This window comes from Salminus brasiliensis, chromosome 22 (assembly GCF_030463535.1).
Source record: "Salminus brasiliensis chromosome 22, fSalBra1.hap2, whole genome shotgun sequence".
Taxonomy (NCBI): Eukaryota; Metazoa; Chordata; class Actinopteri; order Characiformes; family Bryconidae; genus Salminus; species Salminus brasiliensis.
The window spans coordinates 8,140,721-8,195,765 of NC_132899.1; the positions used below are offsets into that span (position 1 = coordinate 8,140,721).

The 55,045-nt window shown below is 41.2% G+C and overlaps 2 protein-coding genes across 2 annotated transcripts; both read left to right on the forward strand.

Moving 5' to 3' along the window:
- The first annotated feature begins 17,773 nt into the window (after positions 1–17,773).
- pde6gb (phosphodiesterase 6G, cGMP-specific, rod, gamma, paralog b) lies at positions 17,774–25,366 on the forward strand. The gene is made up of 4 exons (XM_072667309.1): positions 17,774–17,861; positions 21,420–21,671; positions 22,679–22,719; positions 24,239–25,366. The coding sequence occupies exons 2-4, from the start codon at positions 21,478–21,480 to the stop codon at positions 24,313–24,315; spliced, it is 312 nt and encodes a 103-aa protein (XP_072523410.1). The 5' UTR covers positions 17,774–17,861; positions 21,420–21,477; the 3' UTR covers positions 24,316–25,366.
- A 5,032-nt stretch (positions 25,367–30,398) lies between these two features.
- Positions 30,399–52,821, forward strand: nploc4 (NPL4 homolog, ubiquitin recognition factor). The gene is made up of 17 exons (XM_072667708.1): positions 30,399–30,535; positions 36,694–36,774; positions 41,204–41,313; positions 41,468–41,677; positions 41,766–41,814; positions 42,353–42,447; positions 42,536–42,659; positions 42,960–43,139; positions 44,608–44,694; positions 44,932–45,003; positions 45,127–45,253; positions 45,890–46,050; positions 47,290–47,361; positions 47,805–47,897; positions 48,135–48,257; positions 49,239–49,341; positions 50,387–52,821. The coding sequence occupies exons 1-17, from the start codon at positions 30,521–30,523 to the stop codon at positions 50,542–50,544; spliced, it is 1,860 nt and encodes a 619-aa protein (XP_072523809.1). The 5' UTR covers positions 30,399–30,520; the 3' UTR covers positions 50,545–52,821.
- Positions 52,822–55,045: the final 2,224 nt, after the last annotated feature.

The window sequence follows — 55,045 nt, forward strand, 5'->3', positions numbered from 1 at the left end:
AGGTCTGAGAAGTTTGGAAGGTTGGAAATTTGAATCAGCTGAGACCCTGTCCAAATCTTCTACCTATTGTTATTATTATTTTTAGTAGTAGCAGCAGTAGTAGTAGCAGTAATAGTAGTAGTAGCAGTAGTAGTAGTAGCAGCAGCAGTAGTAGTAGTAGTAGCAGTAGTTGTAGTAGTGGCAGCAGTAGTAGTAGTAGTAGCAGCAGTAGTTGTAGTAGCAGTAGTAGTAGCAGTAGTAGTAGTAGTAGTAGCAGCAGTAGTAGTAGTAGTAGTAGCAGCAGTAGTAGTAGTAGCAGCAGTAGTAGTAGTAGTAGTAGTAGCAGCAGTAGTAGTAGTAGCAGCAGTAGTAGTAGTAGTAGTAGTAGTAGTAGTAGCAGCAGTAGTAGTAGTAGCAGCAGTAGTAGTAGTAGTAGTAGCAGCAGTAGTAGTAGTAGCAGCAGTAGTAGTAGTAGCAGCAGTAGTAGTAATAGTAGTAGTAGTAGTAGCAGTAGTAGTAGTAGTAGTAGTAGCAGCAGTAGTAGTAGTAGTAGTAGCAGTAGTAGTAGTAGCAGCAGTAGTAGTAGTAGTAGTAGCAGCAGTAGTAGTAGTAGCAGCAGTAGTAGTAATAGTAGTAGAAGTAGTAGCAGTAGTAGTAGTAGCAGTAGTAGTAGCAGTAGTAGTTGTAGTAGTGAGCAGCAGTAGTAGTAGTAGTAGTAGCAGTAGTAGTAGCAGTAGTAGTAATAGTAGTAGCAGTAGTAGTAATAGTAGTAGTAGTTGTAGTGGCAATAGAAGCAGTAGCAGTAGTAGTAGTAACATTTTTTATTACTAATTCTTTATTATGGATAACATTTCCCTGTTTATAAATGAATTATTAATAAAATAAATAAATAAGAAAGCTGCATATGAAGTGGCTCCATTTCATATCTAGCTAATGATTATTTTCTTCATAGATTCATCTTCTGATTATTTCTATATTCATTGATTGACCATTTGTTTTTCAAAACTCAAAACCAATACACCACTGCAACCCTGCTGCACTGTAAGGCTTTGTTCATTATTATAGCTCTTAGTAAACCCCAATGTGGCCACAACGACAAGTGTGTGTGACCTTAATGAAAAACCGCATGAGGTTCAATTGAGTTGTGAGAAGTATGTGAAAATGAGTTTGGTGATTTATGGGGTGACTATTGACTTCTTTTGGCTGCAGTTTAAAACTAAAGAAAGGAAAACTGGCACCCAAACATGTCTTGGCTAATCAATCACATGGAAAGTAAGTGGAAATATATGCTCATCTTACTTTTAAAAATATCAGGAGACTGCAAGAAGCCCAGTCTGAATGACGGAAATGTACGGCTGTGCCCAAGACTTTGGATTATGCAACCATAAATGAAGCAGACCAGAAAAATAAGGTGTGTAATAAGTAGATCTTGTTTCTTGAGCATAATTATACATAATAAATTATATGATTATGATGAATATAATTGTGCATCACCAGCTTGGTTCATTTGAGTGCCTGTACTTTACAGTGAACATGCATTTACTGAACGCAGGGCTTATTGTGTCGACAGTATTCATCTAATGACGTTTTTGTTTATAGAAACTGGAGTTTCTTACTAATTAATGGTGATCAAGAGTTGACAGTGTTACTCCGTACCACCCGAGAGACACAGTTCTAACACTCCACATCAGAAAACACACAGCGTTGCTTAAGCTCTGTTTTCTAAAACTGTGGTTTGTGCAGTTTTGCAGGAATAAAAGGGAAGCTGTACTGTGCTTATCTTAGACAGGGACACACCTGGTGATATAATAAGAGCTCACTCATACCACCGCAATCTCTCCTCTGATACAGAGTGGGGTCAGGCGCCGGGTGTGTGCCTGATGTGTCCAGGCATTAACCTGATCACTGATATTATTATTATTATTACTATTATTATATCACTACAACGTCCAAAACAACTTGAGGGCCTGTCCTGTACATGTTATAGGAATATATATGGGCTCCATTACTCATTTAAAGATAACAATGGTGTATTCAAAGGCTGGAGAATTGTAAATGATGAATCACACTGACGTCACTGTGTGTTGCCTGATTAACCATGGGCATAGTTTTGAAGGAATGGAAAAATCGGCTCTGTCTCGTAGTTTCCTTGTTTAAGGAAATAATGACCATCTCTAAGCCAAGCCCTTTCTTTATCATTTTCATTTCTTATCCAATGCTTGGTTACATGCCCTGGCCTTAAAAACAATACCAACCCAATCAGGTAAGGTTTACCCCACTAGATCACAAGAGTGTTCCTGCTACAGCTTCACTTGTCAGCTGTTTTTCCAGAGAATTATGCTTGACATCTGTTGATTCTGCTGGTCCATCACATGTTCTGGATAAGGAATGTCTGTTGAACCAGCTACACAGATTTGGACTTACGCTCTACAGTGGTCATTCTGTGTCATTCATGTGGGAGTGGAAGTGCAGAGTTCATATTTTGTGTATAAATGTGGCTAAAATATGCATCAACTTTACTAGTAGTAGATCATTTATTAGAAATTGTGTTTATTTTTTTAAAACTGATTCAGGAAAAGGTTTATCTAGGAGGCATGAAATGTGCCCCCGTACATTTCTCTCCTTAATGTCACTGAATCCTCTTAATTACAGGGCCACTAATGAGTATTCTAGACAAAATCTTTCCTAGACAGTTTAATCTTATCCTTAGCTGTTAGACTGCCATACCAAAGTGGATAACCACTCTGAACAAGACTCTACACTTCTACTAGAACTTTACATCAGTTCTAAGGTACTCACAGAGTAATAGCCTTTTTCTTAGATATAGTCCTATAGTCCTGTCTAGCCAATCATTCATTTTTTTCCTGTTAAATTGCAAATTAAAATGGTATTACTGCTGATTCCCAACCCATTTTTTTAAGTTCATCCTCTAAGTCATGCATTTTGGCATTTATCCAAAATTTATTCAATGTCCAAAATGTCCAAACTGTCAGAACTAGCACTGAAAGTCATGGTTCACCTCTGGATACAGTGGCACAGTATGGGGGTTTGAGGACAATGATGTAAGGGCCTGTGACTGATTTGAGTATTTTGGCAGAATTGGGACCCAGTATGGTTCCCATTTCATGGGACCCAAAATTCCTGGCAGCACCCCTGACTGGATCTCAACATCTTACATCATCATATTGTTTCAGAAACAACATAATCAAGTGTACTGGGCTTCTGAACAACTGGAGATGATTAGAGATAAGTGTGTGTTGATTTTAGCATGTATTTGTTATTTTTGTCAGCTGCTTTAGCTTCACAGCTCTTGTCAAATCAATCCCGAAATACAGCCGTAATAATAATAATAATAATAATAATAATAATGGAAAAACTGTGTAAATATAATTTTTGCCGAACTATTCCTTTAATAATTGTGAACCACTGAGAAGGTGGTTGTACGTCATTGTACATCAAGAGTGCAGCCTTAGAATAAATGAGATGCGGGTGCCAACAAGCAGCTATATAATTAGACCTTTAATTCTATAGCTGTGGTGCTTGGCACAGAGGCATAACACAAATTACAGGCATCAGCATGAGAAACTGATGTGGGTGCAGCCTACAGGTCTCCTGAGATGCCAGGTGTTGTTTCTATGGACATGCGTCCGCAGACCTGTGGGAGTAACTAAGTGCTACTCTCGCTGGCTCATACATTCAAACACTGTCATGCTTCACTGAGGGGTTAACAGGGTGGATAACCAAAGGCTGTGCCATCCATGGCTTAACCAAGGCCCACCACTTTAGAGGTTCTACGTTCCTGTTCGAGAGCATGTGGCTCTTTTTTTCTACTGTAATCTCTAGACCAGCCTCAGGATGGTTTCAGAATAAGCTTCAGAAAGCTTCAGATTTAGAATATGTAGAAATATGGGTACGATAGTGCCTGGAGATATTATAATACAGTATTAGATGATATTTAAGACAGCAGCACAGTGGAACCCAACCTGTACATTCAGCCTGCCTAAACCAATCAATAATTAATAATTAATAATAAGCACTGAAAACCCAATGGGGCCAATTTGGAAAGCCCAATTGGGTCCCAGTAACAACACATGTACAAACCCAATTAGAGCCCATGCCCACCATACCCAACCCTAGCCTAGGTTTCATGCATGTGAGCCCCACCTGAGCATGTTGGCTGGGAGGGCAGCACAAGTCTTCTTTTATACACTGATAGAAACACCATAGCTCACAGAAAGCTCCAGTTCTGCATGCTGGCCCACCTTACTATGGCACACCAGCTACTGTGGGGGCAGGTTTTAATGTGAAAAGGGGGCATTTTTGATTGCAAATATTATATCTGTGATATTTTTCTATTTATTTAATATGTCTAAGTTGTAATATGGGAAATGTCTGTTGACTAATATGGGACATGCCCACCAGTTCCATATCTAATTAATTACTGTATATGGACTAAAAGTGGGTGCTCTGGTTAGGATCTAAAGGACTCAGATTTACTAGGCCATTGTGACTCTTAACTTCCAGAAAACCTTTTAGGTTACATGTTAACATACGTGCTACTGCTAAGCGACTGGTTGCCTACACAAACATTAGCAAACGTATGGCAAACCCTATGACCTCTGACAAAACATCAAAATTTAAGACGGGCTAATGTTTAAGTCAGGAGTGTCCACACTTATCCACACAGGGCCGGTGTGGCAGCAGGTTTTTAGTCTAACCAAGCAGGAATGCATGTGATCAACTGATTGGCAGACGAGTGAATTCAGTGGATTCAGGTGTGCTCTGTCTTGTGTGGGATGAAAACCTGCAGCCTCAGCAGCCCATTGTGAATAAGACTGTACACCCCTGCTTTCAGTACCTCTGAATGCTGGTGAATGCTGGAGTAGTTGATAATACAACTGCCAGGCTGAACTACATGTCTGATGCAGGTTAGTTTCCTGGGATGTTGACCACTATTGTCCAGCATATTTAGGCTGCTTTATAAGTTTCCATTCCTTTTCTTAGGGATAGAATATGATATCTGAATTAAAATGTGAGTGGTGCACATTTTACACAAAAGGTTTTACTGGTTTTCCTTCTAGTAAGAGAACTGGCCAGTGATGGGTTATGTCTTATGGACTCTTATGGACCTCTGCTGTAAAACTCTGGTATTGCAGTGTGTTAATAGTTGCTCATGAGCCTGCAACGACTCCACACTGAATAACACATTACATATTAATATTAATAATAGTTAATAATATAATATATTACTTAATAATATAATTAATCATATTAATAATACATATTGCTTTAATATGTATATAAAGTCAACAAGTGTCTTGTTGGAGGAGGAATTATTAACCAATCATGCAACAGTCTACAAAAACACTATGTTTGCCTTTTAAATGTTCTTTTTAAAAGAAAAATAATCTACCAAATTCGAATCACTGAGATGGTAAACATAAATAATAATTTATTGTTTATTATTTGCTGTTTTATTATATTTTTATTATATATAAACAGAAATATATAATGATCATATTCTCGAAAAATAAGACTTTATTTATTTTATTTGCAAAATATAAGGGTACGAATTTGTTCTCAATATATTATGACTTTATTCTTGTAATATCAGGATATTAAACTAAGGATTTTTTTCTTGAAACTTAAATAAAAATAAAAATGTTATTAAAATCTGGTCCTAAAACACACTCGTATCATCTCCACGTGTCCTTTTGTTTTGTTTGGTTTAATCCACACCATATAACACCTTAAACGTTGGTAAAACCTCAGTCTATTACACCTCCATCGTTGTTTCCTGCAGTCGCTGTTTCATACAGGTGTTCAATTGCTTCCACCGGACGGTTCTAAAGAATCGGTTCAGTGAACTGAATCGAACTCTCCAGCGCAGGAAGGGCCGCACACGTCACTTCTGTTTCAAAGATGGAGGCGTCCTGCTCCACTCGGAGCAGCTTCACAAGGTTAAAATAAAGACTTTCGGCCGGAGGCGGGGTGATTTAACGGACATGACAGTATGGAGCACCTCCGAGAGACTCTTTAGGGTCTGCTGTGCTTACGGGATGTCTCTGAAGAGTGCTGCGGTGTGTTTGCAGAGGGTGGGTTTCATAGCTGGGACTGTCAGCATGCAGAGGATGGCAGCTCTGTCCACTCAGCGAGCTGTAGGACATGTCCGAGAAGACGTGTCAGCCCGTTTGTCGTGATTTTGTTGTCCTCCTTCGTCTATTTCGTTAATGTATTTCTCTTTATGTGATTATTATAACGGGGCTGAATGACAGGGTCAGCGACCCTCCGTAGCTGGAGGTATAGCTGGCTGGCTGGTGCTGTCATTCGGATGATGGTCTGTGTCCGGTCCACATAGCATGTACTCAGATGAGCAGGGAAATCAGCAAACCGTTATAGGCCCATTTAGGGCTGGGTGATATGGTAAAACTACAATATCACGATATTTAATGACGTTTTTCACAATATATGATATTTATCACATTGCATATAATCACAGAGTAGATACACCAGTATAAACAGCTGTTCAGAGACTCTCCCGTAATGAATCCAGTGCTTTATTCAACATCTGCTGTGCTTAATCGAGTTAAACCATTCTAATTACCCTGTTTGTAATGAAACCTGCAGCTGATCAGTGTTTATTAAGCGCTGGCGGTGTCCCCGATGTACACAATTTATCACAATGCGATAAAGTATTGTCATATTGACCAGCTCTAGGCACGGTCTCCTAAAGCGTCCTGAGATCAGCTAAATCTTAAATGGTAGAGAGAGTGTTAAAAAGCTTTTGGGAAACTGTGCTTTAGACTGGATTGTCCCAGAGTGTCCCACCCTGATTTATGACATGCCTCTCAATTATAACATAGCATGGCATAATAACGCCTTCCTGTCTGTAGTTATGACTTACTGTCCACTTAATGTCCTAAGAAGGTCTTACTATCTCATAAAAGTGACTTATAAGTACCGTATAATCACGTTATATGCTATCAGGGCAGTGGTGGCTCAGCGGTTAGAGCGGCGGGATATTGATAACAGGGTTGTGGGTTCGATTCCCGGGCTAGGCAAGCTGTGTTGGGCCCTGTGTTGGGCCCTTGAGCAAGTTGGCTGGAGTTGGCTGCCCACTGCTCTGGGTGTGTGTGTGTACTCACTGCCCCTAACATGTGTGTTCACTACCAGATGGGTTAAATGCGGAGGACACATTTTGCGGAGGACACACCTTTACCTTTATCTCACTAGTGACTTAGTGTCTCATAATGTCTCGCTGTCCCATAATAATGTCCTCACAATCTCATACTCTTGATTAAGTATCTCAAAGTGATCTCCTACTACAGCGCTAGGATGTCTAGACACTTGCGATTATGACTTTCTCCCAGTAAAGATGGACAGCCAGCCTGGTCATGTTGGAAGACAAGCGTACCAGCACTCAATACAGCATATTGTCACTGGAATGCAAAAACCTTGTATCTTCACTTTTTCACATCGTTTGCATGTGGTAGCTGTCCTTTATACAGTTCCAATGGTTTCATGATGAGTGGACCAATAGGAATGTTCAAAAATGACTTGGATTAAAACCCTTAAAATTCATTTTATTTCTTTCTGCTGTAGAGATGCCATTTTGGAGATTCAAGGTTTTTTGCATGACTGTGATGATAGGCTGGTTTTACTGGTGATCTGCTATGCTTTTTTTGCCTTATTGTACCTTATACTCTTTCTTAGTCAACACACAAACTAATGTGCTATGTGCAATACAGTAATACAGTATGATGCACTGATACAGTTAAATAACAGATGGTTTAAATGGATTAGATGTTTGGCCACTGGCTTACTATTACTACCATATTGTCTCAGGCACTGGTCTTTTTTTATGAAGAAGTGGAGCTACTCATTGCCGTTACCTTTAGAAATGTACTCTGTTGTTCACTGTTTAATGTTATATTTCATTATATTGCCCAGCAAGGTTTTATGTTATGGGGCTCTGTACAAGTGGTGATATTTTAATGTATTGTGATGGTTTCCACATACAAAAGGTCAACAGTAGCCTCTAAAACTTAAGTGCTACTGGGAGAGGGACTCCCATATTAAAATTTGGGTGTGCAAAACATCACTGCTTCTGAGATCTGAAGTTTTTGCACATAGACCTCCACCACAAACGCTCAAGGCACTCAAATATGCTCTTTGCCTCCACAGCTGTATGTCCTACAACTAACTCCCTCAGGAAAGAAGCCCTTCACCAGTGCCATGAGTTTCCAATGCAGACCTATACACTGTGCCACTCCTCAGCTCTGGAGCAGGAGCCTGGACCCTCCCACCCCTTTATCTTCAGCCAAAACTGCAGAGAATGGACACTGTCTTTCAGAACCTGCAGACTCTGGCCTCCCAGTCCCTCCCACCTGCTGCTGCATGAGCGGCTGCCATAACTGCGTGTGGATTGAGTATGCTGAACAGCTGCTGAAATTCTACAGGGATGGTGGGGAAAAGGCTCTGGCTGCCATTGAGGAGAACGTTCAGGACGAGAACCTCAAGACTTACCTTAAAATGGAGATCCGGCTACTCAAGAAGCCTTGATTAGTTCCTGTTTACCCAGTGTAAGACTGATGGAAACAGAAACATGGTAAACGTGCTGATGGTGCACGTTAAACCACTTTTGCTGGTGATACCTTATATTGTCGGAGGTCAAAATATCTCCCAAAACGCTGGACTGTTTATTTTGGGGGATTTATGAGAGCCTATGACCATGTAGCTTTTCTGAACATATTGTTTTTACAAATGTTTTGTAGGTGTTAGACGCAATAGAAATGGGCAGGCATGAGGATCTGAGTCACTTTGACAAAAAAACAAATAGAGATGGTTAGGCAATTGGTTTAGACTATCTCCAAAACATCAGGCAGGTCTTGTGGGGTGTTTCTGGTATGCAGTGGTCAGTACCTACCAAAAGTACTGCAAGAAAGGAAAACCGGTAAACAGACGACAGGGTCTTGGGCACCTACGGCTCATTGGTGAGATCCATAGAGGCCCCACCACCTCACAACTTACAGGACTTTAAGGATCTGCTGCTAACATCGTGGTGCCAGATACCACAAGACGCCTACAGAGGTCTTGTGGAATCCATGCCTTGAATGGTCAGATCTGTTGTGGAGGCACAAGGGGGACCAATGTAGTATGAGGCAGGCGGTGCTAATGTTATGGCTATGATCGGTGTTAATAAGGAGTTTGTCCCACTTTGCTACAGTAACATCCTCAGAACTACAGAACACAGTTCCATTCCTCCACGGCCCAGTGCTGGGGGGGGGGGGGGGTTTACACCCCTCTATCTGGTGCTTGGCCTAGGACTAGGTGAGCTTAGGCTCAAATGTAGCTGCTTCCGAGCTGCTAATTCCATTGGTCAGTTCTCTTCTGTGGACATTTTACAAGCTATGTGTCTGCAGTTGAACACCTGTGCGGTTTGTTGGAGTAACTGCCTCCTTTTTTATTCGATTTTGGAGCATTGCTGTGAGGATTTGATTGCATTCCTGGCCTCAGCAACAAGAGTGTTACTGAGGCCAGGATGTTGGATGATCACCACCCCACTTCATCCCTAATTCCCTAACAAAAAACATTGGATGGAGCACCAACCATCATTCCAGAGAATACAGTTCTTCCACTGCTCCACAGCACAAGGCAGGGGGGCTTTATACCACTCTAGCCCACACCTGGCATTAGTCATGGTGCCAGTAGGTTCTTATGTGTCTGCTCCAGAGAGTCCTATTTTATTGGGAATACTTCTCTACAGGAGCTAGACCAGCTGTGTGTGCATTTGCACATCTGTGTCAGCAATGGTTGCAAGTTCAGGTACATGAATGCATTCATTAGAAGTGGTGTCCACAAACATTTGGACATATCATGTATAGTGTAAACTAGGCCCTTCTATTCACTCTTTAGAAGGAGCTTCTTGGTACTTTTGGACATGCAGTGTGTAATGAAGTAGTCGGAAAACCCTAATCTTAAAAATAAAGGTCCTACAAATGGTTCTTTGAGGGATGCCAAAGGATAACCACTTTTGTTTACATCAAGAACCGTCACTCACTGCAAAGGGTCTTGTCCAATTTAAAGGTTCTTCACACTGACACATCTCCATTACATACATGGTTCTTTATGGAGTGGATATGACATTGCTCAGAGAACCAGTTGTTAGCACCTTTATTATTAAGATTATAGAGGAAGTCTGTTAGTGAGGTTTCTCCCAAATCACTCATTTCTGACAGTGCAGTTTTAAAGGAAACCAACATTTCAGAGAAAACATTTCTACACTGCAGAGAACTGAACAGTTATCATAGATAAGAGTGAGCATTTCTGCATGTGTGTGTCAATCTTGAGTAGATAATGAGTGTCTCAGGCATATGGTGGCTCCCCAACTGCAGCCAGTCCACACCTGATAACAAACCCTTATATTCTGCATGGTCATAGGCTGTGTAAACTCAGCTGTGTTTTGCACCTTAACACAACCTCAAAGCACTCTTTTTTTTAATTGATGTGTACAGTATATTTATACATTTAATGCTGACTAACTTCACCGCTTTGTATTCAAGGCACAAAGTCGCTTAAGTCAAATGCTCAACTTAAATGGTGTCAGAGAAACTACTGATCCGAGCTCACCGTTAAAGGGACATGCAAAAGTTTTGTGCTCTGTTTGGAGGGTGACAGAAACACACCGTTTTTATTGTTAACTTTATTTATTTATTTTGAAACTTTTTTGTGGTTTGATGTGGATTGTTGAAATGACAAGACTACTATCTGTACATGTGAGTAAAAATGCATTAAAGTGTTCTACCTTCTGTGCACCAGTGGGGGGAGTCTATCATCAGTAAAGAACAGAAGAGCTTAAGGCTGATTTATGCTCAGTCGACCAGTCTGTCTGACCATAGTCAAGCTTCAGTCAATTTAAAGATTTCAGGAAGAGCAGATGCAGCACGAAACTACACTAAATTGACAAAAGTATTGGGACACCTGTTCATTCATTGTTTCTTCAGAAATCAAAGGTATTAAAGTAGAGTTTTTGATGGAGTAACTGTCTCTACTTTTTTAGGAAAGGCTTTCTACTTAACTAGCTGTGAGGATTTGATTAATACGTTCAGCAACAAGAGTGTTAGTGTGGTCAGATTTTAGATGTTAGATCCCCAACTCATCCCAGAAGTATTTGATGGAGCACCATCCATCATTCCAGGGAACACAGTTGCACTGTTCTTCAGCCTTATGTGATTCAAACTTTTAAACAGTGGTGTAAATTTCAATGAAGGACAAACAGTGGCTTACTAATCAGCATGAGATATTTTGTCCATTCACCTTCTTATTCACTTCTTCCTGGTCAGGGTTGTGGTGAGTCCAGAACCTACCCAGAATCAGCAACATTCCCTGGAGAGGGCACCAGTCCATCACAGGGTACTACAAATAGCCATTCATTTACACACCTAGGGACAGCTTGTCTAGTCCCTGTAGAGAAGTACTGTCAATAGAATAGGACTCTCTGAAGCAGATAAATATGAACTTATTAGCACCATGCTGTCTAATGCCAGGTGTGGGCAAGAGGGGTATAAAGCCCCCCATGTTTTTTTAAATACTCTTGAATTTCTGAAGAAACAATGAATGAGGAGGTGTCCCAATACTTTTGTCCATATATTATACTGTCAAATGTAATGATCTCCAACATGAACATTAATTTCAAACCTTCTACTTGTGTTTTTAATCTTCTTGATGTTTTTCTTATTCTTATCCTTATGTTCTTATATGTATTCAGTACAGTCAGTAGACTTTACTACTGTAGCCTGTCACACAGATCTCTCCTCTATACGATCCGATTATCTCTGTTTAATCCCACTCCACTCATGGAAACTTCACCTCTGACTACTTTCTTAAAAAAGAAGGTGCCAAGACGGGTTGTTTTGGAGCAATCCCATAAGAAAAATCTTTGGTTCTTTTAGGAACCGTTTTTAAAATATAGGTTGTTTACGCCACTTTGAAGAACCCAAATAGAAGTCGAAGAACCTCCACATCATATAAAGGTTTTATACCAATTAAATTAATTTTTCTTAGGACTGTACATACAAGCCAGGGAGCAATTTTGTGACAGTACACCTGCATCAGACAAGGGCATCCTTTGAGTCTTGGTTCCCCTCAAGGTTCCTCTCAATCAGCTTAGGATTTTCCAGTCACCGTCACCCTCATCTTACTCAGTGTCTGGGAACACATGGGAGCACAAATATTATTAAATAATTTATCTGCATGTGTCTGCTATCATTGAATATGTTCAATATATTTTTAACACATATTAAAATTATATACAATAAATTGGCCATTTGCAAACATGGGACATATATTTCAGTCAAATATCGACACATATTAACAGATATTAAACAATATATGATTTTTACTGTTACACAAACGACCTCATATCTCTGAAAATTGAAACATACAGGAGAAGACAAAAACCTTTCTTGACCTTCAGTAGAAAATGACCTGGAAAATGAAAGCGATTTTATTCCAGGTCATTTTGGAGCATTTCTATTGGTCTATTCGTCATGAAATTTTGATACAATGTATAGAACAACTGCCAGATTCACATTATGTCAGAAAGTGAAAAACAGGACAGCAGAGATATACACAGTCAGACATCATGCCATGGCCTGTATTAGATGATGGAAGGTGTTCATTATAGAGGTTAGCTGGTCCACTGCGGCCGATTGCTCTGTAACACTGGCTTGTGTCGTCGTTTTCCCTCCACAGGCCATTGATGCCAGAGGGGCGTGATGACTTCTGTGAGTGATACAGAGCAATCAACATACCACAGTGGACCAGCTAACCTCTATAATGAACACCTTCCATCATCCAATACAAGCCATATCATGATGTCCCGCAAGTGTCATCCGAGCCAAGGGTGGCTATTCCCACTATCTGGTAGGTGGTCATAATATTCTAGTATGACATATTTGTATTGTAACTGTAAATATATGTATTTACTACCTATGTTTACTACCTAACCCTTAAAGGGAAGCATGGATTGTTTGTTGACATGGCAATGAGTGGCATGAGCAGTTCCTGTGACGACAGCGCAGCGCTGATCCGTGTTCTCTGAGTCAGCAGACCAGGCCTGGATGTGCCGGGCTGGGTCGAGCCACAGCCAGAAAGCAGGGCTGTGATCCAGCTGCTTTCAGGGATTAGGAATGAGCTGAGTGCCCTATGGTCAGTGACGCAATACATTGTGAGGGTACAGACTCATGTGGACAGCAGGTACAGTGGAACACATGATCTCATAGACCATTGGTTCTCAATCCAGGTCCTGGAGTGCACAGTTTAGAGTGTTCCCTGCTCTGAAGTGATCCAACTAATGACATTGAGTATTAACATTGAGTAATAAATCACTACAGCATGCAGGGCAGTGGTTCACCAGGACCAGGTCCAGGTCCTCCACTTTCACAGAATCTGAGTTTCTCTGAGTTTGCTTCTCTATAACTTAAAGGTCATAAAATTGAAAAAACGTGTTTAGTTGAATAATGAAAATTAGGTACATGAATGTGATGAACTGTGAACATTTACAGTTGTGGCAGAGGCTCTTATCCAGAGCGACTTACAAAGTGCTTCACTGTTTACTCCGAAAACACCCTTAGCTAGTTGGTATAGACTAGGATACCTCTGAGCTTAGATGCAACTAAACTGTGAACCTCAAACACTGCTGTGTCCTCTTTTAAATGCAAAACCCATGTACGGAAAACAGCTGTAAAACAGGCCAATTCCGAAAACAGGGTCGTTTTACTTACAGCCCCAACATTTGCATACAGGCATCCCTCCAGCTGGCTAGAGATTAAATGCAACAGCTACTTCGAGAAAATATGAAAGTGGGTAAAGCACCACTTAATTGGGAGGAAGCCAATGAAGCTAGCTAGATGCTACACCCAGCCAGGGAGCCTGAGACAGCCATGTGCAACTGCAAAAAGAAGGGTTGTGGCTTGTAGAAAGCCAGTGGAAATGCGCCGGCAGCTGGAAGAGCAGCTAAACATCCTAAAGTCAATACTAGGCTGTCCAAAGAAGGGAGACAGGCCGAATGGGTTCAATGTCTTCAGCTAGCTAACCGCACACCACTGCAATGGGACTCAGAGAGGACAGCAAGACAATTTCAATAAGACTCAGGAATAATTACAGAAAATATTTTTGTTTTTATTTGTCCTTGTTTACAGTGCTAAACCAGGCCAGGCTAGACTAGGCTAGGCTATGCTAAGCTAAGCATGTTTCTTTTTTAAGACAAAATAACAGGGTTGTAAATGGGCGTGTAAAACTGTATTAGGACATTTGTTGCATCGACCGAAGTCACATACTTACTATTTATACATCAATAAATCACTTAAATACTCGCTATATGCATTATTTGGCACCTGTAAGCCAGAGGCTCCCAGCCCTGGTCCTGAAGTACTATATGTACTATATGGACAAAAGTTTTGGGACACCTGCTCATTTATTGTTTTTTTTCTGAAATCAAATTTAACCTGCTTTTGTTGAAGTAATTGTTTCTACTGTCCAGGGAAGAAGACTTTCTACTAGATTTTAGAGCTTTGCTTTGAGGATTTGATTGCACGCAGTGACAAGAGTGGTAGTGAGGTCAGGATGATGGATCAACACCATCCCACCTCATCCCCAACCTGCCAACTCATCCCAGAAGTATTAGATGGAGCACCATCCATAATTACACAAGTACAGTGGCAACAGATAACACCTCTACCTGCCAGTGAGGTACCACACCAAGTTGGAGACTGGGGTTTAATTCCCAGTCTGGGTGACTATGCTGCGCTACACCAATAAGAGTCTCTGGGCAAGACTCCCAACACTACATTGGCCCGCCTCTGTAATATGAGTAACCTTGTAAGTCGCTCTGGATAAGAGTGTCAGCTAAATGCTATAAATATAAATGTAAATTACAGAGAATACAGCCCCACTGCTCCACAGCTCAATACCCATCTAGCCCACACATGGCATTAGACATGGTGCCAACAGGTTCATGTTAATCTGCTCCAGGGAGTTCTATTCTATTGGCAGTGCTTTTCCACAGGGATTAGACCAGCTGTGTCAGCAATGGGTGCAACGTAAAGTAACTGAATGCATTCATTAGAAGGGGTGTCTCACATTTTTAACAGTACTGTCCCACATTAGGAAATGCAGATTGTCTGAGACAACTAATACATCTACCATTTCTATAGAGTGTGATATCTGCATTTTCTCTTCTGGACTGGTGAGAACACATTCTGAGAATTTTCCTTTTTGTGGATTTAATGTATTGCCTTCATATCACAATATTTCTTTTAGTCCCAAATTAGACTGATTCACACTGAGTAACATCAGTTAACAACAGGGTCTTTGGTCAGGAGTGAAGGAATGCAGATGTATAGATAACTCACTGAAGCAAAATAATTATTTACCCTATAATAATAATAGCAATAATAATAATAATAATAATAATAATAATAATAATAGTCATCATCTTCATCATCATCATCATCATCATAAATACTAATTAATAAAAACCCCCATCTACTGATATAATTAAATGACTCCATTAATCCAGAGCCTGGTGGAGTGGTAATTGCTTTTCCACTGTCTTAAATGTAAAGAACCATTGCTTGTATATATGTGTATGTTTGTGTACATGCATGCATTTGTACCAGTGAAGTGAGTCATACTGTATGTTGAGCAGTGCATAGAACTGGATTACTGCTGTCTGGATGGCCGCCTGTCTTCCAAGATACTCAGGACTGAGGGGTATGTGTTTGGCTCTGCAGGTTAATGCTACACATCTCGACAGATGGGGCTGTTATGTAACCGGCCACAGAATGCCACAGAACAACAGACATGGAAGTTTCCTGATCTACAGGGGGTCTAAGCTAGTGTGTGTCTGGACGTTTCTGCTGTTTCATCCAATATCCTTTGATTGGCTTATCCTAGCAATGCAAGTCTAATCTCAAGTAGAACAATCCAAGAAATTCTAGAAAGCTTAATATTACATATACCGTGGCATGCAAAAGTTTGGGCATCCCTGGTTACGTTTTGCCAACTGAGCTGGTCTATTGTTGTTTTTTGAGGACACAGAGTTTTCCCATTTTCAACTGTGATGTTTGCTTTCAGAATTTCCTGGTCTTTAATCCATTCTTTTCTCTACCAGTGAAGTAGTGCCACTGGCTGCAACACATCCCCATGATTAACAGTTGGAAAGATGTTCTTTTCAGGAAATTCTGCACCTTTTTTGCTCTTTGCAGCTAAACAGTTCTATTTTGGGTTCATCAGTCCAGTAACCTGTACCAGAGTGATGGCAAGAGCAAAGTGTGGACTGCCTACGATCCAAAACATTCCATCTCATCTGTAAAACATGGTGGTGGAGCTGCCACATGTACAGATGCATTTATCTACACTGATTATGTAACTGCTAAAAGCAGTTGCACAATTCATTCTGAGGGGTACATCTGCTCAAGTTCCAGTAAATGAGTTCATGCCAGTCTCTTGTTTCAGTCACTTAAATTTAGTTGAGCATGTGCTCCATATGTTGAAGAGAAAACTGAAGGAAACAAGGCCCGAGACAAGCAAGAGCAGAAAATGGTTGCATTTGAGGCTTGGCAAAGCAGACTTTGGGCTGCCATTGTATGCAAGAGATAGTCAATAAAGTGCTTTAATGTACCTATGATTGCTTTGTCCCAGACATTATGGTGCCCTGAAATGAGGGATGCTGTGTAAAAAGTGTTGTAAATTGTGAAACTGAAAGTTTAATGCCGTAGAGCACTGTAGATACCACACAAATCAAATGGTAAACAAAAAAGACACAATGTACAAGAGTCATATGCAGAATTTTGTGTTAGGGCTGCATACTACTAGAAAAAAAAGACATTACATAAAAAAAATTTCTGCAATATTTATTGTGAACTTACAAAATACAGGAATTTTTACCAGATTTTACCAGAATTGAATGATCCAACTTGTCATGATATTAATAATAAACTCTGTGTTTCCAAGACTGAAGTTAAAATGAATGACATTAGGCATGAATTTTATTTTTTTTATTTAATTTATGTGATGTTGCATGTGCTGTGAGGATGCCGAAAAGATATATATTGTGCAGTCCTTATTTTTATTGAGCTTTCATGTTTCACTGCCACTACTGCTATTGGAATAGCTGCTTAGCTAACCTCCATGTTCAACACAGCTACTGCAGAAACGACAGGCCTCAACCAGATCACAGACTGCCCTTAGAGTCAAATTCAACATGTACAATCATTAAGAAATACTCCTTTGTCTTAATATTTAATGATATTGTAGGACTAATGTCTGTACAGTGTCTGCACAGTGCTGCTTTAACAGTATCGTTATTGGCACTATGGCTCAGCCATGCGTATGCAGGAGAATATGCAGGAGTCATGCTCATATACCTTTAATTAAACATGTGACTTATTATATGTATTATATGATGCATTATATGTAGATTCTGCTCATATCATGCATCTCCAATTGACGTGTATCATTAATAACCAAAAAGTGTTGAAGTGTGTTTATGTGTCTGTGTTCACGTAACAAAGAGGAGACTGGGTTAAAGGGTTAAAACTGCCCATATTTCACACCAGTGAAATCCATATTTGTTCCAAAAACATACACAAATACACGCAAACACACACATGTCCTTCCGCCACGCTGACACATGATCAGATGTGGGAGGTGTCCCTTTCCTAATCTGCCGAGGGGTCAGAGGATATAAAAGTTCCATCAGCGCCAGTGCCTCTCCCAGAGCAAGCCCAGCGTAGACACCTAACCCTCCACCCATCAGAGAGACCGAAAACAGGGGTTGCGCCCACACGAAGCCATCTAGCCATCAATCAGCTGGAGCGGTGAGTAGAACTCCATCAACATCTGGGATTGCAATACTGAATAATGACTAGGATTCTATAACCTGATATGGATTTGGATGATAATAAGGCAGGTTTGTAGAAATCAATGTGATATGGATTAATAAGTAGAATTCAAGAAAACTATGGAATATGGAGTCATAAACCCAAGTTCTAGAATTCTATGGAATAGTAAGTAAGAGTCTAATACTCTATGACATATGGAATAATAAGCAGGATTGTAGAACTATGAAATATGGAATAATATGTAGGATTCTATAACTCTATGACATGGAATAATAAGCAAGATTGCAGAACTATGAAATATGGAATAATATGTAGGATTCTATAACTCTATGACATGGAATAATAAGCAAGATTGTAGAACTATGAAATATGGAATAATATGTAGGATTCTATAACTTTATGACATGGAATAATAAGCAAGATTGTAGAACTATGAAATATGGAATAATATGTAGGATTCTATAACTTTATGACATGGAATAATAAGCAAGATTGTAGAACTATGAAATATGGAATAATATGTAGGATTCTATAACTCTATGACATGGAATAATAAGCAAGATTGCAGAACTATGAAATATGGAATAATATGTAGGATTCTATAACTCTATGACATGGAATAATAAGCAAGATTGTAGAACTATGAAATATGGAATAATATGTAGGATTCTATAACTCTATGACATGGAATAATAAGCAAGATTGTAGAACTATGAAATATGGAATAATATGTAGGATTCTATAACTCTATGAAATGGAATAATAAGCAGGATTGTAGAACTATGAAATATGGAATAATATGTAGGATTCTAGATTTCTATGACATATGGAATAATAAGCATGATTCTAAGACAATAGAATATGGAATAATAAGACATCTCTATGACATGGAATAATATGTAGGATTGTAGAACTATGAAATATGGAATAATAAGCATAATTCTAAGACAATAGAATATGGAATAATAAGACATCTCTATGACATGGAATAATATGTAGGATTCTAGAACTATGGAATATGGAATAATAAGCAGAATTCTAAGACAATGGAATATGGAATAATAAGCAGGATTCTAGAACTCTATGACATATGGAATAATAAGCAAGATTCTAGAACTATGAAATATGAAATAATAAGCAGAATTCTAGAACTATGGAATATGGAATAATAAGCTCTATGAAAGTAGAATTCTGGAACTTGTGGAATAGGGAATGCAGAGTATAACAGAATGGTTCACTCATCAACTCCTTCACTATTCATCATGTTGTGTTCAGTACATAGTGAACTAACTGGAGAATGGCTATGAGTAGCTCAAAAATTCACCATTGATCATTCTGAGAAAGGGAGTAAGTAAAGGTCTAAAGTAAAGGTCTAGACCTTTGTGGAAAATGGGATCATTAGAAATGGAGCTGTGAGTCATGAAGGTCTGCGATTCCATGTGGCAGCTATGAAGGCAAACACATTCTGTGAAGACGCTTTGGATGATGGGAGTTAAGCAGATTGAAGAGTTTGGGTTGTGCTGAGGCCTTAACTGTGAGAACCTGGTCCAGGTGGATAAAAGGCATGTGACACTGAAGAACAGATGAGGATGGACATTGAGAGAAGAACACACTTACCTGGAAAACTGGAAAATGTGGAGATATTTTATTTAATCCAATAAACGCCTTTCAGATATTGCAACATTGAAACCTGTGGAAACTTTAATGGGTAAAGAGCGATATGGTACCCCCAGGCCGGGCTAAAACTCACTAAACTACGTTTTTTTTGAGAATAGTGGAATGAATATATCTCCAAAATGACAACTTAACAAATTTTTGCTATTCCAAGTCATTTTGGGGAATTTCTATTGGTCCATTTATCATTAAAAATTGTCTCAAATAAAATAATAACTTTATTTAACTCAGAATGTGTCAAAAAGTGCAAAACTGTAATGATAGAGATATAAGGATTTTGCATGGCAGTGACAAATTGCTTTGATTTATGCATGATTTCATGTTCAGAAGAACTAGAAAAGAGTAAAATTCAACTATGTATAAACAGTTACTAAAGCCTAGGCCTTGTATTAGGCCTTAAATAACCCATGGATTATTTGTGTTTTTTTCCATACAACAAACAATTAATTCTAAAATTAATCCCAGCAGAGCAAATTAATGCCAACCCCAAAATAATATCACAAATATCTTTCGCAGTGCACTGTATCACATATTAAGCCATATCAGATTTCGTCTGGGTGTTTGTCATTGAAGCAGCTCACCTAAGGACGTTTTTTTTTACTCAGATATTTTCTGTGAGCTCAGCATGTTCACTGTTGTCCTTTCGCTAATGAGATTACCCCGGGTCCCTATTGCTAGCACTGGGATACGGGTGCACTTATTAACTTGAGCCCTGGATTACACAAATTGGGTCACCCCTGGCAGCACTCCTGTGTTGAGCTCCCCCACAGGATCTCAGGCAGAGTCCGCAGCAGCCCTGCACCTCCACTTCAACATGACTATAGATCTGTGTGTTGCTCATCAATAAGAGGATTACAGGTGCGGGTCCACTGTTCTGAGGTGATGGAGAAATGGGAGAGGATGAGACGGCTTACTGCGTGTGTGAGGGCGGGGTAATACACACTCAGTGTGTGTATGGGGGGAAATTTTAGTTTAGCATGGCTCTGAAAACTCATTCACTTTGCCTAATGTTCAGTTGTGGCAATGACTGGCAAGTTTGTTATGAGTACACTCTTTTAAAGAAGAGCTGCTGCAAAGGTACCACATTTTTTTAATGAGGCGTGTAAATGTGAAGGACATGTCAAAGGATTTAATAGATTTAACCAAATGTAGGGATTCTTCTTAGGACTTTATTATAATGGTGAGGTTCTTTAAACATCAAACAGGTTCACACATTAGGAAAAAACATCCACTAAAAGGTTCTTCCGGGAACTAAAAGTGTATTTTTGTAAAGAATCCTTTTTGGCACATTTATCTACAATAAAAGAGTATAATATATGGTTTTATATGTACAGTCTTATGCAAAGATTTTGGGCGTCCCTGGTTAAATTACACATAATTTTGATTTTCAAAGTGAAAATAAGTTAATAAATTCTCTAAAATAAATAATATTGAATATAAACATTTTCTGAAAATTTTAAAACACAATCTCTATTTATTTTCTAAATTTAACATATTAAAAAATTAATAAAACAACATATATTCTATGTGCCATTACTTTTGCAAACGCCATATTTATAGATATTTCATTTTTCCCAATGTGTTAAACAGTACATATACTGTAAAATGCCTAAAAGTGCATCTCTATACAGGATCTATTCACTTACCTACATTTAGAACACAAACAACACAAATGTAATTTGAGCTGGGGTGTCCAAACTTTTGCATAAGCCTCTAATATTACCTTGTTTTGCAATTTTGGACTAGTGGACCAATAGAAATAGTCCAAAAAGGCTGATAAAACAGACAATGTCGATTTCCATGGTTTTGTGTCTGCTAGTCACAATTTATCTCAATGGACTCTCTCTCTGTCCTGACCAGATATCCACATTAGGGAGAGAGAACACACAAAGGGCTTGAACCCAACCAGCCATCAAAAATGACCGGTGACACTGAACACATACCACCCCCAATACCAGCGGCAGCTCTGAATGTCGAGCAACCGAAGTCAGACGTCAAGTCAGCCACCCGTGTGTCGGGTGGACCAGCCACACCACGCAAAGGCCCACCCAAGTTCAAGCAGAGGCAGACTCGCCAGTTCAAGAGCAAGCCGCCTAAAAAGGGTGTCCAGGGGTGAGTGTGACAGCCCACGAGTTCCACATACAAACAAGCACTGCTGGAAATAAGTGCTTATAAGGGTGCCAAAAAGGCTCTTCAGAGCGATGTCGAGGAAGAACCACTTGAGTGATCTTTCCATTGAGTGGTTTCATTGATTGGTGTCATGGAAGATCCACCCACTTTTTAAAGAACCATTCAATTCAAAAGTTCTTGTGGGAACCTTAAGAAGGTTCTTCTCTAGACGGAAGCAAAGCAGTGGACCTGTAGAACTTATTTAAGGCACGAATTGGACACGTAAGGACCACATGTAGAAATAGTGGTTCTTAGTCCACTAGTCATGTCTACTACTCTGTGCAACTGATGAACTAATGAACAAGCCTTTTCTGGGGTGAACCGGGTCTGTCAGAGCATGGAAACACTACAAAATGCAGGGCTGTGGTACTCCATGAGCCTAGGGCTAAGAACCCTTGTTCTAGACTCTCTGGAAACAGCTCAGGTGCATTTTTGGGGGGTCTAAGGTACAAACAATGCTAGTTTCCCCTTAGAGGTTATTATGGTGTACCTTAAATATGTTTTCCATTGCACTCTTGAAAATAAAGGTGCTACAATGGGTTCTTTGAGTGATACCATAGAAGAACCTTTTTTGTAAAGGAGCTGTGATTTTGAAGAACCTCTGAATTGGTCAATAACCTTTACATTAACTTTAAACCTTTAAACCCTTAAAGGGTTCTTCAGGCATACTCCCTTTTTACAAAAATGGATCTTTATGGAACCAATAATGGTTCTTTAATGGCATCACCCTTTGAATCCCCTTATTTTTAAGAGTTTACACTCACTTTTCATAACTTAAAAGTCATCAAGACTCTTATGGAGATGTGTAGTAGGTTGTTGAGAAGCTGTTGGGCCTAAAAGCCCGTCTATAAAGTGTCTGGGGTTAAGTAATGAAGTAAGTCATCAGAGCACACAGTCATACAGTATATTTAGACTCATCTCCTGATCTGTTCTTCCGCTTGCCCCATCAGCTTTGGAGACGATATCCCTGGAATGGAAGGTTTAGGCACTGGTGAGTGTGATCTTTCTCTTTTTTCCCCCTCATCGCCTTCTCACGTGTGGTTGAGTATCATCTCAATCAACGTCATCCGCCGTTTATTCTTAGCTGCCCTTGGGCACGTATTACAGGTTATGCTAGACGAGCGCTTCGCATTGGCCATGACTCGTCATAAACGGTATCAGTGAGATTAAACAGGCTTGAGAGCAATTCTCCCTGCAAGCTGCTTAAGCAAACCAGCACGAGGCTGGGTAGAAATGAAAAAGGCTGTTCAGCACGAGTGTGCCCATCAGCTGTGCCATTTCGTCCAAGCCTAAACCGAGACCACCCAGACTTTGGTCTCAAGGGACCAATGTGCAGTGTTTTGAGGTGGGATGGAGGCCACAAAGATAAAGCAGTATACAAATAAAGACTAAAGGTAGAAGGTGTGAAGCGTACAAACATATGTTTTAAAAAATGACATACTGTATATATCATTTTAAAGGAAAATAAGAATTAAGTGAGTTATACATAAAAGCATAAAACTTTAAAATAGGTTCTTCAAAGGTTCCTTTGAAGAATTTAATGGTTCTAAATGAAATGAGGTGAATTTTTGGAAAATGGTTCTTTGCTGTGATTGAAACCATTTGCTTTAAAAGCTCTTGAGGGAACCAAAGGAGGTTCTTCTAAAGCAGGGAGTAATGTAGTATACCTTCAGAACTCATTAAAGGCACACATTTGACTGTAATGGGAAAAAATTATTAAATGTATTAAAAAATTAAATTTTTAAAGAAAGATAAAAAAGTTATATACAGGATAACCATAAACTTTTTAAAAATGGGTTCTTCAAGGGTTCTACAGGAAAATTGATGGTTCTAAATGAAATTTGTGGAAATGGTTCTTTGCTGTGATCGAAACCATTCAAGGTTCAACCAATAGAGGTTATTCTATAGCAGGGAGCAACATAGTATACCTTCATAATTAAAGGTAAACATTTGACTGTAAGAAAAATGTTTAGTAAGTTTTAAACCATATAACCATAAATCTTCAAAAGTGGTTCTTCAAGGGTTCTATAAGATTAATTAATGAATGGTTCCAAACTAAATCAGGAGAGCTTATGATTAAATAGTTTGATGGAAATCTGTACCATACCTTTTAAAACCTGTACTATATAGCACCACTATAAAGTATTACTATTGTGAGACGTGAAAGAATGATCTAATGATGTAGTATAACGATGTATTTGCTGGTAAACACACACATTTATTTTCACTACATTATTTGAGTACAGCAGCTGCCCTTTATAATTGAAAATGAATGGACCAATAAAAATGCTCTATAATACTCTAAAGTACATTAACCCACTTCAAAAGTACAGAAACGTTTGTTTTTCTCTATTAATTTGACCCTGTTGGAGATGAGGTGAACTAAACGTCCTCATGGGACGATCTGGGGTCATGCTCGTCTAAACTCTCCATGGAAAACAACCTGTTTGCTAGTTTATGTGAGGTGGACGCTTCGTGTGAATTCACACTGCTATGTGTTTACCTTGCAGACATCACTGTCATCTGCCCTTGGGAGGCCTTCAACCACCTGGAGCTGCACGAGCTGGCTCAGTATGGTATCATCTGAGCTCTCCTTCCACCTCCTCATCATCCTCTGTACTGTTTAGACCTCCCCTCCAAACCGACTGCCTCCACCCTGGCCATGGGCTCCAGTGGGACCACTCAAACGTTCACCTTATCACACAACACACTCGAAACAGCAACATTTACAAAAATGGAAAAATGTACAAAAAATGGTTTAAAAAAAAAAAGACCCAGTTGACTATCTGCCCCTTCTGGTTTCTTTCTTTTCCTGCAGCCAAAGTACAAACACTCTCTCTCTGCTCGTACCGTAGGCCTCACTGTCCAGACAGATCATGCTCCGTCATTTTAGAGAGGCAAGGGCAAAACGTCCCGTCTTGACCCTCCCCCACCCCCCCAACTCTCTGTCCTGTTTCTTCTTTCTCTCTCTTTCCCTCTTTTCTTTCGGAACTGAACTTGAAACCTACGCAAGCAAGACAGCCTCAGAGTGAGTACAAGTGACACGCCCGTGAAATGCTCGGCTTCTCATTTCACGTGCCTCGGCCCCTCTGCCACCATCTCGGAGGCTCGTCCACCCTTGCCGAGAATTTCAAAAAAGAAAAGATCGCAGTCCTGTAGAGGTGGGACGCCTGCTGCCCGGCTCTGAAAGCAATTGAGCAAAAACTCATTAAGACCTCCTAATAATCCTAATTGATCGCCCCCCTAAAAACACAATGTACCCATTATTAAAATCCTGATTCCCTCACTATCTAACCAGGCTCTCGCCTCTCCTCATTCTTCTCCATCCTTTACTACTAGCGTTACTGTGAGTGAGCTTTCTAGGGATACGCTCAGGGATTCAAACCTCATTCCTGAAGTACAAAGGACTCTTCAAATCTTTCTTCGGTCACTTTCTCGGCGGCTCTTGCATTTAGGCTGCTCCCTCTAAAACAAGCAAACATTAAAACACCCCTCTTTATTTTCTGTTAGGATGGCCAAATGTAATCGGACACTAAAAAAGAGACGTAGACCCCAAGATGCACTCCAGGACACACTATTGTGTATGCTGCACTATTAAACCTAAAGCCTCTGTTTTCCTGAGTTTGTTTAGAGAGGGTCTCGGGGTGGCTGTGATTGGGAAACAGTGAAAACTAGACTGTCTTGTCTTGTGTCTCGTTTACCTGCATGCTTAAATGGTTACGTAGCTATTCCTCATCTTTCCTCCTCAACACTCTTACTCTGTTCATGTCCACCTGTAGTTCTATTCTATTCTCTGTACTCTATGCTCATATGAATTACCTTTGCATGTCTCTTTTTACGTTTTATTTGATTGTATATTTATCAGAAGCTCCATCTAGAGGTCTTTACTTTTCCAAGCCAGTGTCTAGCTCCTTTACTTCATCCATACCATGCGGGCATCGTGCTGGGTGTGTGTTTGTCTTACCGTGTGTGTTTGTTGCATGCACATCATCTTGACTATGTACTCTCTCTGTCTGTAGCCACATCTAGAATGGGTTTCCTATTCCTCCCTTTTCTTCTGGTACGGATAGTTATGCACCGCTGCCCTCCGCTAAGCTCCTTCTCGTACCCTCACTGCGAGTCTGAGCTGTATGCAGTGAGTGAACACATGTGCGTCACCCTGTTTCCTCCTGAAACCTCTATTTCTGGACGATGTAAAGACTGTCGGGGAGTGGTTTCACTCTCGGCATCTGCTGGTGTGTTTGAGGTCAAAGGCCACTTGGCTTACCGTGTCCACAGTGCTGGAGAGATGGCCATGCACTGGCTGTAACCGCTGACTGAAGTAAAGGTGTTTCTTCTCTACAGGATGAGATCAAAATAAAGCTTGAAAAAAAGTGTAAAAGAAGGAAATGTGTGTTTATTAAAGGAATACCTCTACATGTCATAAATATACATGACAAATGTTTGTGGACACCACTTCTAATAAATGCATTCAGCTACTTGAAGTTGCCCCCCCACACACACACAAACACAGCTTCCTAGTCCCTGTAGAGACGTACTGCCAATGGAATAGGACTTTCTGGAGCAGATAATATGAACCTATCACCACCATGTCTAACTCCAGGTGTGAGCTAGAAGGCTATAAAGCCCCCCCAGCATTAAGGCGTGGAGCAGTGGAACTGCTGTGTTCTCTGGAATGATAGTTGGTGCACCATCCAGTACTTTTGGGATGGGTTGGGGATGAGGTGGGGTGGTGATCATCCAGCATCCTGACCTCACAGATGCTTTTGTCACTGAATGCAATCAAATCCTAACAGCAGTAGAGACAGTAGAGACAGTTACTCCAACAAAAGCAGGAGAAACGAGGAGAAACGATTAATTAAGAGCAGGTGTCCCAATACTTTTATCCATATAGCGTGAGTAGCCTGGTACAGCCTGGTACAAGTAGTCAGATCCGGCCTTTCTCCCTATTCTCACCATCCACAAACAATCATTCAGCCCCTGATTTAGGATGTGACTTATTATAATAAAGCACAGATATACAGTCACATGAAAAATAAATAAATATAAATTTAACCCCCTTCCCAGACTCTTACTGAAGACCTCAGAGAGCTCTTTGGATCAGGCCTTCTGATCTTCACCACTCACTTCACCTCAGTCAAGAGCAAACCAGACTAAATGTCTGAGGTTTAGGTGAGACAGGCTCCTCTAGAGTCCTCTCTAACCTTGTTGTGATCATCTGCAGCTGATGTGTAACATGTGTGTGTGTGTGTGGGGGGGGGGGGGGGTCCCAATTTTTTTCCTCACATATTCATCAATATCCTTCAACATTGCTCAAATGAAGATTCTATGTCCAGATGTTTAAATATGTTTATATATACATATTTACTATACATACTATACACCACTTATACTATACACACATTATACACACTATACACACTCTCTATGTTCAATACTGCACTGGGAAAAGCAGTTTAAATGTACAGGTTTGATATAATCTGAATGGTTACATTATTTACAAAAGACACTGGATGGGTGTGAATTCAGGTGTAGTGTGAGGGTGGAGAAGTCCTGTCTAAAGTGTAGTGTAGTAATCTAGATGTATATGTTATTAGGCAAAAATGCTAATGGATAATGACAACTCAGCGAATGCTCATATCTAGAGTGCTTTGGTTACAGAGACCTTCATTACTACACTGCGCTCCAAATCAGCAGCAATGCATCAAGTCAGCTAGACTGTTTCTCTTGATAAGAGTGTCTGGCATTTTTTAAAGCTGTAAACACCCATTTCAGTTAGAAAATAAATAAAATAAAATAAAAATAATCATTTGTAATTTACAACAAAAAGACAGTAAGAAGTAATGAAAGGAAATTTGTTGTGGGTTCGATTCCCCGGCTCGGCAAGCTGCCACTGTTGGGCTCTTCGGAAAGGGCCTGCACCCTCTCTGCTCCCTGGCCACTGGAGTTGGCTGCCCACCGCTCTGGGTGTGTGTGTGCTTACTGCCCCTAGTTCACTATGTGTGTGTGTGTGTGTGTGTGTGAGAGAGAGAGAGAGAGAGAGAGAGAGAGAGAGAGAGAGAGAGAGAGAGAGATCCAAAGAAAAAGTAATAATAAAAATTTTAAAATAATAAAAATTATTAAATTCATATAAAACAGTTATCAGATATGAAATGCTGTATTATCATGTTTCATTTGACACATTTTTGGGGGGGCGATTTGTTGGTTAATGTGAGGTATTAGTGAGCGAGGCGCAGAGACTTTAACTTTGAAAAGCCCTCCGTACACCGTAGCTCCGTTCACACTGACAGGTTCACAGGCTGCGTTCCGATATGCACACTTGTGCTCTAGCTAGGCCGCTTACCCAGGGTCCGCCGTAAGAATGAGCTTTCTTACTTCTTCATGGGAAACTGAACAAGTCATATTTGGCACTTTTATGGGTGGATCGTATCTCCAACAGACACAGCAGGTGGTTATTGGTCTTAGCAGAACACAAGTACACATATTAGAACACAGCCACCGTTCTGAGCTGGCGCCCTGTACTGTATGCACTAGTTAGGCTGTCTAAATAGTCTGCACGTTAGAGCACATGACCACGTTTTAGAGTTTAGCAGCACAGAATCAACCCATTAAGTGATGTAGTTAGGGTTAGGGTTAGGGTTAGTTACTTACCATATTTACCAGTAACTGCTGCAGTTAAATACATGTAATACATGCACACCATGACCAGCCATAACATTAGGACAGGTGACAGGTGAAGTGAAAACCCCTGATTATCTTCAAACAGTCAGTTCTTGAAGGTGATGTTGAAATGGACAAGCATAAGAATCTGAGACACTTTGACTAGGGGCTTTGTGATGTCTGGATGACTGGCACTAGTACTAATGTTATGGCTGGTTGGTGTATATTGTATTATTTAGACATATATATTTTTTTGTCATTTAATGTTTTTGTGAGTTGTCTGTTTTAAAGTATCCCTCTACAATCAATAATATGGGTATTATATTCTTTAACAGTTTCCACTGGACATAATCCCTCGCAATACTACCACTCCAGGGTTCTAGCTAAAATACAAGTAGACGTATCACAGGACAATCATTCTGCTTAGACAGTATGTTTATTGGAACACAACCATTCTAGTTAAAATCCAAGTAGGCAGAGTGGAACCCATGGGTTCTAGTTCAAATACAAGTGGGCAGAGTGGAACCCATGGGTTCTAGTTCAAATACAAGTGGGCAGAGCGGAACCCATGGGTTCTAGTTAAAATACAAGTAGGCAGAGTGGAACCCATGGGTTCTAGTTCAAATACAAGTAGGCAGAGTGGAACCCATGGGTTCTAGTTCAAATACAAGTGGGCAGAGCGGAACCAATGGGTTCTAGTTCAAATACAAGTGGGCATAGTGGAACCCGTGTGTTCTAGTTAAAATACAAGTAGGTAGAGTGGAACCCATGGGTTCTAGTTAAAATACAAGTAGGCAGAGTGGAACCCATGGGTTCTAGTTAAAATCCAAGTAGGCAGAGTGGAACCCATGGGTTCTAGTTAAAATACAAGTAAGCAGAGTGGAACCCATGGGTTCTAGTTAAAATACAAGTAGGCAGAGTGGAACCCATGGGTTCTAGTTAAAATACAAGTAGGCAGAGTGGAACCAATAGGTTCTAGTTAAAATACAAGTAGGCATAGTGGAACCCGTGTGTTCTAGTTAAAATACAAGTAGGCAAAGCAGAACCCATGCGTTCTAGTTAAAATACAAGTAGGCATAGTGGAACCCGTGTGTTCTAGTTAAAATACAAGTAGGCAAAGCAGAACCCATGCGTTCTAGTTAAAATACAAGTAGGCATAGTGGAACCCGTGTGTTCTAGTTAAAATACAAGTAGGCAGAGTGGAACCAATAGGTTCTAGTTAAAATACAAGTAGGCAGAGCCATGGGTTCCACTCTGCCTACTTGTATTTTAACTAGAACCCATTGATTTCACTCTGCCTACTTGTATTTTAACTAGAACCCATTGATTTCACTCTGCCTACTTGTATTTTAACTAGAACGCATGGCCTAATGCCTAGTTCTAGTTAAAATACAAGTAGGCATAGCAGGAACCAATGGGTTCTAGTTAAAACACAACTAGGCCTAGACATAGTGTAATGCAATCATCCCAGTTGAAATATTAGTACACACTGCAGCACATGCATTGTACTCTCTCCCTCACAAATATGTTTATTGGAACACACCCGTTCTAGGTAAAATACCCTAAAATGCTTGGAACCCAAGCATTTTAGTTTATTTAGAAGTGGGCCTAAACCTACTTTGCAGGTTACGAAGTTAAAAACAAGGAGTCACAGTGGAAGGCATGTATTCCACTGTATTGTTCTTTTCTGTAAATGTCTGTGATGTTCTTTTCTGTAAATATATTTTCAGCTCTTTATTGCCTTTAGTACTTTTTACTTTTTTAATTTATCCCCTATTTATTGTTTAGTGTCATTTTCCTTTAGTTTAAGACTGTGTTCTGTGTTTTTTTGTTACTTGTCATACGTGTTGCTCTCACCAAGACAAATTCCTTGTATGTGTAACATACTGATTCTGATTCTGAGATAAGTGCACAAATTGGAACGCGGCCCCACAGAGCTCTACGCACTACCTAGGCGGCCTAGTAAGTGTGCAAGTGCGCGTGTTGGGACGCAGCCACCGCGACGAACTGAGTTATGGAGTTTTGTCGCTGGCAGTCTGCTCGGTGCGTGGTGCTGTGACTGCCGACACCGACCCTGCTGTCTAAAAGTTCCGCGACTGTGAGTGGAATCGGGGATCACAGGCCCGATAAACATGGCAGAAAACATTGTAAGTAGCCGTTTATGCCGTGTTTTAATCCACGGTATTAATGGAGGGGGTAGACGGACGACTCGCTGCCTCCAGTCTGAGTGATGAGGCAGCAGAATTGTTAGCTCGAGGCTAACAGGCTAACCATCGAGGGCCCAGAAAGAATCGGGAGAAGGGGGGATAAAACACTGAGAAATGAGCACGGAGGGGAGTTTAGCTGCGGGGAGACACTCAGGCTTAATGTGGGCGCCGGGGGGGGAATGGGGAGCCCTCGTTTCCGAGCTGGTGCCGAGTCACTGTGTCTGGCACCAACTTGCTAAGCTCGCTAAGAGCCGGACTGGAAAATTCCGCCTGACAAAGAGAAAGCGCCAGCTCTCCGCCTCTCTGCTGGGACTGCCGGCTGGTATCCAGCAGCTTCAGTTCAGACACAAACCCTAAAGAGGTTCAACACGTTTTCTACAACGTTTTCTCAATGTTTAGCCACTTACAAGCCGTCTGTTAGGAGATTTGGTCCCTCGTTAGCCAGCCTGCTATCCTAGCTAGCCAGCTAGCGTAAACCCAGCTGACCTGTTCCTGGATACTAAACCTGTTTAACGTCTTAAATTAAAAACAGACCCTTACTGAAACCTCTTCAGCTTCGTAAAAAAGCCCTTCAGCTCAGTTTAGGCTCATAAAGGGTAACTATCTATCTATCTAAGCGTATGAGCTAAGCTAGCTAGCCGTGGGCTAGGGTTTGTGGCTAGCTTAGCTAATTAGCAGGAACTTGTAAACACTGTAGTTATTAATGTCCAGGGGGGCTTGAGCTAAGCAGTCATCCAGTTTTAGACTAATTACACTAGATAAATAAGTCTTGATTTAATAAGTAGATCAGGTCAGATAGCTAACTAACTTATTTACAGGCAACCTAGCAAGTGTTTTAGACCATAATCAGTGAGTCAGTGACTGTAGATCAGCTCTGTCTGTCTGCTCTGTCTGTCTGCTCTGTCTGTCTGTCTGTCAGCTGTCTGTCTGCTCTGTCTGTCTGTCTGCTCTGTCTGTCTGTCAGCTCTGTCTGTCTGTCAGCTCTGTCTGTCTGTCTGTCAGCTCTGTCTGTCTGTCAGCTCTGTCTGTCTGTCAGCTCTGTCTGTCTGTCAGCTCTGTCTGTCTGTCAGGTCTGTCTGTCAGCTGTCTGTCTGCTCTGTCTGTCTGTCTGTCTGCTCTGTCTGTCTGTCTGTCTGCTCTGTCTGTCTGTCTGTCTGCTCTGTCTGTCTGTCAGCTCTGTCTGTCTGTCAGCTCTGTCTGTCTGTCTGCTCTGTCTGTCTGTCAGCTCTGTCTGTCTGTCAGCTCTGTCTGTCTGTCAGCTCTGTCTGTCTGTCTGTCAGCTCTGTCTGTCTGTCAGCTCTGTCTGTCTGTCAGCTCTGTCTGTCTGTCTGCTCTGTCTGTCTGTCAGCTCTGTCTGTCTGTCAGCTCTGTCTGTCTGTCAGCTCTGTCTGTCTGTCTGTCAGCTCTGTCTGTCTGTCAGCTCTGTCTGTCTGTCAGCTCTGTCTGTCTGTCTGCTCTGTCTGTCTGTCAGCTCTGTCTGTCTGTCAGGTCTGTCTGTCAGCTGTCTGTCTGCTCTGTCTGTCTGTCTGTCTGCTCTGTCTGTCTGTCTGTCTGCTCTGTCTGTCTGTCTGTCTGCTCTGTCTGTCAGCTGTCTGTCTGTCAGCTCTGTCTGTCTGCTCTGTCTGTCTGTCTGCTCTGTCTGTCTGTCTGCTCTGTCTGTCTGTCAGCTCTGTCTGTCTGTCAGCTCTGTCTGTCTGTCTGTCAGCTCTGTCTGTCTGTCAGCTCTGTCTGTCTGTCTGCTCTGTCTGTCTGTCAGGTCTGTCTGTCAGCTGTCTGTCTGCTCTGTCTGTCTGTCTGTCTGCTCTGTCTGTCTGTCTGTCTGCTCTGTCTGCTCTGTCTGTCTGCTCTGTCTGTCAGCTGTCTGTCTGTCAGCTCTGTCTGTCAGCTCTGTCTGTCAGCTCTGTCTGTCAGTCAGCTCTGTCAGTCAGCTCTGTCTGTCAGCTCTGTCTGTCTGTCAGCTCTGTCTGTCTGTCAGCTCTGTCTGTCAGTCAGCTCTGTCTGTCAGTCAGCTCTGTCTGTCTGTCAGCTCTGTCTGTCTGTCAGCTCTGTCTGTCTGTCAGCTCTGTCAGCTCTGTCTGTCTGTCAGCTCTGTCTGTCTGTCTGTCAGCTCTGTCTGTCTGTCTGTCTGCTCTGTCTGTCTGTCTGTCTGCTCTGTCTGTCTGTCTGTCTGCTCTGTCTGTCTGTCTGTCAGCTCTGTCTGTCTGTCAGCTCTGTCTGTCTGTCAGCTCTGTCAGTCTGTCAGCTCTGTCAGTCTGTCAGCTCTGTCTGTCTGTCAGCTCTGTCTGTCTGTCAGCTCTGTCTGTCTGTCAGCTCTGTCAGCTCTGTCTGTCTGTCAGCTCTGTCTGTCTGTCAGCTCTGTCTGTCTGTCTGTCAGCTCTGTCTGTCTGTCTGTCAGCTCTGTCTGTCTGTCTGTCAGCTCTGTCTGTCTGCTCTGTCTGTCTGTCTGTCTGTCTGTCTGCTCTGTCTGTCTGTCAGCTCTGTCTGTCTGTCTGTCTGCTCTGTCTGTCTGTCTGCTCTGCCTGTCTGTCTGCCTGTCTGTCAGCTCTGTCTGTCAGCTCTGTCTGCCTGTCTGTCAGCTCTGTCTGCTCTGTCTGTCTGTCTGTCAGCTCTGTCTGTCCTGCTGGCTGTGCAGTTAGACAGCTGAGAGTATGACACCTGTGCAGTTTGGCCAGCTCGCCGGTTGGTGCTGTGAGTTGTTGGGGGGGGGGGTAGTGGTGGGCTGTCCAGCTGTCAGTTCATCATCATATGATGATCTAAACATCAGTTGATCAGATGATATTTTCCAGCATGATCAGTGTATCCATACTGAATCTGCCACGCTATCAACTCATTTATATCATCATTAACGGGCTTTTTAATATATTTATAGTATTTTTGTATATTTCTCATATAATGGCACCAATAGGGGCCTTAAAATTAATTTACAGAAAGTAGGAAAGTCCTGATCAAGGATTTTTACCCCCGATCCGTTCTGAGCCTCTTAATGTTGACTGTCGGCCAGTACCGATCTGATCGATTTCTGTTAATAATACAGCAGGAAAATCACTATTTTAGCACCAGTTTCTGTAATCGGACTAAATTCTGATCTGATCTACGTTGATTGGAGCAACTTTTTAAGCTGTTTTAAAAGCTATAGTGTTTAATATCTTACAGTCCAGTCTGACTTACCCAACCTGACCATTCAGCTCCCAGTTCCTTTACAGCTCTGCAGTCAGATCACTTGGTTTGTGTGAGTATTAGTATCAGTATCAGTATCAGCCTCCTCCTCGGTTCTGAATGCGCCGTTCAGAGCTGGTTTAGAACCAGAGAAAGGAGCCTGGTTCTCTCACTGGTAGAACAGAGCATTTCCACCATAGTCTGGTTTCTAACCAGGTGGAATTCAGGGGTAAAGGCAGGATGGGAGGAATGGTAGATCTTCCCAAATGGATCTATTGGGATAAAATATCAAAAGCGGCAGAAAATAGACCACCTGACGCACTCCTTACCTGCTGCTCTGTCGTTTACAGTGAGGCTCTGAGCGAACTCTAAGATACAAGGATCCTTGTCCCTGAACTTTTCCGTTCCCCCTTAAATAATGCAGCAGTTACGCAGCAGTTACCGCTGCTGAAATTAGCTCAATGGAGCTGCGGCACTATTTAAGGTGGACTGCAGAGTTCCCCTAAGAAGCTAACTTTAGCTTTAGTTTTGGCTGCTAACTGTTCACATCTCCCCACTTATCAGTTCAGATAAAGCTCTGTTTAGTTCCCCTCACTGGGATAAGGTCTCGGATGAACTCTGTCTGGTCTAGCTTTCCAAGAAATGAGAAGTTAAGGGTCATGTCTATTGATGGCGTCTAGAGGATGCCTGAATCTCCCCGGTCCCGAGTCACTGGATCAGATCGGACATCCCTAAATGTTATGAATTTTTAATTTGTGTTGCAGATATTGGTACCAGCTCCGATACCAGCACTTACACACGGTATCGGTATTGACCATAGAGAGCACCGATACCGTTAAGCTTACTGACCTTTAACATTTTCGTTTGTATACTTTATGAAGGCCAAAGATTTGAACAACAGTGAAAGCCAGTCATAAATAGTTATTACCTTTACACAGAAGTTTAATGAACTTTAAGCACTTTATTTTAGCACTTATTATATCTTATTTAAGATAAAGTACAACCTATAAAAAGTGGAACACTGCAAATATCAGGATGTATGGAGTTGGCATCTGTATCTGTACTCTGTATCAGCAAATCTGGTGAAAATCTGGTATTGGAAAGGAAAGTGGTATCGTGCATCCCTATTTCAGTCGCCCTGGAAGTGACACATGCGTGGTATTTAGCCAATACCTTGAAAAAAAAATACACACAATATAATTAAAAGCAGTTTTGCTTCATGGGATATCTGCTATTTTATTGACAATTATTTTATCATGGATATATTGTTCGATATTTATCAGATACATCGCTGAAAATGTCACAGTATCCATGTGTACCAGTATGGACTAGATATTTCTCACCACTATTTCGAGGCATGGTCAAAATAAACGTTACTTTTTTTTGCATAACAAGAATAGACTTGGTGGACTGGCGTCTGGGATGTGGATTAAAGCGCAGCTAAATTGAATTGGAGGAGATAAATTGATCCCCTGCTTCTCTCTGAAGGGATGGTATAGGAAAGTATGTGTGAAATCTCCAGCTGATGCGCTCTCATAGTCTTACTCATGAATTACTCCAGCCTCCTAAAGGAAACGTTCACTGAACAATCCAGTTGTCCCTCTTACAAAGTCCTCCTTACCCCAAACACAGCTGATTGACCTTGACATGTAACATTAGCTTCTGTAGTTTTGTAGTAAGGCTGATATAATAATAGTAATAATAACAGTAATAACAGAATTTTAATAAACAACTTTCTGTAATTATTAGCTGCTTTAGACTTGGAGGAAAAAGGAAGCCAAAGGAAGAAAGCATGACAGGCAATTATTGGATGAATAACTGTGTTTGGTGTACAGGGAATAGGGCTCGGCGATATGGTAAAAATTACCAATCCAGGCATTTTTAATAAATCGGTTATCAGCTTTTAAGGTTCCGGTACACTTCCGATCCTTAGGTTTGCTGTAGCAGGGTGCCATCTGCCGTCCTTTAGGCGCCATCAATAGACATGACCCTTAACTTCTCATTTTTTGGAAAGCTAGACCAGACAGAGTTCATCTGAGACCTTATCCCAGTGAGGAAACTAAACAGAGCTTTATCTGAACTCATAAGTGGGGAGATGTGAACAGTTAGCAGCCAAAACTAAAGCTAAAATTAGCTTCTTAGGGAAACTCTACCTTAAATGGAACAGTGCCGCAGTTTCATTGAGTCCATGCGTAACTGCTGCATTATTTAAGGTGGAACAAAAGTTCGGGGACGAGGAACATTGTATCTTAGAGTTCGCTCAGAGCCTCCCTGTAAAGGAGAGAGCAGCAGGTAAGGAGTGTGTCAGGTGGTCTGTTTTCTGCCAAAAAAACAACGACACAGATATCTTATCCCAATAGATCAATTTGGGAAGCGTTACTGTTCCTCCCATCCCATCTTTACTCCTGAATTGAGCCTGGTTAGAAACCAGACTATGGTGGAAATGCTCTGTTCTACCAGTGAGAGAACCAGGCTCCTTTCTCTGGTTCTAAACCAGGAGCTAAATTTAGTACGGTCATATTGCCCAGTTCTAACTGGGAACCATTCTTTTTACTGACACCCCAATTATTATTACCATTTCATTGTTGAGGACAATTGGGGGGACGTGTTGGGGAAGTGTTCTTGTGATGTAAAAGGAGTTGCTAAACCCGTATTGAAGAAAAACACTGTTTCTACAGTTGTCTTGGGGTCACCTATTAAAAGAGCTGTTTACCAAAACAGTATAATCTTAACTGTTTAAATATATCAGCTCTTTTATGCAGAAGTCTCCTTTTTTGACATTTTTTTATTTGACCTAATGTAAATCTGGCTGTTTTTTACATTGTGCTGAATTTCATGATGACTCTGATTAAAATACACGCCTTTGACATCGACTTCCTTTGAAAGTTGTCATTTTGGAGATGACATGCATTGACATGCTGCTGATGTTTTTCTGCTCATAGATTATTCGTGTCCAGTCTCCAGAGGGGATGAAGAAAATCACCTCAACCAAGCGAGAGACTGCAGCAGCTTTTCTCAAGAAGGTATGACGCTACATACACAGTGTGTCCGTGTCATGGTCTCCTGGAATACACAGTAGATTTCCCAGCACTATTTGGGCTATATGCATAATCAGGTTATTAAAACCAGAGCATGGTTTCTTAATTCCATTGTACTGCTCTTTATTTCATCCCCTGCTCTCTCACTGTCTTCAGGACAGACCTATAGATGCTTCACTTATTTTAAACATGTCAGTGAAGTCATTTATTCAAAAAGCTTAAAGCACCTTCAGACAACAAGAATGTTTCTCAAGATATCGAAAAAAATAACAAGAAAGCGATGTACCCGGGAGTCACGATCGGTGCTCTCTCCCCTCATCGCTCTTAAAGTCTTGTTGGCCAGCACAGGCGTCCGGTGGCTGGTGTGGCAGAGTTGGGGACCTCTGGGGCAATGCCACAGTGTTTGCAGTTAGAAAAGAGGTGGTGGCTGACATCACATGTATTGGAGTCTTTACCCTCCTTGTGTTAGGAGCATTGCTAGCATAGCTGCAAACTGTTGGGTTAATTAACAGCATCAAATTGGGAGGAGAAAGTGTAAAATTATAATTCAGATCACTCAAGAAGTTGAATGAGTGTATATGCCCTCAAATCCGTTCATTATCCGATTTCTACAGTAATGGTAAGTCATGTAAACAACATACTCTAATTTCTTAGATTGGAGGAAGGGCTAGAAATCCAATGTAAAACATCGAATGTAGAGCTGGCTTTTAGCTCAGTAATTGTGTTTCTCTGTGCATGTATACTCTTAACTCTTAAACACTCTGTACATTAAACACGTGTCAAAACAGACCCTGCTACCAGAGATGGCGTTTAACGGCATCAGTGAGACAAAAAGATGTTGCTTTTGGAGTTACTCTGAAATCAACAACATGATTGATAAAATAAAGAATTTAAATATTGCTTACATTTTTATTACGTTAATATTGAGGCTTGATATGTACAGATAATAAAGCCACAACATGAAGTTTGGCTTTTACATGATGTTTACGTCGCATCCTATTCTGTGAGTTTATTGGCTGATTTCAAAGCAGAAACTGGATTACCACGCTGGTAAACCCAGAGTTTACCATTAGCTGATTGCCTATGTGCATGTAGATTGGATTACTTACAAAATCTGATGTTCTACAGTTGTCAGATTATGAAGTGCTTGTAAATGCATGCATTGATGAAGCATACTAATAATTCAGTGCTGGATGTTTTGTAATGTCCTCCCTACCCCAAGTGGCAGGAATAGGCTTCCATAGATGTGTGTCTGAGCAGTTGTACTGGCATTTCGAGCAGCTCTGACTGCTGAGCTGGGACCTGCAGCAACAGTATCTGAAGCTGTGGTCTGCCCTGGCCTCGCTCACTGCTGATTTATTGATGAGATTCGGCTGAAAATGGAGACGGACTCTACGGTCATGCACCATTTTCTTAGCTGATCTGGGCAGAGCAGGTCCAGCTGCGATCTAACACACTTGCAATTCTTAAAATTCTTTAAAATAGATGAGAATTTCAGGCCTGTTCATTGGTTTAGCATGTAATATATGGACAGGGACTGTCAAAACGGGTGCTAGCACAAACAGACTTACTTGAAAGAAATGAGTACATATGGGGAAGCATGCACAGCCTAATTGACAAGCCACTATGCTCAAAAGTAAGCTCTAAAATGCTCATTCCCCGTAGGAAGTTTACAGTTCCAGCTGCCTGACTTGGTACATGTTGTTGACTGAGGTGTTCGGTTGCACAAACACATGTACAATCAAAACTCTGAAGCAGCCGTACATGAGCGAAAGGACGCCAAGTGTCAGAGTGGTCTAAAACCCCCAGCATTGGTCTGTGGAGCAGTGGAACTGTGTTTTTGAGTGCCGACTCTCCATCCAGTACCTCTCGAGTTCATGTTTCAGAACTAATCATCCAACATCAGCACCTGACTTCACTAATGTTTTTGTGGCATGAAGTGATTTAGCATCTCTCCTACACTTAAAAAAAAGAAAAAAGCGATGCGATGTGAGCGATGCCACAGAAGAACCTTTGTTGGTTGCATGAGGAACCATGTTTGTAATAGAGATGTGTAATTTCAAATCCATTTAAGGAGGTAAAGGTTCTTTACCTCAAATATTGGGCACCAAAATTTGATCTGATTGGTCAGGACCTGTCTGGGGCGGGAGCAAGAAAGAAAATGCAGGTCAAGACAAGAAGGTCTTGTGTTCCGGAGTCGTGCAGATTTCTGTGCAGATATCTGTGCAGTTTAACATGCCACGATGACGTTGGATGGCATTTGTTTATAGCTGTAGTAATGATCTGGGCAGTATACCAGATTAACACTAGGGATGCACACATCCGTTACTAGGATCGGGTATTGGATAATTAGTCTGATTCAAAGGGCCGATTCATTCACAGAATCAGATTCTTGCACAGCTGGTATTCTAGACTTCATATCCCAGGATCAGAGTAACCTACAGACATAATTTATTAGTTTGTTTTACAAATATGTAAAGTAATGATTGTCAATCCTGAAGTCTCTCCCAGATGGTCAGATTTATGGTTTATTAATTTAACAATGGTATCAGATTGGTATTGGGTATCGGCCGATACGCAAAGTTCATACTTCGTTATCTGTATCAGAACAGAAAAAGATGGATCGGTGCGTTCCGGATTAACACCAGGCTATGGGAACTGCTTAGCTAAGTCCAGTTGGGTTGCTTTACAACATCATATTGATGGCGTCTGTCATTCCCGCTCTGGGCCAGAGCACTTTGCACTATGGAACGTTGGAAGAGCTGCACAAGACCCCTCACCGTAACCTGAGTCATTAGTGTAAAATCCTCTACTGGTTCAAGGTTAGCTCACATTCTCATCACAAACAAACAGCCCCAGAGTTTTTTTGGGACTGGACTGAGACCACCTCCTCTTAAGGGTCTCTGTGTAGTTGTTTTGGTCCACATACGAGTGTGGTTACTGTGTTCACACCTGCCCGAACGACTCGCCCCAAGGGTGAAAGCAAGTCAGATTTAACCGGCCTAAAAAGTGCAGGTGTGAAAATGCCCTTATTTTAAAGAACTGTGGTTAAGATGAAGTTCAGCAGCACTGCTGCAAAGGCAACAGACTTGCCTTAGGAAATCATCAGGCAGATATTAGCACAGTCCAGACTCTGCAGTACTCCATTAATGATTCATGACCTGCTCGGGAGTGAGTGTGTGAAGCTCCACATCAATGAGCGCTCTCGTTCTCGTTTACGCCGAGCTGCTGTTTGTGACACATGTCCGGCTGCACCGAAGAGCCTGGCCTGTGTGTCTGTGTGCTCTCCACATGATCACAGAGACATATATATAATAGCGTCAGTTCTTGGCCTGAAGTCCAGCCGGATTTAAATGGATATTTTGAGGGATGGAAACGCTTTGGGGTGAAAGTGTTGCTAATGAAATCAGCATTTGCTGAACATGTCCTGGCAGCAGATTCATGCTCCATGTACTGCTAACTTCTGCGCCAACCTTTTGGCCTCTGTTTTCGAATGCACAGCACTCTTAATTATGTTCTGATTGATCCGCTAAATGTCAAGCTAAGTGCTCCAGCCAGCTGTGTGATGACCTCAGCGTCAGTCATACAAGCTAGGATTATAGTGCATTACATTACATACATTTACCTTGGTTTTGGCCCTTATTTGTTTATTTTCTTGCATTTGTCATGTTTAATTGGTTATATATAGAACCATTCATACATTAAACGGTTGCCACTAATTAGCTTAACAGCACCTGCCTGCTGATGAAGGAGACTGTTAGGGCTGTGTATTGGCAAGGAACTGGGGGTGCAGGAGTTAGGACTCCAGGACCGTGGGACATGAAGGCAGAGTACAACATATGTAAAATACTAGTTAAAAATGAATACTGTGTTTTTGAGAATTTATTTTGTATCATAAAATATCAAAGTATCGTGAAATGTCAGTATTTTCTTACACTCCTTGTAGATGAACTACATTAGATGGATTCATTTCACAAAGGTTCAGCTCAGCCCTTTCAGTGTTTCTCATAGAAAGTGAAGAATATGCTCCATTGCAGTATGTAGCCACACCAGACAAATGTAAATGCGCCTCATCCTGTCTTTTACCCCCTTCCTCTTGTTATGGCACTAGTTTCTTCTTTCTGTTTGCTTTCCCTCTGGTCTCTTCTCCCTGTCTCTGTCTTTTTATACAGTGTAACCAGCACAGAGTTGCTTTTGTTTTCTGAACTACAGAGGTTTGTTGTTCCACAACTGAACAATTGATCATTTGGCACTTTGACAACTGAACTAAATATCTAAGAGAGAGACAGGACAGATTTGTTTTGCTAAAATTGTCTTTGTGTGTTCTTTCTTCTTTGTATAAATAGCACTGGAAGATGCACTTTGAAAGTGAAACCGCATGAAAAACAGGCCATGTTTTCTCTCCTCTCTCTAGGTTGCTAAAGAGTTTGGTTTCAACTCAAATGGTTTTTCTGTCTACCTGAACCGCAACAAGACTGGAGAGATTCTTTCTCAAAATAAGACGCTCAGCCTGCTTAAAATCAAGTAAGTCTGCGTGCCATTAATTAGAGTATATGCTAATTCATTTAGCTACTTTGCAGCACTTACACATGCTGAGTAAATCACAACCTTCCTTCCTTCTGCCCTGTGTCTCTTAAACTGACTTCTCTCTGTCTCTCTTTCTCTTTGTTCTGTTCAGGCATGGAGACATGCTGTTTCTCTTCCCATCATCCGCTGGTCCCTCGAGTGAGACCATGGATACACAGCCTCACTCTTCTTCCTCCTCCTCCTCTTCATCATTATCCTCCCTGTCACGTTCACACTCAGCTCCACAGATTCCAGAGGACGAGATCGACCAATTTCTGTCCAAACAAGAGGGCAAGATCTACAGAAATCGAGACCCCCAGCTGTGAGTCTTTCAGTCTTGTAAACTTAATATAACCTAGACTGATGATGAAGAAATTTCATATAATAAAGTGTGTGTGTGTGTGTTTCAGATGCCGGCATGGTCCCATGGGGAAATGTGTGCACTGTGTTCCTCTAGAGGTAAGAGCATACGATTCTTATTCAAATAAATACTCTAAGGTTTTTCTACACCTGTGAATGTGACGCACAAGCACAAGTTCAGATACTGAATAATACAGAGTGCCCTAAATCTGTCAAACATTGTGATTTTGAGTCATACTGCATGCATGGCGTGCAAAGATACTTAATGTCCAAATGTTTGTGGACACCAATTCTAATGAATGCATTCAGCTACTTTACGTTGCACCTATTTCTGACACAGATGTGCAAACATGCACACACAGACACGACTTGTCTAGTCCCTGTAGAGAAGTACTGCCAATAGAATAGGACTCTGGAGCAGACATGGACTAAAGGTGTATAAAGCTCCCCAGCATTGAGCTGTGGAATGATGGATGGTGCTCTATCCAATACTTTTGGGATGAGTTGGGGATAAGGTGGGGTGGTGATCATCCAACATTCTGACCTCTCATGCTTTTGTTGCTAAATGCAATCAAATCCTCACAGCATTGCTCCAAAATATCATAATATCATGAGTTTTTTTTCTTCTTCTTCTTAGCCTTTTGATGAAGACTACCTGAATCATCTTGATCCACCCGTTAAACACATGTCGTTCCACGCCTACATCCGCAAGCTGACCGGTGGAGCAGACAAGTGAGTTTTATTTGACGCTTTTGACAGTTTAAAGAAATAAACTGGTGATTCCGGACCAAAGAAGTTCTTATCTTCTCCTCTTCCTCAGGGGCAAGTTTGTGGCATTGGAGAACATCAGCTGTAAGATCAAATCTGGCTGTGAAGGCCATCTGCCCTGGCCAGAGGGCATCTGCACCAAATGTCAGCCCAGCGCCATCACCCTGAATAGACAGGTATGCAGTAGTTTCCTAACTAGCAGTAGACTGGAATGTCAAATGCCACAGCCCCCAGCCCTTATTTCCGCTTGCACTAGCAGTCACTATAATGATGTCCGCTTAAGCTGTGGATTGGATATCTATGAAGCTGCGGTATTAGACGAATGTCACTCAGATTCACAGACGCACTAAATTTATAGCCTGTTGCAGTTGGAGATCCAATGATTTTACATGGCTGCCTGTCCTGCAGCAATGTCTTGGTCTAAAACCCTTCTTTTCCAGTGCGGTTCTTGAACAAAGGTATGGTTTGCTTTGCAGAAATACAGACATGTAGATAACATCATGTTTGAGAACCACACCATCGCAGACCGTTTCTTGGACTTCTGGAGGAAGACAGGAAACCAACGAATGGGCTACTTGTATGGACGTTATACCGAGCACAAAGACATCCCTTTGGGAATCCGAGCTGAGGTGGCAGCCATCTACGAACCACCACAGGTAAGTGCTTTAATAGGCTGTATAACCAACAATGCTGATGTCTTGCACAGGATTAAGCTTTTAGGGTCTGCTGACATGATCTAAATGAGATCACAGCAACATGCTCTGCAGTCTTCATTTGTTATTAAGAGTGGCAATGTTTATTTTCTACTCTAGTTTTATCAGCTATAGGTTTCATCACCTAAACAGGAAGGAATATTCTGAGCACTGGTGTAAAACAAGCTCCTTCTGTCTCTAAATGTCCAGAACAGTTTTGGACTCTAGTTCTTCTGATAAGAAGTTATTAAATCAAGTATGTGTATATGTCTGTATACAATGGTAATGGTTCTACAAAGGCCTGATAACTTTCATTTGTCTAGTGATGTGTGCTTGCTAAGGTGGGGAATTGAACTCCAGTCTGCCTATGGAGGGTGGTGATCTGGTAATGTTTAATTACTTTTGGAAATACTAACTGACATTTTCACAAAACCTAGCATCTTCAAAATTACCTCCTAACATGAGAAGACAAACGTCTTAATTTTTGAAAGATGTCTATCTAAAAAGATTTTTTTCAGAGTCATTTTGTTGCATTTCTGATGGTCCGTTCATCATTAAATTCTGACACAAAGTGAAGGACAGCTACCAGATTGCCAAAAGTATCACAATTATGTTAAGAAATGTAACAAAAAATAATGGAAATACAAGGGTTTTGAGTGTGACCGTGACCTTTATTTGATATCATTTATTTGGTACATGACTTAATAATTATCCAAATTTTCCTGCTGTCAGTCTAATGTCAAAATGAAGGTCAAAAACATGACCACAAGAGGGCGAGATAGGGTAAGTTTGAAAGCAGTGTTAAAGCTTGTGCTCTTGTTCTTCTTAACACAGTCTAAGCACCGTCTAAAGCTGCATAGTATGATACTGATATCACTTATTACTGCTAGCTTTAATCCTGCGATTCTTTGCAAATAAATAAGTGCAAACAAACTAGACACACATGAGTGTTTTGTGAAACTTAACCTCAAATCAAATGTGTTTGTTTAGCACTTTTTACAGCTGGCTTTGTCACAAAGCAGCTTTGGAGAATCAGCAAACGGTAAGAGGACGAGAGATCAACAAGACATAAAAACTTAAGACCTCCAGTGACTAAGCAAAGATGACCGTGGCAAGTAAAACTCCCTCAGAGCTGGAGGAACAAACCTTAGGAGGAACCAGGACTCACAAGAGGGACCCGACCCATCATTCTCTGGTCCTAAACTATTTAAAAATGAACATGACCTGCAGCTCTGATTTGCAGGGCCGGCTGCTCTCGCTGAAAGTGCTTTTGTTATTCAGCTTAATCACTTTTCTTTGTTCCAGTGATTTGGCAATCCGTAATATTGCTAACAAAAGAAGAGACTACACTGTGCTGTGGAACTCAGTCTTCCTCCTTGTTCCTTCATATCAAGTAAACCTGCGGTAATAGCTCCTCTTTGTCTGGTTTCAGATTGGCACTCAGAACAGCCTGGAGCTGATAGAGGATCCGAGAGCTGCAGCAGTGGAGGAAATTGCTGCTAAACTGGGCCTTCGCAAGGTAAGTTCAACTTCAGTCATAATAAGCGCAATACAAATAAAGTGATTTGATTTGATTACATTTCTGTTAGGTTACATTTCATGACCTGGTAAACTAGCAAAAACTGTTGATGGCATTATTTGCACAGACACTTCTGTCTATGTTTCACTGTCTCTTCCCTTTATTTCTCCATCTGTTTGTTGTTTTTTTTGTCTTTATTATTCAAATTTTATTTGATTCATTTATTTTTGTTTTTAGGTGGGGTGGATCTTCACAGATTTGCTGTCAGAGGATACCAGAATAGGCACAGTGCGTTATACTAGAAACAAGGTAATACAAAGGTCTTGCTTGTTTGTTTTGCAGGAAAAACAACCTTGTGGAAATGTAATCTTAGCCTACCTGATAACTCTTTAATGGGTTTGTGTTGAAGTCGGTCATGTGTTTCCTTTACAGGACTCTTACTACTTGAGCGCTGAGGAGTGTATCACAGCGGGACATTTCCAGAACCGGCACCCTAATCCTTGCCGGCTCTCTCCTGATGGACATTTTGGATCAAAATATGTTACTGTAGTAGCAACAGGTACACACCTCATTATTTTCTTTCAGCAACTGCATTTTAATTAGCTATGGTAGTAATAGGCAGGAATGTAAAGGTTCACAAAACATCTTGTTTATTGCAAAAAAAGAGACCAATATAACCTTACTTTCCACTGATGCACCACAGTGATCTTCACTGTACTGGGCTGAGGGATGTACTCTCAGTGTGCATCAGGCTATTAGTGTTAAGTCTTTACTTTGCTTCCCATGAGACGTGTTCGTTTCACGCATTAGAGTTTCTGCAGCTGTGGAAGAGGTCTGTATTTCCATCTAGTGGCTGAACGAGGAACTGCTGGGTGCTGTGAACAAGCTCTGTGCAGAGATGCTGTAGTTTTTAACTTGCGAAATATGGATCATGTATTAAATGTCACTTATCAGCTCTCTGGATTGTCTTAGTTAGAGAAGTCTGGGCCTGGGTCTGTTACCTCACTGATAAGAGGCTATTTAGACCACAGTTTATAGGAAGGATGTTTTTTTCACATTATCACACACATTCTGGCGTGATATTGTAGTACTTTGTTTTTATGGTATACAAAAATAAAACTCTAAAATGATAAAACTATATAGTGTATATTTAGCTTTAACCAAAATGTGTGCCCATATGTGTCTGCATGTGCAGGTGGTCCAGATAACCAGGTGCATTTTGAAGGCTATCAGGTGTCTAACCAGTGCATGGCTCTTGTGAGGGATGAGTGCCTGCTGCCCTGCAGAGACGCCCCTGAACTTGGCTATGCTAAAGAGTCCAGCAGTGAGCAGTATGTCCCTGATGTCTTCTATAAGGTATATACACTCTGATATACACCAATTCTGATGTTTGAACATCTATTAAAGTTAATAAACGGTGGGAACCACAGGGAGCGTGTGGTAAACAGTGGCTGTTGGGCTGCTCTTAGGAGGGATTAATTTAGCAGCAGGATACATTTAAAAAGCTGCATTTAAAAATCAGTAAGGTTTGGTCATCTTCAACACAAGGTCTTTTACCTTTGCTAGACCGTGTGTCAACATTTCAGTTTGTCACAAATATTTTTCCTATTTTGGGACCTAGCTAACATCGACTAAAGCGCAGAATCCACACAAGGGACATATTCCCAGTTTTTTTGGCAGCAAAACTTAATATACATACATACAATATATTGGGACAGTCACTCATTCATTCTTTCTTCAGCTCATTCATTCTTTCATTCATCTCCAGAACATCAGGCAGGGCTTGTGGAGTTTTTCTGTACATTTACTACACATGATGTTTTCATGCACAGACTGACATCTATGGTACATTCGCACAGAATCATGTCATGCAGTGATCACTCAGAACCATATGTCTTCTATAGTGCATGTGTATCATGTTTCATACCAAGACCCTCACTTCATTGTGTTCCACAGTCCTGCAGATCCATCAATTTCAAAGGCAAAGCCATGCCATTTGCAAGTGCAGCACATCACTTTACTTTAGGTGCTTGTTTTAGATGATTCCCAGCTGAACCTTGTTTTTTTTTCCCACAGCAATAGGCAGCTTTAAGGGTGCACCAGAAACCAGGCTCTGCTATAATTGAGCTTCACACAACAGATATTCAGCAGTCTCTTACTGTTTAGCAAGAATCCCAGAAGAGAGTAACAAATTTGGGGAAACTGGGAGAAATGTTGGCATAGTGAAGCTGTGCTATACTGTCTTTTGTGAGTTGGAGATGGCATCAATCAGTATTAATGAGAACCGTACCCTGAAATGCTTCTTGAACGTACAAATGGGTGGTTAAGATTTGTACTGTACTAACAGTGCTAACTCTTCTGCTGACTGACAGCAGGAATCCTAAAGATGGCCTTGGCAGTTTTCCGGAGGTTCGGTTTTCGGAACTTACTTCGAACCTGAAAATGGCTAAAGAGATCTTCAGGATTATTGCTGTCAGTGTTGTAGGAATGTAAATGAGCTGGTAAATCTGGGCTGAGCTGGTAATAATTGTCTTGATCATTTTTTGTCTGTATTTCATTTTCTGTGTGTATTTGTCCTTCTTTCTATACAAACAGGATAAAGACAAATTCGGCAATGACATCACATACCTAGCACGGCCTCTACCTGTGGAGTACCTAATTATTGATGTGAGTATCAGTCCCTTTTCTAAATCTCTCCACAGGGTTTGAAGTAGGAATATGAATTATTGTAGTTAATTCTTATCTAATACGTTTTAAGTGCTTTGGCAACAAGCAAACAACACGAACAAACGTTTAACTTGCTGATCACTGTAATTTGAAAAGGGTCACAGAGGCCTTTGCATCTTAATGTAATTGCAGACCCTACTTAAATTGGAATAAATGGGAGAGTCTGAAACATCCAATTTACACAGTTTTTCCTTAATTTGAATGTCAGTCTGAAGGCTCATTACTACTCCCTTTAGGTTTGAAAATGAATATATCTGTATCAAACAATGTAACTTTCCATATACTTCTTTGTCCTTTACCTTGGCATGAATGCTAAGCTGTTACTGCTTATTTTCTAAATCAGCCTGTGGACAGTGCTCTGATTCTGATGTGTTTTTGAACAGATTACCACCACATTTCCCAAGGACCCTGTGTTCACCTTCTCATCCACGCTCCGCTTCCCCATTGAGAACAGAGACGCATTGGGGGAGACGCAGGTAAGCTCACATACCTTCAACACATTGACTTCGTTGACAGTCCTTTGAAAACGACAGCTGCTGGCCACATGTGAACCGATCCTCTTAGTCTCTCACTAATATCAGCTATTCTTCAGTGTAGTCGTCATGCATTTGATGTTTATGATTTGTTAAGGTGTTTGTACAGATGATTTGAGCATTAGGATGTGTTCTTTAATGACTTTCATTAAGGTAAAGAATCTCTGTGGTTTGTTTCAGGACTTTCACAGTCTAGCTACGTACCTCTCCCAGTGTCCCTCCTCCTCCTCGTCCTTCCTGAACATTGTCTCTGATTTCCACTTGCTCAACTTTCTGGTCACCAATGAGGTCATGCCTCTGCGGGTGAGTCATATCTACATACACATACTCTTACAGTAAGTAAAACATTTAGACGTTGTATTCAGATATTTGACATTTGTTACTTTAACCCAGGCACTTCCACTGGGTAGCGACCATTTATTTATCAGGCTAAATGGTGAGGTGTCGCTAGTATCATGCAGTTGTCAGTACACTTGGGAACCGAAGGTCTAGTGGTCAGCTTTGTAGTCTCGGTTCTCAGCAGAGATGTCCGGGCTGATCCAGGCATATTTTAATGAATCGGTTATCTGCTATTTTAGTCCAGTTCTGAGTGTTTATTTTAACCACAATGTTCAGAGCCCCATCTGGTGTCCTCAAGGCCCCATTAACAGATATCATTGCCCAGTCGGCTGCAGCAGTGCAGACTTTCTCAGAAGGTAAATAAATGATTTGAGAGTCTGCAGTGTGGAGCCATTTTACAGTGGAACATGAAAACAGACCATAATATCTAACCCTTTATAAAACCATCGCTGGAACGCTCCGTCTTACCTGCAGGAGAACCGCTCGCCTTTCTCTGTTTTTAAACCAGCCCTGAAGAGCCCATTCAGAACCGAGTATAGGCAAACGATAATGCTAATACACACAAGCTATAAAAAAAAAAAAACCCTCTAACCTAATTTCACATAGCACATTCACCCACTCTAAACCAGCTATTTCACACCAGTAGACCAACAACCACAGATATAAGAACGTAAGAACACAGGAAGTGACAATGTCTCATTATAGTAACTGATATTAAAAATAAAGGGCTTTTACTGAGCATGTTAATCAGCAGCTCATCTGATCTAAACCGTGTGACTATTATTTGTACAAACGCAAAGATCAGATCAGTATCTGCTAGTACTCTGCATTAAGAGACTCCGATCGGATTTGGCGGGGGGGTGTAACCTGATTGGGATGTCCCCTAGTTATCAGTTACAGTTGCATCCTAGGCAATAAAGTTTACATATGTATTCTTATTTACAGGACAGTATTGGACTCCTGCTGGATGCTGTGAAGACCTCGAATGAGGAGCTGGCACAGACCTGGAAGAAATCTGAGCAGTGGGCCACCATTGAACAACTCTGTAGTGAGTAAATTTCTTACTAGAACAAAGGCAGCAATTGCAGCATCTATCTGATCTAATCACCTAATCATCTTACTGTCTGAATGTGATGGTTTCTGATTCAAGGGTTGCTCTTACATTCCGTAATACTATAAAACAAGCTGTGTACAGAAGTGTGTGAACTATTGGTGTTTTATCAGTAGTAACAAATCTGTAGAGACTTAATACTGGCCAATATTATTTAGTCTTCTTTTGGATAGCGCTTTTTTACAATCTGATGTCACAGAACTAAATGAAGCCCTAAGCAAGCTAAGGGCAACGGTGGCAAACCACTTATAACCACAACCATTTGTAAGTCACTATCAAGTGGTATAAGGTCACCTTAACACAACAGCAGTCCTTTATTATGCACTGGTGTTTTGAGAATCATTTGATATGCTAAGCAGTAGTAATAGTAATACACCGATCAGCCATGACATTAGCACCACTGACATTAGCACCACTGTCAAGGGATGGATCTGTTAGCAGCAAATAAACAGTCAGTTCTTGAAGGTGATGTGCAAAAAGCAGGGACAAAATGGGCCAATTTTGAACAAATGGGTTAGAACATCTCCAAGACCTCAGCCAGGTCTTGTGTGGTGGTCCCGGTATTTAGTGGTCAGTGGTCGAAAGAGTTCCAAGAAGGACAACCAGTAAGTCTCATTGATGGAGGCCCCACCTCACAACTTAGGGGCTTAAAGGGATTTAAGTGATCTGCTGCTAATGCTAGTCTTAGTGCCAGATACCACAGGATGCCTGCAGAGGTTAGAATGGTAAAATCTGTTGTGGTGACATAAGGAGGACCTACTTAATACTAAGCAGGTGTTTCTAATGTTGTGGCTAATTGCTGTAATTATAATATCAAATTAGAAGATTAATAGTTAGGAGAAGTTGTGATTAACAAAGTATTTGATTGCTGTTGGCTTTAGTTGTTCCCTCATTGTCTAAATGTAGCTTTAGGTTTAGTTAATGTTTATTGTTTACTTATTTTCTATTTGTAATGTTTTAAATTCTTCACCTCCAATCTTAGGCACAGTGGGAGGGCAGCAGCCCGGCTCTCTCGATTACGCTATGGGCGGCCCATCAGTCCCCGCATCATCCTCCGCCATGTGGTCTTGCCTCCACTGCACCTTCATGAACCAACCGGGAACGGAGCACTGCGAGATGTGCAGCCTGCCCCGCAGTTAAAAGTGCCGCATCCCACACTGCGACCACACCACTGCGCCGGGAGACAGCAGCAGGAGTGGGTGTGTACCCCAAAGCCCTGCCCCGTCCCTTACACACTTGCTCCACCCTAACCCCTTCCCCACCCCATTCCAAACTCCGCTCACTCCCTCACTGACTGTGCTGGGTTGCTATGCGAATGCCTGTGGTGCATCGGCCTACATGGCTGGCTAAGCGTACAGAGCTAAAGATGATTGTGTGTTCCTGTAGCCTCTCTCTGCAGTGGCCGCACGGCTTGCTGGGACTGATTTTTTGTTTTTGTAGGTAAAGCACTTGGCCAAGGCTTCCCCCCCCCCCCCACTCTCCGTGGTCCAAATTGATCTGGTGGCAGTATTGCTTCCTGGACTTTGATGAAACTTGCTGAATTTTTTTTTTTGGTGGAAGCGATCTTCTGCTCCCTTCTGCTCTTACAGCCTGGAGACATGTTGTGTAAATAATATGGAGATAAGGATTGATACTGTTATTTAATTTCAGTGAGGCTTTTTCTTTTCCTTTTTTTGGATCATAGCTATATGTATATTAATAGAATTTAATACAATCTCAATTTCAGAAAACTATGATGCTGAAAAAGCACTTGATGGATCTTCACGTGGTTGAATGCACTGCAAAAACGCGAGCACCAACTGGCCCATGCAGCTCACCATGATTGCTGGTTTCCTCAAAGAAGATTTAGAAGGGAGCCCTATTAAAGATTGCACAGACTGCTTTCTTCAATCATAAATTATGTTCCCTGTTCATTTTTCTTAGCTAACGTTCAGGACTGTGGTGTTCTGTGTGGTTTTGGAGGGGTTTACCCAGCCTCATCACATGGTTTAGTACTGGATTACGGCTTGAGCTTCTTTAATCTGCCATAAAGCCACTGTCTGGATTTCTTTGCCTTTTGTATCTTTGCTGTCAGGGTGCTTTTTATCAGCTCTGAATGAGCACACAGCAAGCGTAGCTCCTCAGTTTTTGGAGTGTTTTTCCACTTCAGTTACTGCTCTCATTATTTCTCTCTGTCTCTCACTTTGTGGCACCACTGCAAAGGCTTGGAAGTGAATGGTCTAGGCCCAAAACATTTGTCATTATAACGTTTCGGTCAGGAACTGCAGTCAACACCACCACGCTGCTCTGTTCCAAACGGACCAGTGTGTCCCACACCTGGGCGAGAGAGGGGAAGGGAGAAATAAGGAGGGAAGAGGAAGCACTATTGGCAGGGTTTTATTGGAGAGTATTTAGGTCTTACTTTGAGCCAAAAGTAGATCCTAGTGCTTTGTTGTTGGAATAAATCCTTGCATTTCCAAATTGGGGGGTACATGCTTAACCTCCAGTATGAGGTGGTTTTCTATCTAACCCTTTGTCATCAAGTGTTCACGCTGTGTAGAATGCATCAGCTGATGGAAAAACTACAAACATGGAGAGAAGAGGTTTTGTGGTGATTTGCAGCCGTCCCCAAAAACAAAGCCGACTTCAACTTCTTCCTCCTACTGTTTCAAATGGACTGAAGCTAATCTGAGGCAAGATGCTGCAAGATGGCGCACTACTTGCAAAACTCTCATGCAAAATGACAGAATTCCTATTTCACAGACTTTCCTTAAACTGGATTCACAGGGTTTCACTAAACCCTTCACAGGGTTTCTCTTTTAAAAGACTTTTTCTTGGGTTTCCCTTAATTTGTAGAAAGCAGGAATCGAGGAATCGTAAACCTGGAAAAAACGGATGTGCTTTCACTTAAAATCTGCCATTTTTAAAATTCTATTTTTGTGAGATATACTTTAATGTGACAAGATGGTACATGGATGAAACTCTACTTTGAAAAGTACACATGGTGACCCGTGGTAGTGGTATATCATTTTTTTTTTTTATTATTATTATTATTTTTTTAATGAACTGCTGTTTTAACATTGCAACATCCACATCTTTGCACCTTAACTCAGCCCAAATTAACTGAACACACAAAAATCGATATATTTATCTCCTGTAGGTCAAACATGACTCGCATTTCTGTTTGGAGGTTTATGAGTTTGCTAGTTATGGGATTTCTAATGTTGCAGTGTGCTCCAGTGCTCAAGGTGAATTTTTAATAGATCGCTCCCCCCCTCTGGAATCCAGTTCAACTCCTATCTTCCTCCACTGAAAACAAGCCTATCCCAATCCTTTCAGTTAAAGTCTGAAGAATGCCCATGGCTGTATGTTGTAGGCCAGGTTTGGAGAATGAAATGCAGAAGTAACAGTTCAACAATAAAAACCTGCTCATTTGAATGTGGTGATTTCTCTCTGCCTTTTTTAATATACGTTGTCTGTTTATACTGTAAATATGTTATCTCAATATTCAGTGCAGTCATTACCTGTTCACATTTTGGCTCTACCTTCAAGTACACATTTTCCTAGTAAAAGTAAATATATAATGTATGGACAAAAGTATTGGGACACAGCTCTTCAGTAATAAATTCAGTTGCTTCATTCAGTCCCATCGCTGCAGGTGTATAAAATCCAGCCCCTAGCCATGCAGTCTGCCTTTCCACACATTAGTGAAAGAATGTGTGGTTCTAGAGAGCTCACTAATGTCCAGTGTGGTTCTGTAATAGGAACAGCATCTCAGACAGAGTGTCGGACTACGTCAAGCTACAGAGCAGGGTCAGGGCCGAGTGCTGAGCTCAGAGCATAGTGCATAGTGTCTCCAAACGCTCTGCTGACTCAATAACTGCAGAGCTTAAAACCTGCTGTTAGAGCTGCACAGGGGGACCAACTCCATATTAATGCCTATGGATTTAGAATGGGATGTTACAAAAGCTCCTATAGATGTAATGTGTAGCTGTCCCAATACTTTTGTCTATCTAATGTGATTTTAGGTTTGCTGCATCCCTGCTTGGAATTACTCAGTCACTGCACACTTGGGAGGTAACACATGGCCTCCCCTTTTATTTTAAGTATCTGGACATTGTTTTACCTGCAGATCTGTAACTTTTTATGATCCATAAATGTTCTGCTAACATTGCTTATGAGGGGTCCTTCACTTACTCCTATGCTTTCTGGTCAGCACAGTCATTAAGCCTGCTTTAGCAGAGTCTTATGTGCTGTCCCAGACCTAGATTAGGCTTAAGACTAACCCTACAAGCTTTTCCAATGGCGGTTCACCACTGCTTTGGTAGGTTAGTCTAGAAGTAGGTCCAAACCTTGTCCAGATAACTCTCTCTACATGCTCAGAAGAATCCGGGCACCCCTAGTTATGATTGATTTCAGCTGTGCTCAGGTGCTTCTTTATCTCAAACATCATCTCCAGAGCGATGGTTTGCTCTTTGGAGAGATGGCCCTACTCTCCTTTCCTCTTGTGGACGGGATGCAGCAGAAACGGACCACAGGAGGGGCTTCACTGTAAGGAAAAACACATTCCCAATCACTTTGTATAACCTATTTATGTTATACTGGATATTCCCATTCTCTAATTAGTGATAGCTGCTTGAGGGAGCACCCATTGCTATGAACATACAGCTTGTATAATCTATAAAGTGGGATGTTCTGGGCCAGCCACATGTGAGCATGCACAAAAATCCAGTAAAAACGGGTCTAAAATATCTCAAATTTTAGAATAAATGTATTTGTGGCCCTTTTAAAGCTTATCTAGTTTGAGTAAAATGAGGCCTGGTTATCACAGGACCTTCAGCTTGCTCCTTTGCGCAGAACAGAGTGGGCTTCACTGAACCCCTTCTGCTGTCTGACCTGTTCTGGTCTGGGGCCCCAGATGTGTTACAGATGATGACCAGGAATGCTGTTTTGGTGCTGAGCTGTCAACATCAAACACATCCCACGTCAACCTCTGAGAGACCCTGTCTGTAACCTCTCTTTTGATGTAGGCCTAAGTGGTTTGAGATGGGTTTACCTACAGAAAGCCCCCTTCTCCACCCCCCTGTATGACTTACTGGTTGTAATATAAAAAGAAAGACATCATGTTGAGGAGAAAGGGTAAGCTAATTCACCAAATTTCATCCAAGAATACACGTGTGCTTAATAACTCCAACTTGCCTCAATGCATCTGTGAACTACAATATCTGGACAAAAGTATTGGGACATCTGCTTAATCATTTTTCTTCAGAAAACAAGTGTAGTAAAGACAGTTTTTCTTGCTTTTGTTGGAGTAACTGTCTACTGTCCAGGGAAGAAGGCTTTCTAATAGGTTGCCGTTTACATACGCATTGCTGTGAGGATTTTATTGCATTCAGTGACAGGAACGTTAGTGAGGTCCGGGTTCTGGATCATCACCACCCCACCTCATTCCAAATAACACAGTTCCACTGCTCCACCGCTCAATGATGGTGGGCTTTTTACCCCTCTACCTCGCGCCAGGAATTAGACATGGTGCCAATAGGTTCATGTGGATGTACACGCCTGTTTTACCCACTGCTGCTAGTTTCCTCTCTAGAGTTGTGGGATGGGGGTAGCTGCAGTAGACCCTGCTAACAACTCCTGTGGTTTTCCCACACCTGCC

What these genes read in the sequence shown, in the direction of transcription:
- nploc4 (XM_072667708.1), top strand. An exon ending in CCATCACCCTGAATAGACAG is followed by an intron (nt 42,660 to 42,959) that starts GTATGCAGTAGT and finishes TTTGCTTTGCAG; the next exon opens with AAATACAGACATGTAGATAA. An exon ending in ATGAGGTCATGCCTCTGCGG is followed by an intron (nt 48,258 to 49,238) that starts GTGAGTCATATC and finishes TCTTATTTACAG; the next exon opens with GACAGTATTGGACTCCTGCT.
- pde6gb (XM_072667309.1), top strand. Translation starts at nt 21,478, where the DNA reads ATGACCGGTGACACTGAACACATACCACCCCCAATACCAGCGGCAGCT. An exon ending in CCTAAAAAGGGTGTCCAGGG is followed by an intron (nt 21,672 to 22,678) that starts GTGAGTGTGACA and finishes TTGCCCCATCAG; the next exon opens with CTTTGGAGACGATATCCCTG. An exon ending in AATGGAAGGTTTAGGCACTG is followed by an intron (nt 22,720 to 24,238) that starts GTGAGTGTGATC and finishes TTTACCTTGCAG; the next exon opens with ACATCACTGTCATCTGCCCT.